Source organism: Dama dama, chromosome 26 (genome assembly GCF_033118175.1).
Source record: "Dama dama isolate Ldn47 chromosome 26, ASM3311817v1, whole genome shotgun sequence".
Classification (NCBI taxonomy): Eukaryota; Metazoa; Chordata; class Mammalia; order Artiodactyla; family Cervidae; genus Dama; species Dama dama.
The window spans coordinates 55,651,792-55,722,535 of NC_083706.1; the positions used below are offsets into that span (position 1 = coordinate 55,651,792).

At 52.8% G+C, this 70,744-nt stretch overlaps 1 protein-coding gene across 6 annotated transcripts; it reads right to left on the bottom strand.

The window, feature by feature from the left end:
* Positions 1–1,138: 1,138 nt before the first annotated feature.
* UNC93A (unc-93 homolog A) lies at positions 1,139–28,163 on the bottom strand. Of its 6 annotated transcripts, none has more exons than XM_061130147.1 (10): positions 28,064–28,163; positions 20,848–20,977; positions 16,217–16,398; positions 14,981–15,210; positions 12,874–12,999; positions 10,747–10,961; positions 7,873–8,008; positions 6,867–6,998; positions 1,982–2,079; positions 1,142–1,906 (listed from the first exon to the last, which is right to left on the bottom strand). In XM_061130147.1, the coding sequence occupies exons 2-10, from the start codon at positions 20,932–20,934 to the stop codon at positions 1,556–1,558; spliced, it is 1,557 nt and encodes a 518-aa protein (XP_060986130.1). In that variant the 5' UTR covers positions 20,935–20,977; positions 28,064–28,163; the 3' UTR covers positions 1,142–1,555. The 6 variants fall into 6 exon arrangements, with proteins under 6 accessions (XP_060986133.1, XP_060986130.1, XP_060986129.1 ...); XM_061130146.1 differs by lacking the exon at positions 28,064–28,163 and adding an exon at positions 27,766–28,044; XM_061130145.1 differs by lacking the exon at positions 28,064–28,163 and adding an exon at positions 27,766–28,044 and having other exon boundaries at positions 20,848–21,032.
* Positions 28,164–70,744: the final 42,581 nt, after the last annotated feature.

Here is a 70,744-nt window from a genome sequence, read left to right on the forward strand (position 1 = left end):
GTGCCACAGGCCACCTTCCAGGAGCAGCCGGCCAGCAGGCGGGAGCGTGCCGTCCAGTGGGAGCCTTCGGCGGCCCCGGCGGCCGCTCTTCAGATGGCTGCCCGGCCCGGGCCCTCACGCCCTGGACCTGCAGCCCTCCCGTCGCCCAAGGGGCTGGGGCTCCCGCACATTTTCCCTCGAGCAGCAACAGCCGCAAACAGAGCAAGGAGCTCAGCCTTCCGCCAGAGCCCGGGGTGCCTTGGCCTCCGACTCCGGACCTCACGGGGACGCAGGGCCCTCCTGTGGCTTCTCAGCCTGGAGTCGGGAGAAGGGGCGGCTGTGGTCTGATGTTCCCGGCCGGGCCCCTCTGCCCACGTTTGTGCATTTCTGCGAGTCCACTGGGTCTCTGCGGGCAGAGTGTCCCCAGCTCCAGCACCCAGGCCCAGGAGGACCAAGCACTGCCAGCCACAGTACTGAGCAGGGGGCGCACACAAATGCCAGCGTCAGGAAGTGTGCGTCCCGCGGCCACAGCCACAGCCTGGACAAGCCCGAGGGGTCTGTGTTGAGGACAAGAAGGTGCTTAAGGTCGAGAGGCCCATGAGCAAAGCTCTAAAGGCCACAGTGCCTTGGAGAAGGACCGAGCGGCCCCCTGGAAGGTGGAAGGCCCTGGGCTCGGCTGCAGGACACACCTTGGAAACTCAGCCTTGGGAGGGCCACAGGGCCTGCCAGACAGGTTTGCTTCAGGGCTGGAGGAGGGCAGGCAGGCACACGGCCACGGGATGCATGGAGAGAAGCCTGGAGAAGAGCAGGGACCGAGGCAGGGGAGGAGGCAAGCTGGGCTGAAAGGAGAAAAGAGGAGATATGGGGAGCCCTGTCTGAGAGGTTCCGGGGTGAGGTGTCTCCAAAAGACAGCTGGGCTCAGAGAATGCCCATGCCTGCATTATTGGGTGTCAGACGAGGAGGAAGGAGCAGGATGGACGTACCTGCCAGAGAGGCAGGCAGAGGCCAGGAGACAGGTGGGCCCGCGTCCAGGTTCATGTGTTATCAGCCCCGTGTGTCAAGTCCCGTTGGAAGTAACTTGCATCTGTTGTCATCAATGGCCTCCGACAAGCCAGTGTGATGACATTTGTTCGTGTGATCCAGGTAGGTGGAGTAAAGTATTTGGACAAGAGTTAGGTCCATAAAATAACTGCATTTATTTAGAAACTCATACCCTATAAGCTTCAAGACACAGAGAGTCTCGTCTGGCTTTGTCCCTCACTGACTCTGGGAGGCAGTCACTGACTTGCCAGGGCGTCAGTTTGCCCATTTGCAAAGTGCTGGCATTGGGCTGCGTCTTTTCAGCGACTTTCGGGTTCTTAACAACAACCCCCAAACAAGCCTAGGCTATTGACCTGTGACTCTAGACAAGTCCCTGGTGGCTGGTGGTATCCTGAGTTTCTCTCTTTCGTATCTGAAATGAACTGATTCCTCCACCTACACTCTGCATGTCCGCTGATGAGATGGTGGACTGAAGAATCTGATAAGATAGAAAAAACGTCACGTAAAAGTGAAACCACGTTGAAGTGGTAAAGAATCAACCGCAGACCCCGAGGCGTCTCCGGGTAACGCTCGCCTGCTCTGGGGCCGCCCCGGGTCCGCCCACCGCGGGGCTTGTCGGTTCACAGCTTCGTCTGTGCCACCCCCTCCTCGGCGGGTTTTGTCCGCGCTGCGGCCAGCGGCCCGACCGCCTTCCTGGACTCCAGGTACTCGACGGCCCCGTAGGCGGCCACGGCGGCGCCCAGGACGCCCAGGAGGACGTACAGTTTGACGCTGACGCACAGGAACGTGCTGTATCCGAAGGCGATGACGAAGCCCAGGGCTTCCCAGAGGCGGTAGTTGGCGAAGGCGGCCTCCTTGTTCTTCTCAAACAGAACCCCGAAGAGAGCTGCAGGCAGAGGCGGAAACGCGGCTGTGATTCCGGCGGAGAACGCTGCCGCTTCCCCGAGGCCCAGGTACCCACCCCAGGACCTTGCTGTCTGGAAGTCAGAAGGGTTTCACGGTGTGGACGGTAACCAGTCCGGTGAGCGGGCCTCTCGCAGAGAAGCACCATCGCGTGGACTAGAAAGAGAATGGATGAGAGTGACCTCCGGAGGGGCCGTGAACCAGCCCCGTACCTCGCAGGTCAGGAAAGCAAGGCTGGGAGATGGGACCTGAGTAGCTGAGGGCGAGGGGCCCCCTCTGCAGGGTCCACGGGTGGGCCAGCTGTGTGCTGTCCCCCCGCTCAACGCGACGAGAAAGGCCCTGCACGCTGGGGTCTTCCTGAAACCAGCCCAGTGATGAGAAGACATCAGACGAGCCTGAATTAAGGGGCAGTCTACACAACCCCTGACCTGTATTCTCCAAAAGGGCCACGGGCATCAAAGCAGAGCAGAGAGGCTGGCACAGACCAAAAAGCAGACGCGGTGGCTGCATGTAACGTGGCCGCCTGCCTGGGGTCTCGGAGCACATAGAGAAAGTGGGGGAAAGCTGGGGAAATGGAATAAAATCTGAAGTTCCGTTATTTCCCAGTGTTAATCCCTCGGTTTTGACAAATGTACCACAGGTTTGTAAGATGTTCGCATTAAGGAAACAGAATGGACAGTATGTGGGAATTCTGCACTCTATTGGCAACTTTTCCGTAGATCTAGGATTATTATAAAACAAAAAGAAGAAAAGCCTGCTTGCCGTCCGACCTGGCCAAGGCACCAGGTGAAAGTGACTGGATAGAGACTCCCGTGCTCAGAGGCCGGGACGATGACAAGTCTTGTTTGGTTGGAAACGACAGGATTCGTGAACCGCGCATGTAAGAGAGGACAGATTTTCTGAATCTATCAGCCTGAAGACAGCCCCTTCGGTGGCTGATGAGGCAAAAGGGTATTTCAAGGCCAGACTTTCCGAATCGTCTCAGATTCAGGCATTGGCGTGCAAGTGTTGCCATGGCAACAGTACTGTCAGGGTGGATAAGCAGAGAGCAGCCAAGAGGAATGGCTCCAGAGGCGGGAGGGCTCCCCGGAGCCCAGTGGGAACCCGGAGCAGGGAGAGGCAGGATTTTGCCCCAGGAAGGAGGGGCTGGGATGGTCCCGCCCCATTGTAGCAATCAGCTTTTCCATTGAGAAGTGGTCACTGCAAAGGAGGGTTACACTGTACGCAACTGTATCCCGTCTCATTAACTAGGAACGTACGTGACTCATGTCTTTTCTTAACAGACACATTCAGGGAGAATAGCATTAGAAATCCAACTTGCTACTGAAACAGCAGAAGTGAGAGAGCTGGTCTTGGTAGGTGGCAAAAGCTACACAAAATATGCAGTTTTTGAAAACACAGAGACAGTATGGATGGACCACACTGCAGGGAGGTGGAGCCAGCCCGCAGGGAGGTCCTGGTCAAGATGGTTAAGAAGGTCACAAATCATAGATGGGAAGAACAGTTTCCCTCCAAGAACTGATTTTTACTAAAAAAAAACCCTTACTTCTAATTTGAATAAAAAGACAGAAATAGTTCATTTTAAATTGGTATTCTTATTCAAGAAGGACTTTACCCAAGTCTTTCACCGGACTTCATGTAGCTGCTCAACCTGACAAAAGCTCAGCCTGACAGTCTCTCGTGTCCGTGGAAAGGAAGGGAGACTTGGAGCAATTACTCCCATGTCTCAGGGAGAGAGAAAACCAAACACGTTTACCACGAGCCTTCCGAACACCTGGGGATTGTTGTACGCTGTGCACGGCTGTGCATCCCAGGCCCTGACCTGACTTCTAAGTGTAAACACTTCAAAAAACTCCCTGAGCTCAGGGAAGTCAGTTAATCAGAGAGCAAGTCGGCAGAAGCACTGGGTTGTAAACAGTGGGGGTCCCTCGCCCCTCCACGGGGACGTGGAGACGCTCTCTTTGGATGATCGCCAGCTGAAGCGCCTAAGAGTCCTGCCGGGGCTGTCGGGACCTCTCACTGGCTTACAGTCCAGACGGCCGAGAAAAGCAAGCGTGGTTGCTGTTTGTCTCCTCTACTGACTCAGGCATTTCCTCTGTTGAACAACAGCCCCACCTGCGGCTCATCTGTCACCGCTTCCACCAGCTGCCCTTGGTTCCAAACACAGCAGTCTGTGGCGCTGAGCCGAGCACAACTCTATCCCCTGGCTCAGAACTCCAGGAGCACCTCCTGCGTCGTGGAGGCAGGAGAAAGATTGTGAAACCCAAACCCCTTGATTCCAATGGCATCGGGTTTGCTCGGGGATGTTCCCCCACTGTTTCACAGGCCGGCCACAACTGAGGTGCTAAGGAGGGCTGTCCTGGCATGCCGAGGCCCCGTGTGTGACATCCCTGGGTGCAGGGACCGCAGCCAGGCCCCCGTCTTTGGAAACGGCGGCTGCTGGCTTGTTTGTGGCTGGGCATGACCCAGTTTCCAGTCCCAGGTGCTTCCCTGACAAGGGCTGGATGGTGGGTGGCGTTTCCAAGGGGAGAAGCTCCCTTCTGAGCTGGATCCGCCCCTGGGGCCCCGGCCCACCCATCGGTGGCCTGTCGGCCGCAGAGATGGCTCGCCTCCTGGGGCCTCAACACTCCTGCCCCCCAGCCAGGGCCGTCGATGGGTCCTGGGAGACCCTGCCCTCCTGAGTCCCTCGCTGCTCCAGCCCAGACCTCTGCAGGCGCCTCACTGCTGCTGGGTGAGGTGCCATGGGGGTGATGCCAACCGCTGGGTTACATCATGAGCAAATCCTCACGGGATTAACCTGCCAGTCGCAGCCAATGCCCTCTGTCACATTAGGGCATCCCTGGCTGTGGCTCCTCCAGGAAGCCAGGACTCTCAGGCCTGAACTTAACTCCTTTCCCCAGAGTGGTAGTCTTCGTGTCCTTCATGCCAACTGCCTTCTCACACTTTCCAAAGAAAGGGGACTCCTCCCCTCCCAGCCTGGGTGCCCCTCAGTCCCCCTGACCCCACACGCCCTCCTTGGGCGCCCTCCCCGCCTCTCAGCTGTCCTCTGCTCCCCATGCCCCTTCTCCTCTCCTCACAGCCCTTCACTCTGCATCGAAAATTAATAATCAGATTTTCTCTTCTTGGACTCCAAAATCACTGCAGATGGTGACTTTAGCCATGAAACTAGAAGATGCTTGCTTCTTGGAAGAAAAGCTATGACAAACCTAGACAGCATATTAAAAAGAAGAGACATCACTTTGCCAACAAAGGTCCATCTAGTCAAAGCTATGATTTTTCCAGTAGTCATGTATGGATGTGAGAGCTGAACCATAAAGAAACCTGAGCACTGAAGAATTGATGCTTTTGAACTGTGGTTTTGAAGAAGACTTTTGAGAGTCCCTTGGACTGCAAGGAGATCCAACCAGTCCATCCTAAAGGAAATCAACCCTGAATATTGATTGGGAGGACTGAAGTTGAAGCTGAAGTTCCAATACTTTGTGCATCTGATATGAAGAGCTGACTCATTGGAAAAGACCCTGATGCTGGGAAAGATTGAAGGCAGGAGGTGAAGAGGGCAAAAGAGGATGATATGGTTGGATGGCATCACTGATTCAATAAACATGAACTTGGGCAAACTCTGGGAGATGGTGAGGGACAGGGAGGCCTGGTGTGCTGCAGTCCATGGGGTCGCAAAGAGTCGGACGTGATTGAGCGGCTTAACAATAACATTACCGCTACATACGCCCAAGACAACCCCTTTCAGGGCTGGGTCCCCCTGATCGGGGTCCTCTGTCCTGTTCAAGCCCAAGCCAAGCCCTTCAGCGGACGCCTCCAACTCTGCTGTCTGTGGGCTTGCCGGCCGCCTCCAGCCCTGGGGGTCCTGATATCCAGCCCGGCCCCGGGACTGCCAGGTCCTGGCCTGTCTTGGCCTCCTTTCCTCCCTGCGTCCAGCAGCTCCACCGCTCAGCCCCTTCTCGCCACGTCCCTCTGCGCAGCAAACCCCTGCACATCCCCACGTCACCTGCGTTGCAGCAGCAGCTCACCCTACTCCCGTCCTCAGCTGTAAACCCCTGCTGCTGCTTCCGCGGGTGCTGAGTGAACCCGGCCCCTTCACCAGGCAGGTCGGCCCCAGATCGGGCCAGCCGCCGCCCTTCCCTTCAGCACTGCAGCCAGCCTGTCCTCACAGTTCCCCCTAAACACAGAGGCTGAAACCCCCAGGGGACGGTGTTGGGAGGTGGTCTCTGGGAGTGAAGAGGTTGTAGGGGGAGCCCTCAGGGTTAGAGTGCCCTTGTGAAGGGGACGCCCGATGCCCGCCCCCCCCTCCCGCCCCTGCATCCACCGAAGACTCAGTGAGACGTTTATGAGCCAGGAGGCGGGCCCTCCAGACCCCGGATCCGCCTGCCTTCATCCTGGACACCCAGCCCCGGAACAAGGAGCAGGATAGTCTCCTGTTTACAAGCCCCACCCCCGGATGCGGGGTGCTGTTATGGAGCCGGCCTCCTCCCGGCCTCCCCCAGGCTCCCCGCTGCCCAGAGGACAATCAGACTGGACATCACTCGCCACTCGGGCGTGGCCCCAGGATGAAGCCGCGACTGACCCCTCCTACCCCCTAGTTCAGTTCTCCCCGCCCACCGAGGGATGTTGCCATGGTAACCTGTAAGCTTTGCCTCCCCCCCCCCCCCCCCCCCCCCCTCGCCTCAGCAGGCAGGACATCGCTCTGCCCAGAGGTGCTCTTCCAGGGGGACCCACGATGGGATGGTCGCGTTAGCAAGGACAGCTGCGCACTTGGTTGCCTTTTATCCCGGGCATCGCGCATCCAAGTCTGCAGGAGGAAGTGGGGCCCGCCCTCCGGCCCCTGCTCCTTGACGCGCGTCTCCCCATCTCCCTTCAGGGGCCCTGCGCCTTCCGCAGCTGGCCAAGCTGGGGCCCCTGAGCGGGCCGGCCGCGTGCCAGGCACTCACCGTTGTTCTGTGTCTGCCAGACCGCGTCGGCCATGCCCCAGAGGCCGGGGAACACGAAGAACACGGGCAGCTGGCTGGGGTGCGGCTTCCACAGCAGGAGGGCGACAATGCAGGCCAGCTGGGTCACGGCCCCTGGGGGCAGGGGGGCGGGGGGTCCTCTCAGACCCTCGGAGCCGCCGGCGGAGCCTCCGACCGCGCCTCCGACCCCCTGCTCCCTAGACTACTGCTGCATGTTTTCTCCCGTGCCTTTGACGTGACCCTTACGGGCTGGCGGCTGCCGGGGGTCACCCCTGCAGGTGCGGGACTCTGCCCGGCTGTGGCCTCCACAGGGGCAAGGACGGGGGGGCCTTGGGGTGACACACCTCTGCATCTTAGAGCAAAGTGTCATTTTGCTGGGCAGAGGAGGCCCCAGATTGTGGGCGGGAGAGACTGGGCTTCTTCATTCAGGGAGACTGGTGAGACCCCTGCTTCTCACTGAGTGGGGGGCATGAGGAGGGGAGGGGAAAAGGGCCACCCAGCCTGGGAGCTGGGCTTTCCAAACAGGACGGGGAGGCAGGGGCTGGGGGCAGGGCCTCCTCGCTCCTCCCGGCTTTGTCCTCACGGCCTGAGGTCTCGGCTTCGTGAGTCTGCAGACCCTGTGATGCCCCCTGATGGAGGGTACAGAGCAGCCTGGGACCCTCCGGGGTTTCCCAGGGCTCTGTGACCTTGGGCAAGTTACTAGGCGTCTCTGTTCCTCAATATAAAACGAAAGACTCTAGCTGTCTCCATGAACACCCTCACTTCTCACTGTCAGCTTGTGTCTGCTGCTCCCTGGTCCCCCAGGGGAAGCAGAAGGGGCTGCGTGTTTAGACAGCCAGCTGCATCCGGCGCGTGAACCGAGATCTCCTCCTCCTGGGAGGCTCCCTGCCTCCCGCCTGACCCCCACCCGCCCGCTCTGTGCCTCCAGCGACCCCCCCGTCCTCACCCCAACCCCCAGCCGGATGGGCCGCACCCAGCACCCGCCTACCCAGCGCGAAGAGCGCGATCCTGCCGGTGTGCCGGGCCAGCCTCCCGAAGAGCACGGAGCACAGGGCGTCGATGGCCCCGAAGCAGATCATCACGTAGCCCACGAACTGGATCCCCAGGGCACAGGTGGCGTAGGACTGCGGGAGAGAGCAGAGGTCACCCACGCCGGCCTGGCCCCGCGTGGGGGCCTCCGCGCTCGGGGGGCTCTTCTGAGTCAGGGAATCCAGGCTGTGCTAAAACGCTGTCTGCCATGTGACCGCTGGCCTGCTGAGCTGGCCTGAAAGCTTGTCCGGGCCTTCCGTTCGTAGGCGGAGGCAGTGTTGGCGGCCCTTCTGAGGGAGAGCTGAGAGGGGACCGTCGACGGACCTTCTCCCCATGTCCCTGCAGCACAGGTGTGCTGCACTATTGTTCAGAGCCTGAAGTCTTCTTGCTGCAGCGGGCCGTGCCCCTCGGGCCTGTAGGAAGCTGGCTGAGGACAGAGCTGGGGGTGAGCGGGGGGCTCGGGCGGCTTTAGGGCCCTGAAGCTGCCCTGAATGATACCGTCATGGTGCATTCATGTCATCACGCCTGCGTCCAAACCCCGGGAACACACACACCAAGAGCGAGCCCCCGGGGAGATGCAGGACGCGGGGTGATGAGAATGTGTCCGTGTGGGTGTGCCAGTAGTGACAGGCGGACAAACGGACTGTAGACAGTGGGGGAGGCCATGGCCCAGTGGGGTCGGGGTGGGGCGGTACGGGAAATCTCTAATTTCTGCTCAGTATCGCTGTGAACCTAAAACTGCTCTAAAAAATAAGGTCTTAATAAAAAAGAAGATGGAAGGAACAGGGAGGGAATCTCCATAGAGATGAGAAGAACAGAAAGACCTCCTGCCCCAGACCTGGGAGGTGGGGTCGGAGGGGCCCCGGGGGACCAGGGCTCAAGGGCTGCGGCTCTCATGCTCACACAATCAGGACAGACACATCAGGAGGCCCCTGGCTCCCGGATGGTGCAGGCCCTGCCTGAGCTCACGGGCGGCGGTCCCTGACAAGTCCGAGGGGAGTGGCCGCGTCCAGACCCAGGGACTGTGTGTCATCCCCGCTGTTCTTGGAAACTCCAGGACTCCAACGGGGCAGTCCTCAGAGCACGGGCCACGGGCAGCCCCGGGCGCCCGAGCATGCAGGGCTGTACACCCGGGGAGTTTGCGGTTTGTCTGGAACTCAAATCCGTGCCCTGCCTTTTTTTCCTGCCAGTCCACAGCCCCTCCTGGGAAGGAGCCATCGGGGGGCTGCAGTGGAAGTTCCCTGGAGGAAGAGTGCTGGTCCTCGGGGGCTGGCCTCTCGACACAGCTCAGAGGGTCCAGCCTTGGCCCTGGCTGTCTCCAGCCCCTCCAACACCCAGCTGCTCTCCCACACTTTCTGGGCAGAAACCTTCTCTCTACCATCCCTGTCTGTGACATCCCTTCCACGGCATCCCACAGGGCTCTGCAGGACAGAACCCCACCTGGGCAGGGGCTCCGGAGACGGGCTCCGGGAGAGACCCTCGATAAAGGTGGCCAGCCAGACACGGGCTCCTCTCCAGCCACGCCTGAAGAAGGACCCCTGAAGAAGGCACAGAGTGGGCAGACAGTGCAGGGGGCCGGTGGACAGCCAGGGAAAGGGCATCAACTGCGCTGAGCCACCTCCGTTTCTAGACTGTAACTCATTATTCAAGAACTAGGTAAGGGCCCAAATAGACTTTTCTCCAGAGAGGACATGCAGAGGAGCAAGAGGCACATGAAAAGATGCTCAACATCGCTAATTACTAGAGAAACGCAAATCAAAACTACCGCGAGGTACCCCCTCACACCAGTCAGAATGGCCGTCATCAAAAAGTCTAGAAATGATAAATGCTGGAGAGAGTGTGGAGAGAAGGGAATCCTTCTACACTGTAAGAGGGAGTATAAACTAGTACAGCTCCCGTGCAGAACAGTGTGGAGACTTCTTAAGAAACTAAAAATAGAGCTACCTTATGACCCTGCAATCCCACTCCTGGGCAAATATTCAGAGAAGAACATGGCCTCAGAGGATACACGCAGCACTGTCTACAGTAGCCAAGACATGGAGGCAACCTAGATGTCCATCCACAGATGGATGGATAAAGATGTGGTACATACGTACAATGGAATACTACTGAACCATAAAAAGGATGAAATGATGTCATTTGTGGCAACATGGATGTGACCAGAGATTATCATACTATGTAAAGTTGGCCAGAGAAAGACAAGTATCATATGATAAATGATGCAAATGAACTCATTTACAAAACAGAAACAAACTCAGAGGCTTAGAGAACTAACATGGTAACGAGCAGGGGAAGAATGGAGGGAAGGGACAGTTAGGGAGTTTGGGGTGAACATGTACACTCTGCTATATTTTAAAGTGGATAACCAATAAGGACCTACTATATAGCACAGGGCACTCTGTTCAATATTCTGTAATAACCTAAATGGGGAAAGAATTTGAGAGAGAATGTATACATACATATGTATAACTGAACATACAGTACACCTAAGGGTAACACAACACTGTAAATCAACTGGACTTTAATGTAGAATAAAAAATCTTTAAAAGCGAGGTGATAAGCAATTTCAGTGCTATTTGTAGATTTCAGTGCTTTCTCTATTCTCTACTCTAAGACAAGGACCCCGGGTGAGATGCAGGCAGAGTCCCTGCGATGACTCCCGAGCAGCTTTGGTCCTTTACCTGGAGACACGTCTCAAGCGAGAGGTGTCCCCGGGAAGGTCCCAGGCCAGGTGAGCTCACGTCCAGACCCACGGGCAGCTCCCCTGAGGCCGGAAGGGCGGAGTGCAGCCCCGGGGCGCCCCGAGCCGCCCGCCAGCCAGCCCCTCTCTTACCCGCGTGTAGTCGCCCGACAGGAAGGCTTGCTCGAACCCACTGAGCATCGGCAGCAGGATCAGGAGACGCAGGCGCTTGTCTCGGAGCAGCTTAAATGTCGACAGCAAAGTGGACCAGAAAGGGGTCGCCCGCTTCTCGCTGTCACCTTCCGGCCCAGCATCTTTTACGGGTTCCAGAAACACTGCTGTGAGCAGGACCGCCAGGAAGCCGCACCCTGAAAGGACAGGGAGGGGACAGGCTGCCGTGCGGGGCTGCAGGGGCCCTGCACACGCACACGGGCTCCCCGCCTCGCCTTCTGGCCTCCAGCCCCGCTGGCTGCCTCTGGGGCTTCTCTGCCTTCAGGGCCCACTCATCTCTCCTTCTCTGCTGGTAAACTCCTACTCATCCTTCAATACCCGGCTTGGGTACCACCTCCCCATCAGAGCTGCCCTAGAACCCAATTTCCCAAGGAGATGTAGCTACTTGTCAACTGACAACTTTGTTCAAAACACTCGTCCTCTCAAATTTTGATTAGTTGAACGCACATCTGGCCTCTAAGGTCACCAACAGCCAGGACCTCATCTGCCTGGTTTCTGGGCCCCACCTCTAGTGCTCACTCTGGTTTGCCAGCGTAAAGGGCCCCCTAGGCACCTCTGATGTGGAAGTGACTTTGAAACAGACCAGAGTGTTGGTGGTAGCTGATCTCTCCATGGAGACAAGCCGACTGTGCCCACGGCCTCCCGACCTTTGATTCCCAGTGGCGTCTGCACTCAGCCCCATAAAATCTGACTCTTATCAGACTCCTGGTCATTAAGGATACAATCCAAGGCCTTCACAGATTCCAGAATTCAAGAATGATAAAGAATATCCTTAAATTTTCTTCAAATGGACGCCAAAAAAACAAAAACCTAATCTAAAGCTATGCCCAAAGTAGTGGAGTCATTTAGAAATTTTTCATTCAAATAAGCATCTTAAGGATAAGAGATCAAGGAAATCATAAAGGAAATCAGCCCTGAATACTCATTGGAAGGACTGATGCTGAAGCTGAAGCTCCAATACTTTGGCCACCTGATGCAAAGAACTGGCTCATTGGAAAAGACCTTGATGCTGGGAAAGACTGAAGGCAGGAGGAGAAGGGGACGACAGAGGATGAGATGGTTGGATGGCATCACCGACTCAATGGACATGAGTTTGAGTAAACTCCAGGAGATGAAGAAGGACAGGGAAGCCTGGCGTGCTGCAGCCTGTGGGGTCGCAAGGAGTCAGACACGACTGAGCGGCTGAACAACAAGGATAAGAGCCATCCCAGGGACTCACTCCCCTTGGGCAGCCATCTCTTCACAAACTTCCAGTCTTCAGCACCATCTGCTGTCCTGTGACCAGCAGTGGGAGCCACGAGGCTTCACAGATACCCAAGTGTGGGCAGTGGGAGACGCCCGCCCAGCCCCAGCCTCTCAGAAGTCATTCAAGTATATGCTTCAGAAAAAGGTGATAAGCGCGAGATTTGGGACTTCCAAATCCAACCAGATGTAGTTGAAACGTGAAGTGTGACATTCACTCAGTCGTGCCTGACTCTGTGTGACCCCATGGACTGTAGCCCACCAGGCTCCTCTGTCCATGGCATTCTCCAGGCAAGAACCCTGGAGTGGGTTGCCATGCCCTCCTCCAGGGGATCTTCCTGGCCCAGGGATTGAGCCTGGGCCTCCCACATTGCAGGCGGATTCACTGCTGCCTGAGCCGCCAGGGAAGCACTACAAGTATCCGATGCACCAAGGCCGTGGGCCAGCTCGGTGCCACCAACAGGGTGGCCACAGCCCCGAGTGGCCACTGAGCACTTGAACCGTGCCCGCTGTGACCTTGGAAGAGTCATCTGACTTTTGTTAATTAGAATTTCAATAAGCACATGTGATGACCGTGGGCCTGGACGGTGCAGAAGCGGGGCTGGTTCCATCATCACATGAGACCTCCGACAGCAGAGGCTGCTGCCCTGAGTCTCATGTGGGAAAAGCCCCGGGCACCCGCAGCTGAACGCATTCTGAGGGGCGTGTGCAGATAAGCTCAGATCATCTGTGCCCTGGGAAGGCGGTCCTTTTGGCCCGGGAAGGCATTCGTCTTGCTTTGCCCGGGTTCCTGGGGCCGGCACGTACCCGTGTAGATGCCCATGAGCGTGTAGATGAGGTCCTGGGAGGGCCGCCTTGTGCTGTTGGTGGACGCCGTGGCCATCAGGCAGTCGCTGGCCCCACAGGTCTGCAGCTGCTCCTCCGGGACGGTCCCTGGGGAAGCAGAGAGGCAGGCTGAGGACGCGGGGTACTCGTGACAGGAGACGGGACACGCGGAAGGAGGCACCGGGGAGAGCAGTGTGGCCATGCGGAGCGTGAGACCCACCACGGGTCAGAGCCAACCACGGGGGCTGTTCCGCCCAGTGTCTCAGCCACGTCTCTCCTCGGAAACGTCAATATGCTTGATTTTAAGACACTCCGGACTCATGTGGAATAAATGCTGGCTTATGGTTATATTGCGTTGCTAACTTCATTGAAAATTTTCCACTTTTCAGAATGATAAATAGGGTACGTTAGACTGGGTGTCAGGCCCACTGGGTTCTCAGACTCATCTGTAAAGAGACCCGTCACCATGGGCGGGTTCATTCATATTGTCTCTGAATGTTGCTTTCTTAGCCATTAAAAGAGAGACATGTGAGCGATCAGTGACTCTCAGTAGACCCACATCTAATCTCTGAAGAAAGGGGACACATGTCACAGACAAGCATCCTCAGTGTTCCAGAGTTCCCATAATAGTGAGCTCAGTGCACGAGATGCCGCAGCACCCCTGTGACTGGGGAGGTGTCCAGCCCACGGACAAGGCGGCGGCGTGGAGGCTGGGGGCACAGGAAGGTGGAGACGCCTTGCAAGGCTCCCAACGTGCCTTCCAGCCCTCAAATTCTGTGTCCAGTGACCAGGGAGAGGTTAAGCTTACTTGTCTGTATGCCTTTAAAAGTGAACCTGTTCACGCCTCCACACCAGTGATGTCAGAGCCTGAACTTTCACCCCAGCTTTGGTTGGTTGATTGCTGATGGTTTGGACAATACCAAGTAATGATTGGTGTCTATCAACCCTGCAATTTCCCTCTGCAGATGTACTCAGCAAGGATGACACCATGTGAGCAAAAAGGGAGGAAAGATTCTTATTTCTGAAAGCTGGGACTTAAGTGGATGAGCAATACAGAGGACCAAGGCAGAGAGAAATATTCCTGATAACAGGAGAGTTAGCACTTCTTCCCCATTAATAAAGCGTCCTGTGAGAACTGAAGACATGCATTTCCTCTGCCCTTGGTTGAAGTCTTCAGACAGCAAAGTGTGCAGGCATAAAACAGACACACACTCTGTAACCCTGTCTGAGTGAGGCTGGGCAGAGAAAAAAGTTAAGACCCTGGTCATCAAATGTTCAGATCTGTTGGGGATAGTGGCCTTTTGTGTAATATTGAAAATACTGGTGAATGGGTTGATTCAGTGGGAAAATAAATTCCTGGAAACCATTCTTAGTCTAGAAGGATAGTAAGGACTCCATGGATATGTATGGATGTGAGAATTGGACCATAAAGAAAGCTGAGCACTGAAGAATTGATGCTTTTGAACTGTGGTGTTGGAGAAGACTCTTGAGAGTCCCTTGGACTGCAGGGAGATCCAACCAGTCCATCCTAGAGGAAATCAGTCCTGAATATTCATTGGAAGGACTGTGCTGAAGCTGAAACTCCAATATGTTGGCCACCTGTTTTGAAGAAATGACTCATTTGAAAAGACCCTGATGCTGGGAAAGACTGAAGGCAGGAGAAGGGGATGACAGAGGATGAGATGGTTGGATGGCATCACCGACTCAAAGGACATGAGTTTGAGTAAGCTCTGGGAGTTGGCAATGGACAGGGAGGCCTGGCATGCTGCAGTCCATGGGGTTGCAAAGAGTTGGACATGACTGAGCCACTGAACTGAACTGAACTGAACTGAACTGAAGGACTCCATGAACTCGCGTTCCACAGGTAGTGGCCCTCAGTTTCCCCAGGACACCTTTCCCTAAGGACTGGCGGCCAAGGCACCCAGGGACCAGATGGGCCTTCAGACCCGCCCAGACTGTCCAGGGAGGAGCTGGGGTCCATGCAGTCTGAGAACCAGGTCTGGGGGCCCCCGTGACCACCTGCTCATGTCCTGAATGAGGACATGAGGGGAGGGACCAGGGACCCTGGGTGGCCCCCACTTCCTGTTACCTTGAGTGGGCGTCTGGCCGAACACGAGAGACGAGATCAGGTTGCCCCACACGCCAGACGACTGGAATATGAGAAAGAAGATGCCGAAGTACTGGTTGACCACGTCTTTGCCGACTTGTCCTGTCTTCCGCGCCTGCATGTTCCCCACAATGGTGAGGTAGGTGCCCTGTGCAGACCACAGCGCAGCGGCCCCGAGTCCCACCAGGATGGAGGTGGGGATCAAAGTGTACCTGAGAGACAAAAGTGGACGTGGGCTGCCTTGGCCCCTTCCTCCCTCCCTAGCTCCCGGCCTGGCCCAGGGAAGGTCACTGTGTTGTTGGGTTGGCCAGCTTGACTGAGTCACCCTCAGACTCAGATGAATGAGAAAATCAGACACTTTTCTGGTTCAGGGCCATTTGCAAGAGTGAAATTTGGTGTCAGTGCTGTTTTTGTGCTTGGATGCAGCTACAGTGAGTTGGGACAACAGATAAGACTGGGAGGGTTCTAGATGTTTCTAATGGCAGAAGATTAAACCTGATTTATTATCTATGTATCCACCCACCTCCCTGTCTATTGCTCTCTGTCAGGAGGATCCTGTCTGGTAACAAGAGAAAGAATAACGTGAAGCTACCGTAGCAGCATGCTTCCCTGATGGCTCAGGGGTAAAGACCCTACCTGCAGAGCAGGAGACGTGGGTTCCACCCCTGGGTCAGGAAGACCCCCTGGAGTAGGCAATGACCACCCACTGCCGTGTTCTTGCCTGGAGAACCCCATGGACAGAGGAGCCTGGTGGGCTACAGCCCACACGGTATCAACGAGTCGGACACGACTCAGCAGCATGTCAGTACATCCTGGATGACAAAGGGTGTCCCTCTAAGAGACGCTTGAGCAGCGTGCCCCTGGGAGCAAGGGTCCCTTGAGGGTCCCTGTCCGTCCTGGAGTAGGCAGAGCTCAGGTGCAGCCCAGGACACCAGCTCCAGCCCTGCCACATGCACCCTTTGTGATGGGCTGAGCGTGTGAGGTTTGGCCCAGGTCACATTCTGCCGATCTCCCTGAAATTCACCCTCCACAGCTTAAGCAGCTTCTCCCCTTGCTGCTGGGTCCGTGAACGTGCCCTCCCTGGCCCAGGAGGGAAGCTGGGGGCTCGTGGAGAGGTCAGGTTGGGAGTTGGGGCATCTTGGCGGGAAAGCAGGGGACGCAGTCTCGGCCTGCCCCTGGCATAGGGCGGGGTGCGGCAGCCGCTGGCAGCGGGCGTACCAGCTGGCGTAGAAGTTGCCGAGAGAGAAGGCCACGTAGCAGCACATGGCGAGCACGAGGGTCCACTTGCAGCCGAGCTTCCCGATGAGGACGGGCGGCAGGAACATGGAGGACAGCAGCATGCCGCCGTAGAGCGTGCTGAGCGCAGCCACGCCCAGGCCCTCCTCACTGTACAGGCTGCTCTGTGGGGACACGAACGGCCATCAGAGGCCGCGGCCAGGCGCTCCGGGCCGCCTCCCGCCCCCGAGGCCCAGCGGCAGGCCTCCTCTCCTCCAGCCGAGGGAGGGACGGGGCAGACGAGATGGCAGTGGACTCGGATCAAGCTGAGTCAGCAACTCTGGAGACCAGGGACGGGCAGCCCAGGGCCCCTGGCAGCTCAGAGATCGCGGGGAGGCCGGGGGTTGGGGGGGGGGGGCTCAGGCTTTTGCAGCACCTGCCCCTGTCCCCGTCGGGAGAGGGGAGAGGGCATCCAGGCAGCCGGGAGCCCTGGGGTCCCCAGGCTCCTCGGGAGATGAGCATTCTGGCTGAGCAAGGAGCCCCGGTCCGAAGCTGTGCAAACACAGATGCACGCTTCTCCTAGTGCTGTCATTTTTAACTTGAGTGCTTAGCATAGCTTAGTGTGAAGGGGCCAAAAGGTCGGATAGGTACCAGACCCGCTTGGCAAAGGCCATGCCAGGGGTGATGTTTGGTTTTTGCTGTGAAAGAAGAACCAGCCTGATTGCTTCTTCTATTTGTTTCACATGTAAAAGGAAAGGGGGGGAGGAGGAGGAGGGGAGGAGGGAGTGGGGAGGAGGGAGAGGATGGGGAATGGGAGGAGAGTGGGAGGAAGGGGAGGGGAGGGGAAGGGGAGGGGAATTGGGAGGAGGGATGGGGAATGGGAGGAGGGGAGAGAGGAGGGGGAGGATGGGGAGAGGGAGGAGGGGGAGGGAGGGAGGGGAGGAGAGGGAAAGAAAACGAGTGCTCCCCCCAGCAGTCAGACCCTCCGTCTAGAGGGTCCTCCCGACCCTGTTTCCTTCACCTCCACATCCTGATCAGCCCGACCCTGTGGTCATTCGTGGAGGGATGCTGGCTGGCCTCCAGGCCACTGACCAGACACCAGGGGAAAAACATGACCCCAACAGGGTCTCTCCCCTGCAGAAGCCAGAGCCCCAGACTCAGGAAACCACCATGGCCTGATTGTCGGCAGCAGGCAGACACTGAACTGAGAGCTCCCGTCTTCCTTCTCCTTCCGGCTGGGATGGTGGCCCTGCCCCCTCGGGAAAGCCGGGCACCCTGTCGAGTCGCACACCTGGCTAACTAGTCTAGACGACGCCAAACCCTGAGGTAAACACCGGCACCGTTCACCTTCCTTCCTACCAGGTGCCCCCCACCCCGCGAGACAGACCGCAGGGGACCCCACCCACCCGCCGGGCACTCTGACGCCCCCTGCAGACGGCAGGCCCACAGGCCGAGCTCTCACTCCAGGACTGGCTCTTTTCCTCCGCACCGACGCCCCGCCCTCTGACCGTCCTCCTCTGTCCAGATGGTGCCCTTTCTTCAAGCACAGGTCAAGGGTCTCCAAGGGTCTTGAGTTCGGGGAGGTGTGCTTTTTCTGAATCTCCCCGAGTGCCTTGCCCCAAATAGGTACTTAATCGTGTTGGCTGATTAACTGGCACTGAAAACAAGGACTGGACCCATGAAAATTCTAAAATCTGGTTGGAAGTCAGAAGTTGAATACTCTGCTCTGAAGTGGGGGGTACCTGGAAATGTCTGCTCGTAACTAGTCTCCTGGGGCATGGAGCAAGAGAACGGGCTTGGCCAGGGCGCCTTACTCGTTAATACTCGAGCCTGACGCCTCCCGACTCGTGAGCTTTCCCCTTCATGTGCTAATGAGAGGCTGGCATCGGGGCTCTGCGCCAGAATGTCCTTCCCCCCACAGCCCCACAGACAACCAGCAGGTACGTCTGTTACTGACCATAGCGCTTCACTGCCCACCGCTGGGAAAGAAGGTGGATCTCAACCTCCAACACGGGAAACGACTTTCAAAAGCAAATACCTCTTTCTTACACGAGTGACCGTGTTCAAAGGCCTGTCTTTGCAAATGTGAGGAGAACCAACTTGCAAAATACCTGCCCAAGAAAAAGCCTGTGGGAGTGACCTGTACTCAACAGCGGGCTGGTCACTCAACTCGATCTGCAGGTCGATCGGTCACAAGCATGGACCAGCAGCGGCTGATGTGAGGCCCCAAGGATGCTCAAGGAAAAGACAACACCTGCACGGATATCAGGTGTCAGTGATGCCGCCAACAGGCTACCGCAGGGGACAGTGAGCCCTGCCGGGGAGACTCGGGGGCCGACCTCCTAGGAGGACGCGAAGGCCGGGACTTCTCGCGTCAGAAGACTCTTTGGAAGGCGTGAGACCTGCAGGACGTGGAGGGGACCAGGGAAATGTCAGGAGGTGTAAGTGGGGGGGGGGTGTTTAGGGCGTGGGTTACAGAGGCCCCATCCTGAGAAGGGAGACCCCAGAACAGTCAGATGCTTCAGCCAGAGCCACTAAGCTCTCTTCCAGGGAGATGTGGCTGCACAACTAGACCTGGGGAGACCTGGACCCCGTCCTGGGGACCTGGAGCGGATCTATAAGCCCGTGGAGCGCCCCAGGGGGGCTTAAGCAGGAGATGAGCACATATCAATGCCTTCACTCACCAAATGGCCATCAAGCGTGCTAAGCGCTGTCTGAGGCAGGGACACAGCGGTGCCGTTGGGGGGGTGGGTCCCGGCCTCGTGGAATTCACACACCGTGCGGTGTGAACCACAGGACCCTGGGTGCACACACACAGATGTGAGACCCCGGGCATGGGGAAGGAGCAGAAGAAATGCGACAGGCACACTGCGACCAGAACGATAAACAAGAGGCTGATGGCTCATGTGGGAGGCAGCGTAGACGTGTGTCTGGGTCCCCGGCAAGTGCACGACCACATCCAGACCAGGGCTGGGACGCTGGGCATGCTCGTGGCCACCTTTGCTACCTCTCTGGGGCCCGAGAATGACGCTAAGCAGATGAAAGCAGAAGGAAGTGATGGAGGCAGGCAGATCCCTCCAACGTGGGATTCAGCCACCCCAAAGGCCACATCCGTGCTGTCCTTACATGCTGTTTCTGAAGCCAGTTCCGGCTGCCAGCATTCAGACACAACATGCTCTGGATCAGTGGGCGAGGAGATATGGCCCAATTAGCAGGGACAGAGTAGGGTGAGGGGTAGGTGGGTTCCTCCCATGACAGGTTGGAGGTCTGATTCCCCAGCATCGCTGGTTTTCTGAGGAGGAGGAGGCCACGCCAGTGACAGTGGGTCCCCAGGGGCACCCTGGGGAAGATGTGGCGGCCGGCGTGGCCTCCCCTCAGCTGCACACTCTCCCCACACAGAGGCCGCTCTGACAGGCTCCTGGGGAGGCCCTCCGATTGCGTGTATCCTCGAGGTCCACGGTCCCAAGAGCTGGGAGTCCGGGCAGATCCTGAGGCGGGCCCCCCTCCCTGCCCAGCTTCTCGGTCCAGGGGCCAATCTGCTGTCAAAACACAACTGCTCCCTGAGAATTCTGACCCCACCAGCCCACGCCAGGGCCCAAGGAGAGTGGCCTGGCTGACTTCCTCCTGTGTGGACGGTGGCACCGATGGGTCCACGCTCTCGCTCAGCTCTCCTTCTGGACACCACTGACCACATTCAACAGGAGCTCAGTGCAGCCCCAAAACGCAGATGCTCCACACATGCTAGGATTTTACGTCCCAGAGCGCTGAGCAGTGTCTACAAAGTCATGGGTGATCCTGGCAAGAAAGGGACTGTGCTTCCCCTTCAACTTGACTCTGGGCATCCCCCTGGGCTGAAATTTCATTCTCTGCAAGAGCTTAATCAGAAAAGAGACCAGATAGGGGCTCATTGAGGGAAACATGAACTTGGGGTTCAGGGCTGAATTTGAGCTTCCTCATCAACCACAAGTCCAGAGTTTGCACTGTAACAATGAGAACAGAAGGTTTGAATCTCTACTCCTGTCTTGATCCTCCGATTCTGAGCCCCTTCTGTGTGCTATTCTGGTTCAATACCGTGCGCTCAGTAGGAGTCTGACCGACAGACCTTGCGGGACCACACTACATGTCGTCAGAAACCTTACAAATGCTTCACGGAGGGGCAGCGCCCAAGGCACAGAGCTGGTGAAGGCGGCACCAGGGGCCTGAAGACTGGCTCCTTCCTGCCCAGCCCTGGGGGTTCCTCGAGGCTTCATCCATAGTGAAAGGTCAGACATGAAGTGGAACTACCCGGGGCAGATCACGCAGGAGTCCACGCGGACCTCTGACGCATTCGCACTACCGCCCCGACCACAGATTCACAGTGATTCGTCGTGTGTCTCCTCTCACCCACAAAAGGCAAGGTGGACCTTATCAAACCACTGACCCAAGTCCAGCTCTCCCCGTCCAAGGGTCAGAAACCAGCAGTTGTGCAACCCCGCTGAACTGGGAGCGGGGGCTGCGTGTAGAGCCACGTCTGTGTAGAGGACTGGGGAGGGTGACCTGGGCAGACCCCACGTTCCTCGCCGTCTGCGGCTCGGGTAATCTTGGTGTCCCGGCGGCGTCCCGGAGGTGAGGTCACACGGCCGTCGCACACCTACCTGCAGACTCTGCAGCCCTCCGTAGGCAGTGAAGAGCAGCAGAAACCCCAAGGAGAGCACGAGGACGTTCTTCAGGTTCCTTTCCATGGCGCCGGCCGAAAGCTTCAGGCCCGAGAGGCTCCGCGGTTCCCTGAAAGACACCAGCCGGGCTCGGGGAGAGCAGCACCCAGAAGTCACATTCTGTCCTGGAGTCCGAGTGAGACGTGCGTTAGTCACCGGGGCTGCTGAGGGTTAATGAGCTTGATAACCACCGACACCATGAGGCACCCTGACACTGTTACTCATTCACCTTTTCTGCAACCCGCAGTCATCACTTTCTCACCAGGCAACACTTAGGACTCATCAGCTTTCGTGGACCCGAACTTTTTTCTGTCAATTTCCATTAGATATGGTCCATGTGGGAAAGTGATGATTTTCATATTATATGGTATAATTGCCTACATTACATAATTAGATATATGTGTATATCTTAAAGAACAAAGCATACATGTCAACTTCAAGATCCGTAATTCAACTTCTGAAAAAGAGCTGACATGATTGTAAGACCCAAGGGCCAAAGTATTAGTATGTCAAAGACTAGATGATTTTATGACACTGCAATAATGTAACAGAATTTATATAACACTTTATAGTTTGCAAAGCCTTTTACATGCTGTCTTACTTACAGTGCGGTGATAATTATCATTAGATCTTAGACCCATTACCAGACAGGAAACAGAATCAGAAGACTTTGAGGGGTTTGAATTTCAGATTTAGAGCAGTGCTGTCCAAGAGAACTTTCTGCACCATCCAATATAGTAGCCATTTAAATTTCTATTTTAATCAATTAAGATAAAAATTTCCCTCTCCATATGGAATATACATATATGAAATATATATATATACATACATATATATATATATATGGCATATATATATGTATATATACCACAACTTCATTCATCTGTTGATAAAAACTTATGTTGTTTCCACATCTTGGCTATTGTAAATAATGCTGCTATGAACCTGAGGGTGCAGATTCTTTCTAAGTTAGTGTTTTCATTTCCTTCCTCCACCCTCTGCCTCTGGAATGCACTTCCTCAGTGGCACTAGCCATGTTTTACATGCTCAGAAGCCACATGGTTATTGCAACTGAGGAAGTGAATCCATAGTTGCATTTCATTTTAATTGATTAAAATAGAAATTTAAATGGCTACATGTGACCAGTGTGATCATACGGGACAGGATCAGTCTAGAGTTTAAACAGCGTATCTCATATCTCACAGCCAATAAGCAAGCAAAATCACTTGTCTTTCCAATTGTGAGTCACTCTATCCAATTATTAGTAAATCTTGGAGTTTGAAGACTGTTTCGAAAGCTCTGTGAAGCCAGTTATTTTTATCTAGTTCAGATTAATAAGGCGAACCTTACAGTGTAGGTAATTGTTACCCAGGGTGGTGACCCAGTTCAGGGAAGCAAGCCATACCATATAATAGCGTAATAAAGTTCTTCTCCTTGCAGCTTAACTTATTCCTATGGAAATAACATTTTGCAGAAAATGACCGTTCTAGGGATTGACTGAACATAAATTATCACACTTACAAAGACATGAGAGCAGCATGGTCTAAGAAAAGGGATGGTAACCACAGAAATGAACCACAGAAATGATCTGAGGATGTAACCCTAATCCTGTAACTTCCTAGCCGGACCATCTCAGATGGATCACTGACTCTTCAAACCTCAGCTTCCTTGTGAAAAAGGAGCTGCAGAAGTTCAAGAAGCTAATCACTGGGAAAGCCCTTGGCGCAGCCTTGACACAGATCACCAGTGAATGTTAACCGGCTAAGATGACATGCCAACTTTCAGTGAGGATACAGAGGGGACAATATGCCAAGAAATGCCGCACGTATACGCTAGAGACACTGTGTGTGAGATAGACAACTAATGAGACCCTGCCGCACAGCTCAGGGGCCTCTGCGCAACGCTCTACAGTGACCTAAATCAGAAGGGAGCTCCCCAAAGAGGGGCTACATGTAATGGCTGATTTTCCAGTAGTCATGTACGGATGTGAGATTTGGACCATAAAAAAGTCTGAGCGCCAAAGAATTGATGCTTTTGAACTGTGGTGCTGGCAAGGACTCTTGAGAGTCTAAGGGACTGCAAGGGGATCAAACCAGTCTATCCTAAAGGAAATCAGTTCTGAATATTCAGCGGAAGGACTGATGCTGAAGCTGAAGCTCCAATACTTGGGCCACCTGATGGGAAGAGCTGGCTCATTGGGAAAGACCCTGAGGCTGGGAAAGATTGAAGGCAGGAGGAGAAGGGGACGACAGAGGATGAGATGGTTGGATGGCATCACCTTGTCAGTGAATGTGAGTTTACCAAACTTTGGAACATAGCGAAGGACAGGGAAGCCTGGCGCGCAGCAGTCCATGAGGTTGCAAAGAGTCGGACACGACTTGGCAACTAAACGACAACATAGCCGAATCACTTCACTGTACAGTAGAAACTAGCATAACCCTGTAAGCGACTATACTCCAATAACAATCTTAAAATGTCACATCTAGCATGACATGGGCTTTTCACACCAATCTTACAATCAGTTATCTGACATCCTTTTTATTCTTCAGCAACACTCTAGCTTACTTCAATTCTGATCTGTCTTTACCCGTGGAAGACTTACATTTTGCTATCAGAAGCCCCTCCGAGGGTTTCCTTCTGCTACTCCCTGTTCAAAGTCACCAGAACGACCTTCCTGACTTTCTAACTGGCTCCACATGCACCTCCCAGTAGCTGCGGATCCAGCCATTTCACCGTCAGCCCGGGTCTCCCGAGGAGCTGTGAGTCTGTGCGGAGGCGCGTCGGGGCCCTGCCTCTGGTCTGTTCCACCCCGCCCCTCTGACTGTCTGTGTTCTAATCAGGAATCAATTGCTGACATCATGCTTTGCCAGGCTTGCTTTTTCAGTCTCCCTCTTGGTGTTTCCCCTTTGTCTTAAGAGGGATTTTTAAAATGAAACAGACGGTTTGCAATCAACCTTGCTCTCTAGCAAGACAACAATGTTTCTTTTTTCCCCTCCAGTTTTTTCAGGAAATAATCGACATACATCACTGTATAAGCTTATGGTGTACAGTCTGAGTTACATCTGTTGTGAAATTGTGGTCACAATAGGTTCATCTGACACCCATCTTCTCATATGGATACAATAAGAAGAAAAGAGGAAAAAAAAAAGGTTTCCTCATGATGAGAACTCCTAGGATTCACCCTCTTAATAACACTGCTTTGTATCAAATAGCATTGAAACTAGAGTCACCACGTAGTGTGTGACGTCACTAGTACTTACTTATCTTGCAAATGGAAGTTTTCACTTTTAGACCACCTTTCTCCAATCTTTCCCCCCTCCACCCTCTGCCTCTGGTAACCACAAGTCTGATCTCTTTTTCATGAGTTTGTTTTTAAATTTTTAAAAAAGGTTCCCAATATAAGTGAGTTCATACAGTATTTCCTCTCTCTGTCTGACTTCACTTAGAATAATTGAGGGCAAGGTCCATCCACGTCATCACAAATCATAGGATCTCCTTGTCTTTCTTGTTGTGTATGATATTATATTAATTGTATATATATTACATAAATGTATATATATATATATATATATATATGTATACTGTGTGTGCGTAGTCACCCAGCATGTCCGACTGTGACCCCTTGGACTGTAGCCCACCAGGCTCCTGTCCATGGAATTATCCAGGCAAGAATACTGGAGTGGGTTGCCATTCCCTTCTCCATATATGTATATATATATGAAATATACATATATGAAAAAAATATATATGTATATATACCACAACTTCATTCATTTATCTGTTGATAAAAACTTATGTTGTTTCCACATCTTGGCCATTGCAAATAATGCTGCTATGAACCTGAGGGTGCAGATGTCTTTCTAAGTCAGTGTTTTCACTTTCTTTGCATAAACACCCAGCAGTGGAAACGCAGGACCAGACGGCAGCTCTGTTCATGATTTTCTGAGAAACCTCCGTTTTCCATGGTGGCTGCACCACTTTCCAGCCAACAGCGCATGGAGGTTCCCGTTTCCTCCTGTTCTTGCCAGTATTTGCCATGTCTTCTCTTTATGGTGATGGTGGTTCTAACGGGTGTGAGCTGATATCGCTTTGTGGTGAGAAAGTCAATTCCTAGGCAGGTTGATAAGAAGTCCAGGGGTCCCCAAGGAGAGAGGGGTCTGGAATTCTCAAGGAGGAAGAAAGGACAAACATTTTTTTCCTTCTACATTCCTTAGGATTATACAACAATAACGTATCTTGCTTGAGGAAAAACCTTCTGGCTAATCCTGTTATCTTAAAATGTAAATTATGGGAGTGGGTCTAGTAAGATCTTTACAACCTCCAGACATTCTTTTGATTCATTGTAATAACTAATTAAAAGGCATATAACTCCATTGCTAACACGAGGGGGCACTCTTTCTGCCCCCCTCTGATGTCTATGTCAGAAGCTTTCTCTATCTCTTTTATATTCTAATAAAACTCTACTACACAAAAGCTCTGAGCGACCAAGCCTCGTCTCTGGCCCTGGATTGCATTCTTCTCCTCTGGAGGGCAAGAATCCCGGCGTCTTTCGTGGTTCAGCAACAACCCTTCAGTGGCTTTAATCTGAATTTCCTTAACAACTAGTGATGATGAACACTTTTTGTGTACCTGCTGGCCATTCATGTATCTTCTCTGGAGGAATGCTCAGGTCCTTTGACCATTTTTTAATTGTTATTTTATTTTTCACTGTTGAGTTTATATGAGTTCTTTATATAGTTTGAATATTAGCCTTTTATCAGATATATGGTTTGCAAGTACGCTTTTCCAATCATGTAGGTTGTCGTTTCACTTTGTTGATGATTTCTTTCACTGTGCAGAAGCTTCTTTGATTAATGTACTCCCACTTGCTTAATTTTTATTTTGGTGCTTGTGCCTTGCTTGGCATATCCAAAAAAATCATTGCCAATATCCACATCTGGGAGAATTTTCCCATGTTTTCTTCTAGGAGTTCTATAGTTTCAGAACTTCTGTTAGTTTTTAATCTATCTTGAGTTAATTTTGGGGAATGGTGTAAAACATAGATCCTGTTTCATTCTTTTACCTGTGAATATCTAACGATTCCGACATCACCTATTGAGTATTCTTGGTTCCCTTGTCAAATATTGACCGTATATGATTCGGTTTATTTCTGGGCTGTCTGTTCTATTGGTCTAATTGTCTATTATGTTGGCTCCATACTATTTTGATGACAATAGCTTTATAGTATAGCTTGAAATCAGGACATGTGATTTCCTTTGTTTTGTTCTTCTTTCTCAGGATTTCTCAGGCTATTCAGGGCCTTCTGTGGTTCTACATAAATTTTAGAAGTGTTTTTTCTACTTCTGTAAAAAAAAAGTCATTGGAATCTTGATAGGGATTGCATTGAATCTATAAGTAGATTTTGATAATACTGCTATGTTAACAAAATTAATTTTTCTAATTCTTGAACACAGAATAACTTTCCATTTATTGGTGTCTTTAATTTTTTCCGTTTATGTCTTACAGTCTTAGAGATCCTTTGCCTTCTTAGTAAAATTTTTTTCCAATTATTTTGTTTTTGATGCTATTCTGAGATCAATTTCTTTATTTCTCTTTCAGAAAATTTGTTGTCAGTGTATAGAAACACTACTGATTTTTGTGTTATTTGTTTGTATCCTACAATTTTACTGAAATCAGATTTTTTTGGCTGAGTCTTTAGAATTTTCTTTATATAAAATCAAATATAAATAAGGACAGCTTTACTTTCCCCTTTACAATTCTGAAGCCCTTTGATTCTTTTTCTTGCCTGATTGATCTGCTAGGACTTCCAACACTATGTTGAATAGGAATGGGAAGAGTAGGCTTGCCTTGTTCCCGATCTTAGAGGAGAAGTTCTCAACCTTTCACCATTGAGTATGATGCTCGCTGTGAGCCTGGGGACCCAAGTCAGGTCTGAGCGAGCACCAACCTCTCTGGTCTGCTTACAGGGGAAGCCACAGACTGTGCTCTGGGTCCAAGACCCCTGCCCGTGGGGCTGCTGACCGGGCTTTGTGGCTCCCGGGTGCTCTGGGTGGGTCTCTGGTCGCTCAGGCTGAAGCCTGTGTTCAGCGATGAGCAGGCCTCTGAGTCCCTGCCCGGCTCAGCTGGAAAAGCAGCTCTAAGGCCAGGAAAGCTCGGGGCTTTCTTAACTGAAGCCGACGTGCACCCCAAGCTCTCTGATCAGACAGAGTCACTGGCAAACCATCGGCCCCACCCACCTCTCAGCTCAAGCCCTGCTGGGCCACACAACTTCCAGGAGGCCTTGCCAGTCCTCCGGTCAGACAGGGCTGGGGGTGTGCCCCGGCTTGCTTGCCCGGGCGGGAGGGGAGAGGCTGCTCCCTGCCACCCGCAGCTTCCCCGTCGGCTCTCCAGCCTGGAGATGCGAGGAGCTGCCATCAGCCTTGGCTGTGAGCTTGTCCCCTGGCTGTGGGCAGCAGAGAGCGGGCACACTGGCCCCCAGCTCTGCTCTGGGGGCGACCCGCTCTGCCTGCCCGCCTCCAGCCTGAGCGCAGCTGGGCGCACAGCTTGCAAGAGTCCTTGCCAGCCTCCTGGTCAGACGGGGCTGGCCGGTTGCCTGCCAGCGGGCGGGGCCGTGACTCAGCTCCTGCCTGGACCTGGGCAAACAGCTCTTAGGTCGGCAAAACTCCAGTCTGAGGATCTAAATCAGGCGAATCCACACCCAGCAAAGCAGCGCACAGTGCTCGGGGCGGGTGGGCGGAGGCTGCCCCCACCCCAGCTCTTGTCCCACTCGGGGGTCTGGAGGCTCGAGGGGGCCCCTCCACGCAGTGCGGTGCCAGCGGGGGGAGGGGCAGCGCGCTGAGCCTGTGGCCACTTTCTTACCCGGCATGCGGTCTTCCGGTCCCTGGGGTCAGGGCGCTGTGGCCTCCGCCCAGACTTCCAGGGTTTGCTCACTGCTGTCCCGCTCTCCAAGGCGGTCAGTTGCCCTTCTTGTGAGGGGAGTGAAGTCAGGAAGGGCCCGTGTCACCATCTTGGTGACCTCACTCTCCCAAAATACTTCTCATAAGAAACGTCCTCCACGTTCCAAACTGTTACTGTGAGGAGGGCAGTAATGCGACACTTTCCTCACAATCAGAGGGACCCGGGCTCAGAGGTGTGTCCCCCCCTAACTCACGCCTACCTGCAGGCATGTGGTGGGGATGGGCAGGGCAGGGGAATTTCCAGGAACCGAAAGGAAAGTTGTCTCGACCTTTCAGCAGCAACAGCAATGTGTTGGCGGAACCGTGAACCTGAACCTCAAGCCAGGGCAAACCTCAAGTGGCTAAAGAGATGCGGTATAAGTGACTCAGAAGATATCAGCTATCGTTTCACTCCTCAATGTTAACATCAATACCAGACCACTTGATTAGCTTCCCCAGTGGCTCAGGCGTGAAGCATCTGCCGGCAATGCGGAGATGCAGGTTCGAACCCCGGGTCAGGAAGATCTCCTGGAGGAAGGCATGGCAACCCACTCCAGAATTCTGGCCTGGAGAATCCCATGGGCAGAGGAGCCTGGTGGGCTACAGTCCATGGGGTTGCAGAGAGCAATGGAGTATTGCCACTTTGCAGAAAGAGGATGATTTTGCAGAGTTGCTTAAATGTTCGTGATCGCTTGCTGGATATAAAAATGACGGAATGTTCTAGGGAACTGGGTAACGGCTGACACTGGTGTGATTCTACCAGTCACTAGGTGTCACGGTCTGCCTGCCAGTGTGGGCATGCTCTGTCACGTCCGGCTCTGTGTGACCCCAAGGACTGCAGCCCCCTAGGGTCCTCTGCCCATGGGATTCTCCAGGCAAGAATACTGGAGTGGGTTGCCATTGTCTACTCCAGGGGATCGAACCCCGGTCTCCTGTGTCTCTTGCTTGGCAGGCAGGTTCTTTACCACTGAGCCACCCAGGATACCTGCTGCTCAAGTTCACCAAAAGCAACAACGGGTTGAGAGCTGAAGAGCCACATTTTAAATTGTGTGCATTTATTTCTGGCTCTGCTGGGTCCTCGCTGCTGCATTCTCTAGTTGTGGAGAGCGGGGGCTACTCTCTAGCTGTGTCTGGGTGTCTCGCTGCAGAGGCTTCTCTTCTTGGGAATACGGGCTCTGGGGCACTCATGCCTCCTAGCTGCAGCACCCAGCCTCAGGAGCTGCGGCTCTTGGGCTTAGTTGCTCCGAGGCATGAGGGGTACTCCTGGATCAGGGATGGAACCCATGTCCCCTGCATTGGCAGGCAGATTCTTATCCATTGCCTCACCCAGGAAGTCCAAGAATCACATTTTAAATCAGCAGACTTCCTGCTAAGAAGCTAAAAATTGCTCTGAATTCAAGGGAAGTCCAATCAATGATTTGCTCTTTTAAAGGAATTGCTTATGTAAGAAAACTTATATCAACTTTCTTGACATTTAAATCTGACATCTTTGTTAATAAAAACAGCACCAAATAAATTTGCATTTGTCCTATTCATTAATTATACTTTAATCTACATAAAGAATTAAAAATGTATATGAGGGCCTGAAACGAATTATTGCCTAAGTTAAATTCTTATACTTTGGAAATAAATGTACTTCGTGCTTTGTTTTTAAGAAAAAAGAAAAGCAATTTATGTTAGCATAACTCTAACTTGAGAAAGTGTTTTTGAAACAGGAGGGAAGTGGGTGGGGCACAACCTTTGAAATAATGACAGGGGCCGAGGACACAACATGAACTGATTAGACTCAAATGGGTCCAAGGTGGCAAAGTCAACCTAGACCCTGATCATCCATATCACGCTCATTGTACTCCAAGGCCACACTCCCCTGTTACTCCAGGAATCTCTTGACTTTCTTCTTTTACATTCCAGTCCCTGATGATGAAAAGGACTTTTTTTTTTTTGGTGTTAGTTCTAGAAGGTCTTGTAGGTCACCATAGAACCGTTCAACTTCAGCTTCTTTGGCATTACTGGTCGGGGCATAGACTTGGATTACTGTGATACTGAATGGTTTGCCTTGGAAACAAGCGGAGATCATTCTGTCATTTTGAGTGACACCCTAGAACTGCATTTTGGACTCTTTTGTTGACTATGATGATTACTTCATTTCTTCTATGGGATTTTTGCCCACAGTAGTAGATATAATGGTCATCTGAATTAAATTCATCCATTCCCGTCCATTTCAGTTCCCTGATTCCTAAGATGTCGATGTTCAGTCTTGCCATCTCCTGCTTGACCACATCTGGTTTACCTCGATTCATGGACCTAATGTTCCAGGTTCCCATGCAATATTGTTCTTTACACCATTGGACTTTACTTTAACCACCAGACACATCCACGACGGAGTGTTTTTTCCCCATTGGCCCAGCCAATTCATTCTTTCTGGAGTTATTAGTAATTGCCCTCAGCTCTTCCCCAGCAGCATACTGGACGCCTGCTGATCTGCGGGGGCTCATCTTCCGGTGTCATATCTTTTTCACTTTTCTTACTGTTCATGGGGTTCTCTCAGCACCTCAGCAAGCAAAATGACCCTCAGAAGTGCCATGACAGTTGCAAGGCAGACCATCAAAACCAAAAAATGAGCAGTGGCCCAATGCCTAGAAGTTTCCACCCCTTCCCCAAAATAATTGGAATGATCCTCCCACCCATCAGCCTAGGAAATTACTCAGCCATAAAAGCCAACCACACCTCATTTCGAGGCTGCTCTCCGCTCTGTGCCAGCCCACACTGGTCTGAATAAATCGGAATAAATCCACTTCTTACCTCCCACTTCATCTCCCACAGAATTCTTTCTGCGATGAGACACCAGGAACCTGAGCTTCATCAAGTCCTGAAACCAGGTGTGTGCTCTCGGTTGGAAGACCGTGGGTTTTGGCCGGGTTCAAGCCCCAGTCTGAGGGGAATGGTTTCATCTTCTCAGAGCACGTCTTCCAAAGCAGCCAAACCCTTCCAGCAGCTGGCTCATCTGCTGACCCCGAGTTGAGATGGTCCGGGCCACGGGGACGATGACACTGAAGCTGGCGGGGGCTCTCCTGGGTCCAGCCCCACCCTGCCAAGCCATCACTTAGAGAGCAGAGACCCTCCTCAGGGTCTCTGCTGACACAGGGCCAGAAAAAGACGAGAAACAGTCCACACACGGTCACCCTCACAGCACTCGCGATGTTATCAGCGCCCAGCTCTCGCGAGATTCCGGGTCTTCTCTGCCCTCTGGGTTCTCAGCCCGCATTTCCACCGGGTCCATCTGGGCCGCCCGACTGCACAGCCAGAACCTTCCAGGGGAACTGCGGAGGCCCTGGCCTGCAGCGCTGGAGAGGCCACACACCCTCACGCTGAAGGGAGGCAGGAGGAAGAGGGGCAGGGCACGGCCTCAGAAGACCCACGGACGCCGAGGACACCACGCGAACGGGTTGGAACCGATTAGGCCCAAGATGGCGGAAGATTCAACTTCCCGTGGTCCTTGAGCCTCACTATGCGTTCTCACACATGAGCTAAATGACACAGCCACGGGCAGCATGCCAGTTCCCAGGCTGATCATGAAAGGTCAGAAAGTGGGCGGTGGGGGCCCCTTCCCCTATGAAATTCCCCAGCTCGTAGACTCGAACCACCCCTTACCTCAGCGATCCTGCCTTGTCAGAGGGACCACACTCTGTCTATGGACTGAGCACCTCCCTCGGTGGCCTGGTTGCCCATGATTGTGGCCAGCTCCTGAATACTTCCCGGCTGGCAGCCGAGGACCCTCACAGCAGCCCATCCCGGGGCTCAGCCAAGAGACCTGGGGTGTGAGCATCCTCTCACGCCCCATTGTCCTGCAACATCTTTACAGAGGAATGGGAAGAAGGCGGTCTTTCCCTTCCCTCCCACGTTCCCTTTGATTATAAAAGTGTAGCCCACTTACTTCCCCAGAGCCCCCTTGCCTGCCTGCTTGTACCCCTCACAGTGCCCTACATTAACACACCTACTTCTCACGTATCACTTTGCCTCTTGCTGAATTCCTTCTGGGCTGAGACATAAAGAACCTGAGCTTCAAGTCCTGAAACAAGGTGTGTGACTTTAGTTATGAGATTGGGGGTTCAAGTCCCAGCTGAAGAGTTCGAGTCTACCCTGAAGCCAGACACTGTGGCTTGGAGTTCATCCAGAGTGGAGGAGGCTGGCAGGGCACGGCCACCACTTCTGACGTGCCTCACACTCACCCCGACAGCCGTGCAACAGGATGGGTCAGAGGGGGCTCTGTGATGGGGGCTGCTGGAGTGGGACACACTCATGTTCACACAGACATGCATGCACATGCACACACGTGCACGCACGCGCACGCACGCATGCACACCTTTCCTTTCCCAAAGGCATAACCTCTTTCCCTGCCCAGGATGCCCTCTGCTGCCTTAGGCAGAGAACTACTTTCACAATCTTCCGTGCACCTGCTGGGCACCCACCCCACACCAGGTACCCCCCAGGAGCAGAGGCCTCACACTGACGGGGCGGTGAGAGCCCCCGTCCTAGAGGAGGAACAGGAAATAGACAACTAGGCAAAGAGAGAAATCCGACAAAGGCAGGGGAGATGTGCGTGTCATCCCCCAAACAGAGCAGGGAACCTGGCCGGCAGCCTGGGGACGTGTCCTACCGGGATCCCACCCCCACGTCTCCATGAAGCTGGCCGAGTAACCTCAGGCCCGTGATATAGCCGCTCAGCTCCCCAGATGCAAACCCAGACAGGTTTCTCTGGGTGGAAACCCACAGCCCCGGGTCTGCCGTTCACAGACCGGCTCGGTGAGCCCCACGGAGGAGAGCAGGCTGCCCTGGCAAGGCAGGCGGAGGGCCGAGGAGCCGAGGAGCCAGACGCCACAGCTGGACAGCAAGGGCCCAGTGCCCATGGGCTCCTGAAACCCAGATGTGGGCAAGGGTGACGATGCTGACGGTACGTTTTCTATACAGGTCAGGCCATGGCGGGGTAACAGTACGCAGGTAAATATCCAAAGATAACTTTGTGCTTCTGCTCCCACAACACGCAAACATCCATACAATTTGAATTTTGTCCCCAAACTAAATAACGCCACCCTCCATCGATTTTACCTAGTTCTGTGGCCTCCTTAGTTCCAGGCACCGTCGTAGCACATGGCTTCTTACCCTTGGAGCGTGTCAGAACCCTGAGATGCTTCCCTGGTTGGCTTTCGGTTGCAAAGGAAATGGCTCTTTGCAATGGTACCGTGGGCAATTGTGTCGTAATACTTGTTTTCACTCCAGCAAGTGGCAGGACCTGTTTGTAAATTGCAGAGCCTCTGGCAGCTGCTGACCTGGGAACTTCTGAACTCTTTGGAAAAAAATAAATGGCTGGCAAGATGTAGAGAGACTACAGAGAGACTGGGGGTGATTAAATGAGAACATTGTGTAAAGATTGCTACTGGAAATGATTGTGTGGGTTCTAAATAAAAATGGTAGGAAATCATTGTAATGAAAAAAGTCATCCACATTTGTGTGTATGTATGTAGAAACAGAAGAACTGACTCATTGGAAAAGACTGACGCTGGGAAAGATTGAAGGCAGGAGGAGAAGGGGACGACAGAGGATGAGATGGTTGGATGGCATCACTGACTCAGTGGACATGAATGTGAGCAAATTCCAGGAGGTGGTGAAGGACAGGAAAGCCTGGCACTCTGCAGTCCATGGGGTTGCAAAGAGTCAGACAAGGCTTAGCGACTGAACAACAACATGTAGGAATATATATACACTCATACACACACACACACACACACACACACATATGCAATGAGTAAGGAGACACACGAAACCCTTCTCTGGACAGTAGAACCTGTTGGGGGAAGGAGTATGTGTGCTCTATCGATGCCCTTTTACATTGTTTCCGTATTTTTAGAAAGAGGATTTCATTTTTAAAAGAATAAAGATTTTTAAAGAAATTGCTCATTGCAGCACTATTTACAATAGCTAGAATATGGAAGCAACCTAGATGTCCATCAACAGATGAATGGATAAAGAAGTTGTGGTACATATATACAATGGAATATTAGTCAGTCATAAAAATCCAAAAACAAAAAGCCATAAAAATCATTTGAGTCAGTTCTGATGAGGTGGCTGAACCTAGAACATATTATACAGAGTGAAGTGAGTTAGAAAGAGAACGATAAACATCACATTCTAACGCACATATACAGAATGTAGAAAAATGGCACTGAAGAATTTATTTACAGGGCAACAATGGAGAAACAGATTAGAGAACAGACTTATGGACATGGGGAGAGGGGAGTAGAGGGTGAGATGTAGGGAAAGAGTATCATGGAAACTTATGTTACTTATTTACTTATTTTACATATGTAAAATAGACAGCTAACAGGAATTTGCCGCATGGCTCAGGACACTCTAACAGGGGCTCTGTATCAGCCTGGAGGGGTGGGATGGGGCGGGAGATGGGAGGGAGGTTCAGAAGGGAAGGGACATACATATACCTGTGGCTGATTCATGTTGAGGTTTCACAGAAAACAGCGAAATTCTGTAAAGCAATTATCCTTCAGTAAAAAAATAAAGAAAAAAATAAAGATTCGTAAAGGAAAATATACTTTTCATGAAGACATATTGTTATGAAGAACTCCAGAAAGTAAATGGAAGCTCCGGCATTTTTTAGGTCTCTCCCTTTCGTTGTTGAACCGTTTCCCCTTGGTTTCTCTCCAGCCCCTCTTCCCAGCTGGTGGTGTACAAGGCACATGCACAGATGATCAGCCCTCAGCCTGGCCGCTCACCCCCTCCTGCGCTCCCCGATGAGCCCCGCCTTCCCTGCACCCCACCGACGTACGGGCTGGCCTTCCGGGGTGAAGTGGTCCCACTGCCCCACCCTGATCATCCGTCCTCCCGCTGCCTGCCCACCGGACCGACAGCTCCCTGAGGCCTGGCCTATCTAAAGAAGCAAGTGATGTGGCGGGGCCCCTGGAGAGGCTGGCAGACAGTGGTGCAGACAGCCTCCCCGCATCCAGCAAATTCCCCGGGGCTGCACTCTGCATGGGCTGCGGGGGCCTGGACACAGAGGAGAAGCAGGGCTGCCTCCCAGCCGGGAATCCTGCGGCTGAGGGCCCGGCCAGCAGGACCGATATCCTTCTCTCTGCCCCAGAGAGAGCAGGACCGGATGTCCCTCTCTCTGCCCCAGAGAGCTGGACCGGACATCCCTCTCTCTGTCCCAGAGAGAGCTGGACCAACATCCCTCCCTCTGCCCCAGACAGAGCTGCCTGTCTCTAGGGCGTCACCGCATACCTGCTCATCTCGAGCAGTCTGGTCACTTCCCGTCCTCTGTGCCAGGGACCCAGGGATGGCAGTGGGCTGGGGAAGGGCACTCCTGCTCGGGCCAGGCAGGGGCAGGCTGATGATGAGCTCTGAGAACCGGACAAGATTGTGAGTCACAATGGGGGAGAGTTCTGCGTGAACAGCGAGCCGCCTGCAGACCTGGCCTCTGCGGTCCGGGTGAGCCGAGTGTCCAGCACCCCCGAAGAGGGACCCCCAGCTGGGGGGCACGCAGCGCCTCCGTGGCTGGGATCTCTCCGGAGATCTCCTGGGATTTTGGTCTTCCGCGGCCGAGAGGCAGCGACACACCCACTGTGTCAGTGGCCGTCAGAGCCAGGACGTGGCTCTGCACCCAGGACCCGGGCTCTTCCTGGGAAAGGGATCTGGACGTGGGCACCACAGGCCAAGTCAGGGTTTTCCAAGGAATCCTGAACATCCTGCTTCTTAAACTCTGGGGTGTGGCTGAGTAACGGTGTGACACTTCACTGTGTCTGACCCGTGGCTTGGGAAGCGCCCCTCACCTGGACAGCTCGAGTGAGGACGGGGTGGGGGCGACAGGCACCTCTCGTCTCCACCTCCCCTCTCCCCACTCCCCAGCATGGATGCATCAGACCTGTTCTCAACAGCTTTCCTTCATGGTGCTTACACTGCAGTTCCTTTATTTCCTAGGAGCTGAGAACCCTGTGTCTTAAGAGCTGGTTATGAACTCTGTCGAGTATCTCACCATGCCTGGGAGGCTGGGGGGGGCGGGGCGTGGTCCAGGGGCCACCGCAGAAATCTACACAGACGGGGGCTCCCTGTGTGAGACTGTCAAGACTAGCACCATGACAGGTGTCCTGAACTAAGAGTAGGCCTAAGTTTCAGTTTCTCCCAAGGGTAGGGGAATTATCTGCCCTCAACAGGCCACCAGAGACCAGCTAATCAGTACGCGCCCAGTAAACCTCCGAGAAGGTCCCCTGGAAAGTCCCGCGCGTGAAAGTTTGTACCAATAAAATTGCTTTGCAAACATGTAACCAATCCGCTTGCGCCCACTACCCACTGCTTATGTTTGAAATCGAGCACCTTATAAATGTGCATGGAAACTGGGGCTCGGGGCTCTCTGACTTTGCACCACTGCGTTGGTTGCAGCAGGGGCCCTGGCTCGAGTCAGCAATAAATTTCCCTTCCTTTGCGTGTTGCATTGTCCCGAAGGTCTTCTCTTTTCCTACTGGGGGATTTGGACAGCGGGCATAACACCTGGGCTGCAGAAGGGGTACGTGGGTTCGCAGAGGTCAGGCACGCCCCCCAAGTCTCACCCCCACCTTGGGGTTAGGAGAGCCTGAGGTATGCTGCTGGGGGCCTCTCCAGGCTGGGGACCACAGCCATCCATCTGTCCATCTGTAGGTCTGTCCCTCAGTCTGACCAGCATTTCTCTCCACGCTTTGCACTTGACCTTCAGTATATATATTTTTGGATTTAGTAAAACATACAGACTCTACCAAACAAGACGATGCCTGACTTGTGGATATCATGCTCCCAGGACACTCTGGGAGATTCTGACTCTACAGAATCATTTCCTGAAATGCCCTGGGGTCCAGAAGAGATTCGCAATGGTTGAAAGGTTTGCAAATGACTGTATCTTTGGCCTCCTAAGTGATGTTGACATCACTTTAGCCTGCGAGGGATTTCCCAGACAAGAATACGGGAGTGGGTTGTCATCTCCTCCTCCAGGGGATGTTCCTGACTCTGGAATCGAACCCTGCTTTGCAGGCAGATTCTTTACCGCTGCGACACCTGGGAAGCCAGCACAGTGCCTCAAAATAGAAAACCATGGAGTCTGCAAAATATTTGGTGAATTCACTCAAATAATCACAAAGGGAGTTTGTCTGAACTGCTCATATCACCTACTTAAAAATCACATGTGAACAAGTATCTTCAACAGCTTGCCACTATTTCCTGACTTTTATACCTACAAGATATCACCAGATGTTTTGGAAACCAAACAAACCAAACCAGACTATAAATTGATGGAATGGAAGAAGGCTGAGGCAGAGTCAGGGAGGGTTTAAGCCACCAAAATGATTTTTTAAATTTAATTTAAGTCAGGACTCAACTTGGAGCAACCCAACGAGCAGGGTCTGAGTTGAGTTTTCTAATTCTCCATCTTCACATACTGTGTGCACTGCATTTAATTTAGAATTCCAGAGCAAAGAATGGCAAATTTCAAGAGAGCTAATTCCCCTTTACTCTTTTGTGAGTCACTCACTGGTATCTGACTTTGTGACCCCATGGACTGTAACTGCCAGGCTCCTCTGACCACGGGATTCTCCAAGCAAGAACACTGAAGTGGGTCGCCATTCCTTCTCTTGGGGATCTTCCCAACCCAGGGATCGAACCCAGGTCCCCCGCATTGCAGGCAGATTCTTTACTGTCTGAGCACCAGGGAAGCCCAAGAATACTGGAGTGGGTAGCCTAACCCTTCTCTTCCCAACCCAGGAATCGGACCCGGGTCTCTTGCATTACAGGTGTATGTATTCTTTACCATCTGAGCCACAAGGAAGCTCCCCTTTGCTCTGTCGGGCTCTCAAACTACTCTTTTAGTTCACAGCCCAGGACTTGTGGTGAACGTTCCAGAGAGCCTCGTTGGGCAGAGTGTCTGTGAAGGACCCACATGGAAACAGGCTGGACCAGCTTCTGGGGCGGGAGAAACTCCAAAGGGCCGGGGGAGAAGGCCGAGAAGCATCTTCTTCCCTCGCCCCGCCCCGCCCCCGCCCAGACCCTGACTCCACCCCGGCCCGGCTCGGCCCCGCCCCCGCCCCGCCCAGGCCCCCGCCCCGCCCCGCCCCCGCCCAGACCCTGACTCCACCCCGGCCCGGCTCGGCCCCGCCCCCGCCCCGCCCAGGCCCCCGCCCCGCCCCGCCCCAGCCCCGCCCCAGCCCAGACCCTGACTCCACCCCGGCCCGGCTCGGCCCCGCCCCCGCCCCGCCCAGGCCCCCGCCCCGCCCCGCCCCAGCCCCGCCCCAGCCCAGACCCTGACTCCGCCCCACCCAGGCTCGGCCCCGCCCCGCCCCTTTTCTCACTCGGATCCAGCCAGACGCTTGGTTCTGCCAGGGGAAGGGCACAGTCAGAAACACTGCCAGGCTTGGGCAACAGACACCAGACCGCCTCCTGGAAGTTCACGAGTCCTGGCGCAGGTCTGGGGTCACAAGTGGTTTTCAGAGAATGGATAGGCACCAGCTCATACTTTCTTTTTCAACTTGTTCATATTCTTATAACTTAGGCACATCTCAAGATATAGATGAATTTTAAAAATTCTTATCTGAGAAATTCACCTATTCACTTGAAATTTAGTTCAAAAATACTATAACTACTGAAATAAACTTATTTTGTCAATATTACTTTTTCTTCGTCCTAATTTTGTTGCTCTTTGCACCTTCTTTTTATTTGGTTGAATTTATGCTTGTTTTCATACTCCATTTTCTATTTTAGATGTTACGTATTCTTTTTCTACTCCTTTAATGGTGATCCTCGACTTTTAACTTAAGTTAATGAATGTCTTAAACTTTCCATTTGAATAATAAGAATTTAAGAACATCCTTCCTAATTTATATGTTGCTGTTTTGTATTAACTGTTTTCAATTTAATCTCCCAAATTAAACCTCTTGTTTTTAATGGATATTAGTTTGCATTTCCCTGTATGTTCAACAGTGTCTTTGCTCATCATTCCTTCTTATGTGTCAGCCCTTTCTACAGGATAACTTTCCTTTTCTGGAAGTTTGTTCTATAGAATTTGCTTTAATGAGTTCTTCGGTGGTAAAACCTCCCAGTTTTTTTTCGTTTGTTTTAATCTTAAACTGTACTTATGGCACTGGGCATGTAATTCTAGATGAACAGCTGTTTTCCGCCAGAACTTAGATTCTAAGTGAAAGTGTGCCAGGCAGAGAGAGGGGGGCAGGAGCGGGGCCCCGATCCTCCTCTCACAGCGTCTCCAGGCCTTGCAGCCCGAGCAGGCGCCGTGTGTTCCGCTCTCCCAGCACGTTTGTGTAACGGTGAGTCTGCTGTGCCCGTCACCGAACAGCAACGGCGTTTGTCACTGGGCGCGGCGCTCTCTCCCCTCACTGCGCGTTTAGTACATGCCTGCCTCTGTGATTAAAGCTCTGCATCCTTGAGCTCAGTTCACTCACAGTCTGCTCCTCACTCTTGTTTCTGTGGCATTTGGTGTTTTGCCAAACACTTCATAGTGTCCACTTTGCAAGAATGAGATCGAAGGACACAGGTGGTGTTACGCCCTCGAACTTCAGGGGGCCGAACCCTGCCCCTGACACCAAAGCCCTGCCCTTCTCCCACATCATATCCTCGGACAGTCCCTGAGCTGCTTTTATTGTCCTTCGGATGCCCTTGGCATTCCAACTTTCAAGTCACAGAGCAGCTTCTAATAACAGTACAAGTGCAATCTGGTGCAAAATCAGAATTTAGTTTTCTCTTTGTTAAAAAGAACAAGATTTTCTTCAACTATTGTTCTGCTCTTGATAAGAGATTGTGAAAAGTTCGTCTTTACCTGTTCGGTTACCTGTCTGGAAAGCAAAGATTCTGCATCCTATTAAAATCTCCTATGCTTTGTGTCTTTCTTAGGTCTTTGATTACTTGGGAGAACTGAATCTTCTCAATATTAAAAGAGCTAAATTTTATTCATAATTATATACACTTTTGGGCGTGCTAAGTCATTTTAGCCCTGTCCGACTCTTTGTGACCCTATGGACTGCAGCCCACCAGGCTCCTCTGTCCATGGAATTCTCGAGGCAAGAATATTGGAGTGGGTTGCCATTTCCTTCTCCAGGGGATCTTCCTGAACCAGGGATCAAACCCTTGTCTCCTGCATTGCAGGCGGATTCTTTTCCTTCTGAGTAACCAGGGAAACCCCTGAAACTTCTGCATTTGCCTTTAAAATCTCCCATTGTCACTTTGTTCCAACAGATAATTAAACATTATTTACCAATGATCTATGATCCTATTTGATCAAATGTTCAAAACTGTTGACATTTTGGACAACTTCCCCAAATCAAATTCTAAATGGAGTCTTTTGACCTCAAACTGACTTGGAAATTTCCCAGAGAGAAATACCTCAATTTGATGAATTCTTTTTTTCTTGTCAAAGTTTTATTGAAATATAGTTGATGCATAATGCCGTGTTAATTTCTGCTGTACGGCAAAGTGATTCAGATACATACATACATATATACATTATTCTTTTAAAAATATTCTCTCCCATTATGGTTTATCACAGAATATTGAATATATTCCCTGTGCTAAGCAGTTGTTGTTTAGTTGCTAGACTGTGTACAACTCTGTGCAACGGCCAGCTACAAATTGGCACTTATCAAAAGCATCGTCAAAGACTGAGCACCAAAGGCATTTGCCATCTGCCTCTAGGAGACTGAGCCCCGTGCTTCGATAGCTGTTGACCTTCACCACCCCCTGAGGGAGTTCAGGGTGGAGTGAGGCCCTCTGTGCTCCAGGGGATCTGGTGGGACAGGTCTTTAGATAGCTGGATGTTTTTAGGAACAGATTTTATAGTCTCAATTCTTAAATCTCCTCATATCTAGAGGCACTAAATCCCTTCATGGTGACATCAGATCCTCATGACTGAGGATCAAAAAAAAAAATTGTAAAATGAATGCTTCATGGTAGTGAACTCCCCCTTCACCAAAACCTTTTATGTTGGCCTTCCCCCACTGCAGCTTTGGAGCAGACTCTCAGCCCCCACCCCATAGACTGAAGCCCACTCGGTTCCTCTGTCCACAAATCATCCTGACAAGAATACTGGAGTGGGTTGCTATTTCCTTCTCTTTCCTTTTTCTTTTAATATTTATTTTTATTTATTTGTTTGGCTGTGCTGGGTCTTAGTTGCAGCACGCAGGGTCTTTGGTTGAGGCACGCAAGATTTTTTTTTTTTTTTTCAGTTGCGGCATACAGGATCTAGTTTCTAAGGGAAGCTGAGCACAATCAGCCAACAAGGCTTCGAGCTAAAGCCAAGCGTGGCAGTCTTTCCCCGGCCCCTGTCTTTTCTCAGTCCCATCTCTCCCAGTTCTGGTCAGGGAGCACTCTCACCACTTCTGCCCTGTGCTCCCCTAAGCTCTCAAGACTCAGAACAAGCAGGAAGACCAACCAGACCGAAGTTCTTCCTTATGAAAAACAGATAAAAGACAAACAACCGCCATTTCTGGGAGGAAAGAATCTGGAAACCAAGAGTAATTTACCAAATTTCCCCCAAGTCATTGAGCCAAGAAATTAGCACCATTCTTTCTCCTGCTAATATAATTTTAGAAAAGAGATAAAGGACTCTTACCATTCAGTTTCCACCAGACCCTGCGGGCAGAGCTCCAAGAGGCTAACTGACTACAAAAATGCTTACTTCTTTTATCAGGAATTTCAGGCTCTCTGAGCCTCAGCAGCCTTGGGGCAAGGAGTGTTCCATCAGTAAGTTGAATCCAGCCACCTACATCAACTGGGAGGAAGAAATTGTCCTCTACCATTTTAGGTTCATTTGGCTAATCTAAGAACTAACAGGGATGGACAGGGAGGCCTGGCGTGCTACGATTCATGGGTTTGCAAAAAGTCGGACACAACTGAGTGACTGAACTGAACTGAGCTGAAGAATCAACATGAGACAGATCAATCAGAGAAAATCAAACAAAATTTAAATAACGTGTATACATCAGCCAGTTCAGTTCAGTCGCTCAGTTGTGTCCAACTCTTTGTAACCCCATGGACTGCAGCACGCCAGGCCTCCCTGTCCATCACCAACTCCCAGAGCCTGCCCAAACTCATGTCCATCGAGTCGGTGATGCCATCCAACCATCTCATCCTCTGTCGTCCCCTTCTCCTCCCACCTTCAATCTTTCCCAGCATCAGGGTCTTTGCCAATGACTCAGTTCTTCACATCAGGTGGCCAAAGTATGGGAGTTTCAGCTTCAGCATCAGTCCTTCCAATGAACACCCAGGACTGATCTCCTTTGGGATGGACTGGTTGGATCTCCTTGCAGTCCGAGGGACTCTCAAGAGTCTTCTCCAACACACAGTTCAAAAGCATCAATTCTTCAGCACTCAGTTTTCTCTATGGTTCAACTCGCACATTCATACATGACCACTGGAAAAACCATAGCTTCGACTAACTGACCTTGGTTGGCAAAGTAATGTCTCTGCTTTTTAATATGTTTTCTAGGTTGATCATAGCTTTTCTTCCAAGGAGCAAGTGGCTTTTAATTTCAAGGCTGTAGTCACCATCTGAAGTGATTTTGGAGCCCAAGAAAATAAAGTCCACCACTGTTTCCATTGTTTCCCCATCTATTTGCCATGAAGTGACGGGATCATGGATGCCATTATCTTAATTTTTTGAATATTTTGTTTTAAGTCAGCTTTTTCACTCTCCTCTTTCACTTTCATGTCTAATTAGTTGCTCAGTCATGGCTGACTCTTTGTGAACCCACAGACCGTAACCCACCAGGCTCCTCTGCCAATGGAATTATCCAGGCAAGAATACTGGAGTGGGTTGCCATTTCCTACTCCAGGGGATCTTCCCAACCCAGGGATCAAACCTGCGTCTCCTACAGCTCCTAAATTGACAGGCAGATTGTTTACCATTGAGCCACCTGGGAGAGACCCAAGAAAACTGAGTAATTCACCAAAATTGCCAGAGCCCTCTCCTCAAACACCATTTTCAGCTAAATGCCAAAGAAGATGTTGGGGGTTTGGGACTTCAGAAGGGACCAAGGCAATTCGCATGGAGATAGTGTCAACTAGAAGTTGGCAGTCGCCAAGAGCATTTGCCAGTGACTGAACAACAGCAATGAGGGCATTTGCCATCCGGCCCCGCAGAGATTGAACCTGGTGTTGCCATAGCTGCCGGCCTACAGCGCCCCCTGAAGGGAATTCAGGGTGGAGAAGCAGGCACTCCATGCTCCAAGGAAACTGGTGGAACAGGCCTTCAGAAAGAGATTTTCAGGAACTGGTTTCATGATCCCAATCCTTGCATCTCATCATATCTACAAGAGCACTGAATCCCCCAGCTCCCGGTGACTAGCAGAACACCTCTTGTAAAGTAAGCGCTTGACTGCACTGAACTCCCCCTTCACCAAAATGTTATGCATTGACCTCGCTGCACTGCCTCTTTAGACCAGACTCTCAGAGCTCTCTGAGGTGCGATCTCCCGGGCTGCAGTCCTCATTTGCTGCAAATAAAACTTGATTCGAAACTCTCACATTGTGCATTTTTTAGTTGACAATAGGAAAACAAATACTGGGTAAATTAGTGTTCGTTTGGCCAGCAGAAACAATGGGACATAGAGGGGAATTTTAGCAAAGTCATCCTGAGGATAACTGTGAATATAACTGAGTATCATTCCCTGTGAACGGCCGCAGGGAGGAGAAAGGATACAGCCCCTCTGGAGACTGCCCACAGCCAGGAAATATTTGACTTTATTTCCTCCCGTTTTAGTATAAAAGAAGCCTGAACTCTAACTCAGGCAAGATGCTTCTTTGGGGCCTGAGTCCACTGTCCTCTTGGTTTGCTGGCTTTCTGAATAAAGTTGCTATTCTTTGCCTAAATAATAATAGCAACAACACAAACTCCTATCCACAGGTTTCCCCTGTTTACACACCTGTCAACTTAAAAAAAAAAAGCACAATGTGGGAGTTTCACGTTAATTTTATTTGGGACAAAATGAGGACAGCAGCCAATAGCTCTGAGAAACTGCTCCAAAGAGGTAGGGGGCAAGGTCAGCATAGGTGATTCTGTTGAAGGGGAAGTTCATGCAAACAAACACTTCTCTTTACAAAAGGTTTTCTGCTAGTCACGAGGGGCTGATGTCACCATGAAGTGATTTAGTGCTTTTCTAGATAGAGGAGATGCCAGGATTGGACTCATAAAACCAGTTCCTCAAAATCTGTAATTATCTAAAGGCCTGTTCCACCAGTTTTCTGAAGCACAAGATAGCTCAGCCCTGTTTTCCCCCTTGAACTCCCTTCAGGGCAGGTCAAAGCTCACGGCTGCAGCAGCTCTGGACTCGGTGCCCACAGAGGCAGACGGCAAATGTGCCTGTTGTTGTTCAGTCGCTAAGTCGCGTCCTTCTCTTTGTGACCCCACGGACAGCAGCACCCCAGGCTCCTCTGTCCTCCACCTATCTCTCAGAGTTTGTTCAAATTCATGTCCATCGAATCAGTGATGCTACCTAATCATCTCATCCTCTGCCACCCCCTTCTCCATTGCCTTCAATCTTTCCCAGCATCACGCTTTTTTCCAATGAATGGCTTTTCACATCAGGTGGTCAAAGTATTGGAGCTTCAGCTTCAGCAACAGTCCTTCCAGGGATTTTTCAGGATTAATTTCCTTTAGGATTGACCTGTTTGATATCTGTCAGTCCAAGGGACTCTCAAGAGCCTTCTCCAGCACCACAATTCAAAAGCATCAGTTTTTAACACTTAGCCTTCTTTATGGTCCAACTCTCATATTCATGCATGACCACTGTAAAAACCATAGCTTTGACTAAACAGACCTTTCTCAGCAAAGTGATGTCTCTGCTTTTTAACACACTGTCTAGGTTTGTCATAGCTTTTCTTCCAAGGAGCAAGCATCTTTTAATTTTACGGCTGCAGTCATCATCCCCAGTGATATTGGAGCCCGAGAAAATCTGTCCCTGTTTCCATTTGCTGCTACAGTGGCTGATGGCTTGAAGGCCTCAGCATTCTTTATTTTTGACATGGCAACACCGTTTTTCTTCTCTTTCTTTCTTTTTCTTTGACCACACTGCTCTGCTTATGGGAACTTTGTTCCCTGACCGGGGATTGAACCTGGGCACTAGGCAGTGAAAGTCGAGAGTCCTAACCATTCTCCATCCCCAGCATATTCTGTGCAGGTGTCTGCATGTTCTAAGAGGTTGTTCGCAGAGAAAGGGAAACCATGATGTGTCAGGGAGAAAGAAACTTTTCACCATCCTTTCAGAGAAAGCTAAAGGAGAGTCCCTCAGGAGCTCACTTTCTTCAGAAGTCCCCACCAGAGCCAGAGCAAGTAGGAACTGCTAAGGAGTTTAATTTTTAAAAATCAAACAAACCAGCACATACAAAAAAAAAATTACATTGTTTGCCAGTGTTGGCTGTATTGATAAACCCAACTTTTTTTCAGAGTTCAATATCCACCTGAGAAGGGAATAAATGTTGGGTCACAAAACCCCAAGCACCTCACCTCAAGGCTAATTGGTAGAGAACAGCTGGCGAAAGTCCTCAAGTTTTTATGTTCCCTACAACTGATACTATTCTTACATTCTAATCCCAACACCAGAGCCCACCCTGGTTGCTCTCACTGATTCTAGAGAATTCAGCTCAGATCCGGATCCAAGGAATGACTCACTCTGAGGACCCCCAGAGCGCATCTTTCAGGAAGAGCAGAGTGCCACTCAGAGGGATTGACCGCGGGCGGGACGTCCCAGCTGGGCCCGGCTCTGCTGGGGAAGGAGCGGTGGAGGAAACCGCTGGCCTGGCAGGCTTGCCCCTCCAGGGACCGACACGGGGCCAAGCCTGAGGCTCTGACTGCACACGCACAGATGCATCCGCAAGTCACGTCTCCAGACGGTGAACAGCCAGGCCCTGGAAGCCCCAGGCTGCAGGCCCCTAGGTCTGGCTTCTAGAGGGGCTGGAAGATGCCGCCCCAAATACACCGCTCTGCACAGGGAGGCTTCTGAGCTGAACCAGTGAGAAAAAGGAAATACAAGATAAACTCTGTCCCACCCCCCATCAGTAAGGGCCGGACGATTCTTAATTATTTGGCGATTCTAGACTGTTCTCAGCCCACAGACGGCACCTAGGACTCTGTGTAGCAAACCCTCCTGAAACACTGTTGCCTCCATCAGCCTGTGCCAGCCCGTCTTCGCTATCCCTGGGGGCTCGAGTCCCAGTCCTCTGCCCTGCCCCTTCTCTCTGAGCTCCTTGTTCTCCTGCTGGGACGCCGTGGAAGCTGTGGTGCCCAGCACCCCAGTCCCACATCACTGCGTTCTCGTGTAAATGCGCCACGCACACCTTAGGAGCTCCTGTTTGTTTTTCTCCCGTCCATCTGTCTCAGGTTAGCCTCACTTGCGGCCCCCGGCAGTGCCCCTAATACAGGTGAGAACTGAGATGCCCTGGAGACGAGTGGCCACCAGGTGTCAGGAAAGTCCACGTCTGGGGCTTGTCCTTGGAGACTGACGTGCGTTCTCTGGGCGACCGTGAGAATCACCTGGAAAATGGAGGGGTGTGAAGAGGCCAAACTCCATTAGACAGACAGCCACACAGACAGCCAGAAAGCCAGCTGGCTGAAATAAGCCAGAGAAAGACAAACACTGCGTGACCTCAAAACCAGCCAGACTGCCAGAACCAAGGCACAGTGATGGTCGCCAGGCTGGGGCTGGGGGGTGAAGTGGAGTGGGGGGCGGGAGATGTCCATCAGAGGATGCAGACCTCCAGTTAGCAGGTGAAGATGCTCTGGATCGATGCCCAGCCTGGCGACTGCAGTTAGTAACGCTCTGCATCTGCTTGAAACATGCTCAGAGAGGAGATGTAAGTGTTCTCATCATGAGGAATGAAAGGTGTCCGTGGGGGTGCTGGATGCGTCAATGAACCTGGTGTGGGAAACATGTCACATGCATGCAAAACACCGCACCACACACATTCAGAAACAATTTCCATTTGTCACTTTTACCTCAAACAAGCTGGGCAGAATAAATCAGCTTCTCAAAAGGAGGGCCACCCCCCAGGACCAGGACGTAGTGAGAGGCTGGTGTCTGGCCCCAGACCCAGGCTGAGGGCCGAACTGAGGAGCAGGACCCCTGGGGGGGGTCCCCGCTTCCTTCCCGGGCCGCACCGGTGCATTTCTGCCTGGGCATGCAGTCGGCGGATGTATAATTACGAGCTATCAGAGAGCCATTCCACTTGGTTCCAACCAGGAGGGCCTCCATCGTCCCAGCTGAAGGATCTGAGCCCTCCTGGGATTAGGTGGCCGTTTGACGGACAGACCCGCTTGTCCCGGTCTCTGATTTTGTCCCATTTACTACAGCCAAGGAAACGGGGTGGGGTGGGGGGTTGTTACTCGGCAGGAATGACGACCCCGATGGCAGAAGACGGCCGAGTGAGGGAGCCCCCCTCACTGACTGTCACGGGCAGTTTGGGGACCCCTCTGTCACAGGGGGATGAAGGGGTGGAGCTTCAGAGACAGGCAGCGGGGAGACTCAGGGGAGAAGGAGCCAGTCTGAGAAGCAGGAACGCAGGTATTGATCGAGCAGCTGCCGAGACCAGGCCCTGGTCAAGTCGCCCCCAGATTTCCTGTCCTGCAACCTTGGCTTGAACACAACGAGGCGGGCAGTATCCTTCCTCACTGGGTGGATAAGAAATCCAGGGCTAGGCATGAGTGGGGGCCACTGGCCCGTGTTTCTCAGGGCAGTACTGACTCGCCAGACACCCCAGTTCTGTACCTTAATTTCAGAAAGTTAATTTTTGCTTAGAAAACACTCATCGCCAAGTTCCTGGTGGGTGAGTGACCTTCTCTGTGGTCATGCAGGCCCCTGGTCCCGGCACCATTTTGCCCCTGGAGATCATGAAGTCTCCCCATTCAGCCAGAGAAAGAGGAGAGAGGAGGCTTCCAGGGCCAGGTTGCTAGGGGCCCCGAGCTCATCCTGCCCTCCCGGGGCAGAATCGGCCACACGGCCACGCCCACTGGAGGCAGTTGGGGTCGGGGGTGGTGGGCGGCAGAGTCCTGGGCTCAGCAAACCTGGCTAGGTCGTCAGGGCCCCGACCAACCTCTGTCAGCCTGACTGCAAGCTGTGCTTTCTTTCAGACTTAAGGTTTCTGAAAACCAGGGGTCTCCCCCACAGAGTGGGGAAAATTCCAGAATGAAAAAGAAGACCGTTGGAAGGGGCGTGATGAGAAACGGCTGTGTCTGCTCCATCCTTCATCCTTAGCTGGGGACCAGGGTCCTCACCAGACAAAAGCTGCCTCCTTCCTGCTGCCCCCGGGGGGCCATCTCCCCCAACTCCGCCGCCCCCAGGAGCAGGTATCCGACTTCACGTCAACCAGGCCGTTTGGTGAGGTGTCGTCTGAAATCCACCAGGGCAGAACAGGAGGTGGCAGCAAATGAAAACAGAGGTCTAACTGAGCAGGAAGACCTGGAACAGAAAAAAGAATATCAAGTTCCCTTCTGCAAGCGAACAGTCAACAACTGTAGCACAGCTTCAAGGCTGCAGCTTTCAGAAACCAAACCCCTTGGTGGCCTAGAATGCCTTCCTTTGATGTCAGAGTCCCCAGAAACGGCCACAGTTCCCTTCACACCCACGTCAAGGGCTCAGGAGCATCCAGCTCTCCAAGAGGACCCTGGAAAGCAGCAGTTATAGGTTTCAATATTTCCGTTTCTCTCCCTTTCTTCAATTTACCCCAAAAAGAAAAGCGAAGAGTGGGAGCAGTGGCTTGACTGACAGAAGCAGAGAAAGTGGCTGCTCCGGGTTATTATTAATATCCCAGTGAACTTGGAGAGAACAGGGCATTTCCCGGAGCCCTGGGGCTGGTTTTTGTTCCCTGACATCGTGGGCTGCAGGGGAAGCCACGCTCCCCTCCCTCCTGGCTGGGCCCCGGGAAGCTGTGGAGGAGGCGGGGAGTGAGCAGCTTCAAGACCCCCAGGTCAGACTTCAGTGTCTCCAAGAGGCCCGAATCCAGCACGAGGCTCTTGAGCACAGAGTCAGCGTTGAGACATTGGCAGTGGGAAGTAAAGGAAGGGCTCGCAGGCCACAGGCCACGCTCTGGCCTCTGAGTTCACCCTCTCAGCAGTGAGGACCCGGAGAAAAGAGATTCTGAAGGCAGAGCCTGTACGGCTGGAGGCCGGCCAGGGACAGCCAGGAAGCCTCTGGCCTGGGGTGAGGGACACACAGTTCCCTCCCCAGCCAAGGGCCTGAGCCTGGGGCACTTCCCTCAGGCCCAGTGATCATGGCTTTAATCCCGTGCTTGGCGCAAAAATCATCATTACTTCAGACTCGGTAAGCCAGGACTCAGCTTATTAACACAGCATTTTGGCTGTGAAAGGCAGAATCCAAAGGCCATCTGTGAGCTATGATTTCAGGGGCCCCAGAAAATTCCCCCTTGTCCCTGACTCTCTCTCTGTCACATTTTATGAAATCTCCCACTAGACCCAGATTATCTTAAGACCTTTAAACTGACTTCCCAGATGGCATAGTTGGTAGAGAATCTGCCTCCAGTTCAGGAGACTCAAGAGACTTGGCTTCGATCCCTGGGTCAGGAAGATCTGCTGGAGAAGGAAGTGATAACTCACTCCTGTATTCTTGCCTGGGAAATCCCACGGACAGAGAAGCCTGGCAGGCTATAGTCCATGGGGTTGCCAAAGAGTTGGACTCAACTGAGCATCCATGCATTAATCAAGACCTTTAAGTATTTCAGTCTTTAAAAAAGCTTAATAAAAACCCTTCACACCCTTGCGAGTAGTTCAGTGAACCATTATTCATAAAAGCAGCTTCAGTTTCATCAGCCCTCACACCTCCTCCGCTACAACAAATACTTGGTGATGCTCTGTTATGATCTTCAAATGGAACTTTAAAAAGCCTCTTTAAAAAGCAATGGTGGTACTTGGTGGTTTAGTCGCTAAGTTATGTCCAACTCCATGGACTGTAGCCCGCCAGGCTCCCCTGTCCATGGAATCCTCCAGGCAAGAACACTGAAGTGGGTTGCCATTTCCTTCTGCAGGGGATCTTCCCGACCCAGGGATTGAACCTGTGTCTTCTGCATTGAAGGCAAATTCTTTACCACTGAGCCACCAGGGAAGCCCTAAAAAAGCCATATAAGGCCCTCATTTTTATCTGAAGAAGTAAGCAGAGTAGTCAGGATGGTAAATTTTGCATCAATCCGACTGGCCCAGGGCACCCAGGGGCTTCCCCGATGGCTCAGAACCCACTGCCAATGCAGAAGACACAAATTTGATCCCTGGGTAGAGAAGATCCCCTGGAGAAGGAAATGGCAACCCACTCCAGTATCCTTGCCTGGAGGATCCCGTGGGCAGAGGAGCCTGGCGGGCTACAGTCCCCGGAATTGCTAAGAGGCTGATGTGACTGAGTGACTTAGCATGCACGCACCTGGATTAAACAGGACTCTGAGTGTGTGTGAGAGTGTTTCCGGATGAGATTAACATCTGAACAGGTGGACTCAGTAACGCCCTGGGCCCTGCCCGTTGTGAGTGGGCAGTGTCCAGTCAGCTGGGGCCCCAATAGGACAGAAGGATCCCCCATTTCTCCCGCTCACTGATGCACTGAGCCGGCTCATTCAGCCTCTCCTGCCCCCTGCTGGGGTTCACACCTTCCGCTCTGTGGTTCTCAGGCTTTCAGACCAAACTGCCTTGCACCACCTTCTGGTCTCAGCTTGCAGACGGCACGTGGTGGGGCTTCTCAGCCTCCGTGACCACGTGAACCACTTCCTTTCATTACATATGTAAATGTGTATATGTATATGTGTGTATGCATGTATATGCATATATGCATATGTACATGTGTATATGTGTATATGTATATGCATATGTATACACACTCACACATATAAATATATCTCAGTGTGCATCTCAGAGTTGGTGGGTGGGGAATCTGGAAGTCATCTGAAGGCTGGACGTCCAAGGTGGCATCTCCCATGGCATCCACAGCTCACGCACGGCCTCCTACAGGGATGCTGTGTGCCTTCATGACACCGCGCTGGCTTGTCCCCAGTGAGGCCTCCCAGGGAGTGTGAGGAGAATCCACCTGCCTTGGTGATCCGCAGGGGAGTGATATGAGTCACGTCCGCCATACTCCACCTGTGCAAAGCAAATCACGTCCAGTTCGCACCAAGAGGAGCGAACGTGCTTTAAAATAGCACCTCCATTGAAAACCCTGCTATAGAATTTTCTTTTTCATTCTTAGTGTAATTACCTCTCAGGAAAAAGATGAGTGAGACCTGGCTATACTATGTGAATTCAAGCATTAGGCTTCTTGCTATTTCATGAACAAACCAGGTTAGGGGATTAGGAACTAGACCTTGAGACCACATGTCCTTGGTTTAAACTACAAAGTAAGATTTCCTAGCCCTTGAAATATTCAGTAAATGGATATCCCCAGAGTCCTTATTGATCAATTTTGGGTATTTGGAGGTCTTTGTTTCATTGCATTCTAGGTCCTTAAATAAAGATTTGTTTGGTTATTTCAGAATAGAGGCCGGTTCATTTTGCAAGTATCTACATTTCCTTACTGTATCTGACTATCAAAGCTTCTGCAGCTCACACCTATAAATTGTGATTTATTTTAGGAAATGGGCCTGAGAATATAGCTTGGTTTCTAATTCCTAATCTTAAAACAGTTCTCATAACTATCAAAATGACATGGTTGATTCTAGAAAAAGGAAAAACTGTACTGGAGCCTCTGCCATTTCTTGGGGTGGGGTAGGATGTCCTTCTTGGGGTCAAAATCAATCTGGGTTTTTAATCATGCCCTATAATTTAATCAAGCATTTGATAAGGCATGTATTTGTGCACATGTTCTGAGTGGCTTTGGCAATGAATGTGCTCTCATAAATGCCCTATCTACTTTATTTACATTTCCCACAGTCCTTTTCATACAGATAAATGCATGTCTTCCAGCAAAAAATAAAATTGTAACGGCTCACTTGCTAACCCACCAAAGACAGCGCTATTATTTAGTCTCCCAGTCATGTCCGACTTACTGTGACCCCACGGACTGTAGCCCACCAGACTCCTCTGTCCATGGGATTCTCCAGGAAAAAATACTGGAGTGGGGTTGCCGTTTCCTTCTCCAGGGGATCTTCCCGACCAGGGATCAAACCTGCATCTCCTGAAAGTCTCCTGCATCTCCTGCATTGCAGGACGACTCTTTGCTGCTGAGCCATCAGGGAAGCCCAAAGACAACATGTGAGTCTTAAAATGATCGGACCGAGGCAAGGCCACATTCAAAAGGCAAACGTGAAAGTCGATCGAGTTGAAATTTGAATAATTAAAGCTTTCTGGTTTATGTAGACAGCATAAAATTATAAGAAGCTAATTATGTCAAGTAATTAGCACATCTTCAGAAATCAAGTGCAAGGGCAGTCTGTCTGCATGGAGACCAGAAGAAACTGTACAATCAGAGAACTGAGAAAACGCCGTGCGTTCTGTGTGGGGCCATGAACTCCACACGGGAAGGGGCAGCACATCGGCTCACTGTCTTTAAAGGAGCCTGGTCCCGGTGTGCTGGAGGGGCTGGCTTCAGTCTTTAAAGCTGCGTTCTTGGCTTCCTGACTGAAGCTGAAAATTGGCCTGGAGAATGGATGGGCCAGGTCTTACTCATGAATGGATTTATAGTTAATGGCATTTTAAAGGTTGTTTATAATTAGCAGTACAACAGAAAACATCCTTGGCACCTATGAGGAATGCAGCCTGAGAGGTCCCAGTCGGAAAGGAGGGGGAAGGGGGAGACAGACCTGCAGGGGAGCTGGGTAATCACTCAGGCGGGGAGTGGGTGTACCAAGTCCAGGGACCCTGTTCTCCGACCAGAGACCTGAGACCCGGCCTGTCCGTCAAGAGCAAGAAGAGAGGTGGAGCTCAGGGCTGACACAGAGCATCCGCATCAGCAGAACCACGTCCTCCCTGCGGGCCTGGGCAGCCAGGGTACCAACAAGGCGGCTGAGAGAGAAGCATCTTAACAACTTCCTCAAGACTGCTATGTTTTGAGGTTAATGTCTCTTGAGAGATGCCCTGGTCTTTTCTAAAAGTTTACAGCATAAAGGAGAGTACTTTGGGTTTTTAGCACCTCTGTCAACAAAGGTCGGTCTAGTCAAGGCTATGGTATTTCCAGTGATCATGTATGGATGTGAGAGCTGGACTATATAGAAAGCTGAGTGCTGAAGAACTGATGCTTTTCAACTATGGTGTTGGAGAAGACTCTTGAGAGTCCCTTGGACTGCACGAAGATCCAACCAGTCCATCCTAAAGGAGATCAGTCCTGGGTGTTCATTGGAAGGACTGATGCTGAAGCTGAAACTCCAATACTTTGACCACCTGAGGCGAAGAACTGACTCTTTGGAAAAGACCCTGATGCTGGGAAAGATTGAAGGTAGGAGAAGAAGGGGACGACAGAGGATGAGATGGTTGGATGGCATCACTGACTCAACGGACATGAGTTTGAGTAAACTCAGGGAGTTGGTGATGGACAGGGAGGACTGGTGTGCTGTGGTTCACGGGGTCACTAAGAGTCAGACCGACTGAGTGACTGAACTGATAAGACCAGGGAGAAACAGTCAAGAGCAGTCTTGGGGCAAGCTTCTGCTTCGCCTCCACTGAATACACACAACAGTGTCTTTGAGCTGTTTTGCAGATACTGAAACCCCTTCAGGTGGGAGAAGTTATTGAGACACAAAGTATGCTGCCCACGGGCATGTGGACCCCAGAGCAGCTGACCTGAAGGTTGGTGATGCTGACTCCGACTCACCTCACCACCACTAACCCATGAGAAGAGTGTCCACCCACTGATCACGCCCTCTTTGAACAATTGCCATAAAGCTTCTCTCTGTCCTCCCCACATGTGGGCACTTGGTTTTGAGCGCATTAGCCCGCGGTGGCTCCCTTCCCCCGGCAAAGCAATAAAGCATCTTTTTCCATGTCTCCCAAAGCTCTGTGTCTGAGGTTTTTATTTAGCACCAGTACACTCAGAGAGGCTGAGCTTTTGGCATCACAGGTGAGCGAGCCTAATCGGTGTGTGAGAAAGACGCAGAGGTCATGCAGCTGAAACAGGGAATAACCAAAGGGCATGGACCTGGGGGCCAAGCGGCCCGGCTGTGTCACGAGGGGCGATGTGAGCTTGAACAAGCCCCCCACCCCTGGGAGACCCAGTCGCCTCCTCTGTGGAATGGAGACCTCACCTCTTTCCCAGGTGTGGCAGGTTGGATAACTGGTCCCCACTCTTCCATCACCTATGAAAGAGTGTCTATCTGCCCTTTACTGTGTGACTTTGCAAGATCTCCCGGAAGGATCTGACCATGTGACTTGGCCCACTGGCATCAGGCGTGGCCACGGGGCTTGCCTGGTAGGGATGCGGGCAGCGACATCAGTGTGGAGGCTCTGGGGGCAGGACCTAGGGGTCCTTGCTAGTTCTCATGCTCTACCACGAAGGGAACAGCTGGTCAGCTGCTGTCCTTCAGCTGTGGCCCCAGAATAGCATTCGGGTCAGACAGAAATTCAGCCCACAGCTTGGAGCCAAGGCACCCACACAGCCAGCCCAGCCCCGTGTAGACCAACTGAACCACCAGTGACCTAGACACTCATGAGGGTGAAACACAGCCTTTGTTCTTGGAAACCACTGAGCTTTGGGGTGGCTTGTTACTCAGCATTACTGTGATAACTGGACAAATACACTCACAAGTTCCTGTGAGCTTCTCCTAAGGCAATGAGTGTGAGAATGCTTTGTAATCTGCTTTAAGAAAAACATTCATCTGGAACGAATCCTCTATAAAGGCAGAAACTTTCATTACTTTACCTAGAAGAGCTCCTGGTACATGACAGTAACTCAATACATCCTGTAGTGATTGAATTGAAGAATGGATGGGTGGATTGTTCCATAGAAAATATATGTGCGTGGGTTTGATCCCTGGGTCGGGAAGATCCTCTGGAGAAGGGCATGGCAGCCCACTCCAGTATCCTTGCCTAGAAAATTCCCTGGATGGAGGAGCCTGATGGGCTACAGTTCAAGGGGTCTCAAAGAGTCAGCCACAACTGAAACGACTTAGCACACACACACATATATGTGTATGAACCCTGGAATTTCTACTATGGGCACTGTTTTTCTTGGATTTAAGTAATTCACTTAAGAATATAAATATCCCTGAGAAAGGTGAACTTTTTTTTGGTAACACTATGATTTGAGGACATTCTAAGTCAGATACTTGGAATGATTATAGAATCTGTAGATAACCAGAGGTAAGAGCAGGGGTCTAAGAAATGAATTTTCCACTTTGACCCACATTCAATTTATATCCTTCAACAGAACTTTAGGAGTTTTACTGAAACTAGAGTTCTGCGCCCCCCCCCCCCCAAATTTCTTTCATAAACTAAAGGCGCACAGACACACACCCAAACATGAGCACTAATATAGTCTTGTGCACATTTGCAGGGATTGCATGTGTGTGGCTGTGTGTCTACCCACCCATCTATCTTCTATTTATGCAGAGAGACAGATCTGTTGCAGCCACAAGGAAACTCACATGTCTTCTGGGAGACTAGAAACAGAGCTTTGAGAGAATTACTCCGTTTGTGCTGAATCTGTACACAAAACGTGTGTGCTTCATGGAGCTGGGGCCCAAGAATATGGGCTGGAAGCTTTGCTTCTACCGTTGGTGATGGGACTTTGGACAAAGCATAAAGTAAGAGTTTGGGTCAGATAAGCTCCAGGTTCTTCAAAATGTATTCTCTGTAGTTTATGAAGGAGTGAGAAGCTGTGTTTACCTGAACCATTTGGTGACCGCGGTGAGTTAGGGCACAACTCCTTGAAAGCGTTGTCTGCGACTCCAGGGGTGAAAGTGGGGGCAGTCCAGTCCTGAGGCCCCTGCTCTTCGCCTCTGGTCTGAAAGCTTAATTCCCGGCCTGCTGGTGTGCTGGCTGTGGCGTCCTCGTCACTCCCTCGCCCAACAGCCCTGGTGCCCTGGGCAGGGTTAACGTGTGTTCAGCGTCTTTGCTGGGACACCTGCGGCTCTCGCAGGAAGGCGTGCACGCAGCACACCGTCTGAGGGAGACGTGGCATCCTGGCGGAAGGACTTGGGCAGCCCACGGGCCAACCCAGCACACAGCTGCTGGGGCTCTGCTTGGCTTCTCCTGCTGTTTTTATGACCTTTGAAAGCTTTCCTAAACCTAGACTGGACGTTCCTGGGGCCACATGGTGCCCTCTGGTTGCTTCCTGCTGCATGACCAGCAGCATCTGTGCTGGTCCAGCCTCGATCCAGAGGGGCTGGGACTGAGGCCCAGCTCCCCCAGGGCAGTTACCGGGGTCTGGGGGCTGAGTGTTCCCTCGCTGGGCCAACAACGACCAGTTTGGAGACCACCCAGCATCCAGTGCGGCTTTCCTTCCTGCCTCAGTCCCAGCCCCTGCAGACCCGTGTTGTGTTCACCATGGAGACCCGGGCTGTGCACTCTGACGGTCCTCCACAGAGCATTCCCGGTCACCGCTGCCGGGCGAAGAGGACGGCGTGGCCCCAGCACAGGCCCTGGGCGCCCAAGGCCGGCGGGCTGAGGGGCGAGCTCTCTGGGCCTGAGTTTGTCCCCGCAGCACGCAGAGCCTGCCGTGGCCTGGACACACGCCCTCCTCGGGGTGGCTGCCCCTGCTCCATCCACCTGCTGCCCTTTCTGAATTCCGGGGGCACCTGTTGTCGGCATCACTGGCCAGGAACAGGGTTCCACACCCGGACCCTGTGTTTCGGGGGCACAAGGGCTCGGAGTTCGGGTTCAAATGCTGTGCTGACTCAGGGCCATGGGATCGATGGCTGTCGTCGGGTCTTGTTCTGGGTGTCTTCACACACTCACAGCCCCCAGGGCGTTGCCTCTCTCTGCAGATGGGAAAGTAGTGGCTGAGAGCTCAGGGGACCGCCAGGAGGCAGAGGGGACGTCAGCACTGACCCGGGAGGGGCCAAGCCCTCCCCTCAGGCCCGGCGCTGCGTCCCGGCTGCTCCGTGAAGCGCTCCCCTCTCCAAGTACCTCCCGAAGGGCCTCCCCGGAGCTCCTCTCGGCTAGTCTTCCGGGTTTGGTGGAAGGACTGCAGTGAGCGTACGCACGGGGTGAGAGATGGCCTTTTCTTCCAGGAAAGACGGTCAGCGCTCCACCCCATCCCAGTTTCTACCCAACAGTCGCGGCTGCGAGGGAGGGAACGTGCCACCTTGCCGCGAACATGAGAGGCGGCCCGTCTGCACGTTTCAGTCCGAAGAGTGTTCCTGGGGATGTCGTTGGCCTTAGGCGACCACTCCGGCCTGAGCGTGTGCCCCGTGACACTCAGCACAGTGCCGTCGCCCCTCTCCCCGAGAGACGCCCAGCAGGGAGACCGGCCCCAGCTGCTCGACCCGCAGGTGCGGGGGTGCCGTGGGGAGAGGGTTAGGGGAGAGGCGGCCACAGCCCAGGGCCAGGGCCAGGTCCTCCCGCTCAGCGAGGCTGCTCAGCATAGACAGCTTCAGCGGCGGCCAAGCCCGCCTTCCCTGATTTCCGGGCAGCTTGCTGGGATGGCTGAAGCGGTGCGCGGGGCCGGGGGCGGGGGGCCCTAATCCCTCCTCGAGCCTGGAACCCCCCTCCCCGAGCGGCCGGGGCTCAGGGAGCCGGGAGCTGGGGAATGGAAACTGCAGCAGGCCGGGAAGACGGAGAGGGCAGAGTGTGCGTGGGGTGGGGGCCACCTCTGACTCCCCCGTCCCTGCTTCCCAGAATCCACACACAGCAGGCCCTGAGTGATGCCCCCGACACATGGCGCCCTTTTGCATCTTGTTTTTCCCATTTAAAATGTCACGCTAGTCATCATCCAGCGGGATCCACGCCCTCCCCCCTTGACTGCCTGTTGTCAAGCGAAGTGAGTTATTCTGATTCAAGCGTGTATCACAGAAACAGCAAGTCACCTCATTGCCTCTGAGGGGCCTTGGGGAACATGGCCCCCTGGGGACAGGGCCTTAAAATGAGGGGCCACCAGACCACGGCTTCACACCCAGGGTGGAATTTGACGAATGTTTACGGGATCAACTGGGACAGAGGTGGTGTTGGAGAAGACTCTTGAGAGTCCCTTGGACTGCAAGGAGATCTAACCAGTCAATCCTAAAGGAAATCAGTCCTGGGTGTTCATTGGAAGGACTGATGTTGAAGCTGAAACTCCAATACTTTGGCCACCTGATGCGAAGAGCTGACTCATTGGAAAAGACCCTGATGCTGGGAGGGATTGGGGGCAGGAGGAGAAGGGGACCACAGAGGATGAGAGGGCTGGATGGCATCACTGACTCGATGGGCATGAGTTTGAGTAAACTCCGGGAGTTGGTGATGGACAGGGAGGCCTGGCGTGCTGCGATTCATGGGGTCTCAGAGAGTCAGACACGACTGAGCAACGGAACTGAACTGAACTGAGGGTTTCCCTGGTGGCTCAGATGGTAAAGAATCCACCTGCAATGCGGGAGACCTGGGTTCGATCCCTGGGTTGGGAAGATCCCCTGGAGAAGGGAAAGGCTACCCACTCCAGTATTCTGGCCTGGAGAATTCCATGGACTGAGGAGCCTGGCGGGCTACAGTCCGTGGGGTCACAAAGAGTCAGACACTACTGAAGCAACTTAGCACTCGAGGCTCTGCCCAGAACGTCCTTTCTGGTCCAATGGAGCTGAGGCCAGGCCCCTGCCTCCCCACCCTGGCGGCTGTCCCGGCTCCGGGGTCTCTCCTGAGGCTGCGGCGAGGTGCCAAGGGCACCGGCCAGACACAGGCCTGGGGCTCGGGTCCAGCTCAGCGAGCCGTTTGGCGGGAAGCTCCCGGCAATGCCTCAGCTCCTGGCACTGTGAGCGGGCCATGGCAGTGATGTCTGCTCGGTGTTTGGGGGATGAAGCGAGTTAAATCATGCGAGGCTGTCAGAGCCACCCTGGGCAGTGGGACAGGCTCTACAGCCCGGGCACGCGCCTCTGCGGCCCCGCATGGTCCTCTGAGATGTGGACTCCGTTGCTCTCTGGCCCCACTGGCCCCTCTGGTCCTAGAAGAGGCTTCATGAACGCCACGCCTGCCCCGGCCTGGCTGCTGGCCCATTGCGCCTGAGCCCTGCGAGCAGCCTGGGATCACGGGGCAGCGTGGCTGGCCAGGCCGCAGTCCCATGGACGCGGACATCGTCCTCCACTCGGCGTGCGGGTCCCCACGCGGGCAAGGCTGTGTACCTCCCAGGGGCACCGTGGTGCTGCCTCTCCATGTACAGAGGGAGCCCAGGACCCAGAGGGCCACACTGCAGAGGGACTTGACACCCTGGAGCCCGTGATGGCCCCCGGCACCGTGACCAGGGCCCCAGCAGGGGCGGGGTCCCGAGGGCTCCTGGGTGCCAGACCCCACCCCCCAGGCTGATGTGCCTTGTGATTCTAAGCCCTTCCCTTCCCTCCAGGTCCCTGCCGTCCCCCGGGCTCAGGGTCTCAGGAGTGAACGTGGGCGCTGCCTGCACACGGTCTGGCCCGGCCGGTGGGGGCCACTGAGGGCACCCAGATGTGTTGAGAAGTAAACATCACCCTGTTTTTCTTCCCACTGGCCCATCAGAGCATTTACACTCAGATTTTCTCCTCGCGAGCTTCCCAGTAATTCAAACAGTAAAGAATCTGCCTGCAATGCAGGAGACCCAGGTTTGACCCCTGGGTGGGGAAGACTCCCTGGAGGAGGGCCTGGCAACCCACTCCAGTATCCTTGCCTGGAGAATCCCATGGACGGAGGAGCCTGGCGGGCTGCAGTCCACGGGGTCACAAAGAGTCGGACACAACTGAGCGACACATTCTCCTCTCTGGAAGAAACCCCCAAATCTGCACTGTGAGGGCTCTCACAGACAATGATGGCCTCTTAGCCCGGCTCCCGTGTCTGCAGGGGGCCGTCCCGTGGGACACAGCTGTGTGGGGGGAAACTGGGGTTAGGTGGGCAGCACTCGGCTCGTGGCAGAGGGCCGTGTGAGCCCACACCTGACCGGCACGAAAAGCCGACGGCCGCTGCTCCCGCGTGGACCGCTGAGGCCCGCGGTGTTTAGTGCTGACGCCCACCCCTCCCCGCTCTGCACTGAGCGGCCAGCACACTCTGCGCCCGCCCCGTCTCTCCTGCGGCCTCAGTGAGCCTGCAGCTGCCCCGGCCACTCTCTCAGACTCGGGGGGAGGAGGGTGGAGCTGCCCAGGCGGGTTGTGAGGGGCCCGCAAGCAGCGGCTCCTGCACGGCGCGGCGGGCGGCTTGCTTTGGACCCTGACCTTGTTCACGTTCAGGTGACCTGCCGGTTGAGGGGGGCTTGCGGCGATGGTGGTGAGGGGGCTGTGTCCCTGTGGCAACCACACCAGTCACTCCCCTTCAGCCTTTGACCCATGAGACAGAGCCCCATATGCAGACGGGGCCTGGAGGCCAGCAGTGACCCCGGCCCAGCTGCCCGGCCCGGCTGGACTCGCTCAGCAGTGCATTTGGAGCTTCTGACTGCAGAGGTCCCGGCTCCACTGATCATGTGATCACTGTCCTGCCCGCGGCTCGGACATCCACACTGACCACCAGCACGTCCGGACAAACCTCTGCAGCTGTGTCTTCCAGACCCGGAGGGACCCTCTCTGCGGCCGCGGACTGGCCTCTGTTCCAGGCGGGCGTCTTCAGGAAGGGGAGCCCAGGGCCCAGGCGGTCCTCAGGCGGTCTCCTGGTCAGTATGATCTGTAATAACTAGGACAGCGTTCCTCCTTTAGAAATCCACCCTGACAACCCCATCCCCTCTGTTCAAATGTGAGCGCCAGCTCTCCAGGGGACAGTTTGAGCTGTCGGCAGGTACCTCCCCACCATGTGGGTTTATCAGATCACTGAGCGTCTCACAGGAGGACCCGGAGGGGATGGATGTGGGTCTGGCGGCGAGGGGTCTGGGACCCCCAGGGCTGTATTTAAAGAGGAAGCCCAAGAACACTGGAGTGGGTAGCCTATCCCTTCTCCAGCAGATCTTCCTGACCCAGGAATCAAACCGGGGTCTCCTGCCTTGCAGGCGGATTCTTTACCAACTAGGGAAGCCCCAAAGGGGAAGTCAGGGAGAAAATAAAATTTGCCTACTTTGTATTTTTCCCATGGTGTGCATAAGTCTGGATGGACTATTTCATGCCCTCGGTTCGCAGGACACTGTAGGCTGTAGCTCTGCTCCTCTGCAAAAGGAGCAACTGGATTTCACTACAGTCGTGGACGTGTGGTGCGTGTGTGTGATGTGTGCTGTGCGTGTGAGTGGCATGTGTGTGCATGCACGTGCCTGTGTGTGCTGTGTGTGGTGCATGTGAAGAACACACATGTCTGGAGAAGCGGGGAGAGGAGCGTGGTGGGGGCTCGGGGCCCGGGGCCACGCTGCGTGCTCACCTGGAGGGTGAGTGGAGCCAGCGGCAGACCAGCTGGGGAGACGCTCCGTGTGGGTGGGGGGAGGCTTCTGGGCAGTGAGCGGGGCTGTGCGCCTAGCCGCCCGCGGCGCAGACAGCCGGGGTGCGGAGAGGAGCTGCCAGCCTGTCGGCACCATCTGGGATCCGTGCCAGCCCCCTTGCGCTCATTGTGACAACTTTCCGACGTGTGATCGGAAACGACCTGCCACCTGAGGTGCAAACCTGTTTTCAGAAACGGGTGGCACTTGGATTTTCTGCTCACGGAGATGACTGATCACAAACCCAAACGGTTTCTGGCCCGGTTCCTTGCAGCCTTAAAATTCGCTAGACTGGAAAGGCCGCAGGGACAGCCTTCCTGCAGAGCGTGCGGTGGGCAGCTGGCTGGCCGCGTGCTGGGGCCCTTTGTCAGCAAAGACAGACCTGCTTCTCAGGGAAAAAATCATTCCAAACCTTCCCTTCTTTGGACATCGACAGAACCTGTAGCCTTAAAGATGTGATTTGTCACAGATGTTACTTTTTTCCTGGATCTCCATGCCTACTGCCCCCTCTCCATACGGCCGCCTATGAAAATAATAATAATAGTAACAGCAAGAGTGGTCACGGTTGTTAAAGTTTCAGGTATGGGCAAGCCTATTGTTTAACCTCACCATTATTAAAAATGAAATTATATAAGCTTTCAATTGTGTAAATTACATTTTAAAAAGGCAACACATACTCAGAGATCATCCCTTCCTATAGGTTTTTCTACACTTCACGATTTCTCTGACTTTGAGCTGCTCACTGCCTTGAGTCCGGCTCGGATGGGAGGATGTGGCGATTCAGTGAACCCTCCCGTGATGGACAGCAGGGGGCAACCCCCCACCAGGCACACACTGCAGGCGTTCAGGTGTTCTGAGAAGCTCCATCTGCTGAGACCCATGACCAGCCCTGCAGGCCTTTCTGGGCTTTCCTGGTGACTCAGGGGTAAAGAGTCCACCCGCGACACAGGAGACGCAGGTTCAACCCTTGGGTCGGGAAGATCCCCTGGAGGAGGAAACGGCAGCCGGCTCCAGTATTCTCGCCTGGAGAACCCCAGTCCACAGAGGTCACACAGGGGTCACACAGAGTCGGACACGACTGGGTGACTAAACAACAGCGACAAAAACACCCGCCGCCTCTTACCGATGCTGTTTTCCTGCAAGAGTGATGAGGCGCCTCACATCATAACCGCCTGTGACCGGACTAAACACGCACCTGCTCTGAACGACATCTGTCAGCCGACCCGGCAGTAGGCAACGGTTCCAGGTGACACCTCTCGGACATCCCACCCCACACCCAGCACCTCCGCCAACTTTCAGAGAACCTTCCGTGGGCTGAGTCTACCTCTCCCAGATCCATAGTCGAAACCCTAACCACCCCTCCCCTCACCGTGATGGTGTCAGAATGTGGGTCTATGGGAGGTGACGAGGTCAGCAGGGTGGAGCCCCCTTGATGGGGTTCGTGCCCTAAGGAGAGAGCACTCCCCCTAAGGTGGGAGCCAGAGAGCCTCCCACCCCCACCCACGCGAGGACACAGTGAGAAGACCTGTCTGTGAACCAGCAAGTGGGCCCAGCAGACAGTGAAAGTCCCGGGGCCCTCTGGACCTGAACCTGTGGATCTTCGTTATCGCTGCCCAAACGGACTGAAACAGCTCCTTCCCTGGAGAGTGAAAGGTCATGCTCATGCTCAGCGGTGTTCTACTCCTATGTCTGACTCTTTGCTATTGCATGGACTGCAGCCCGCTAGCTCTGCTGTTGATGCGATTTCCCAGGCAAATGAGTGTGCCTCATTTGTGTTTCCTCCTTCAGGGCATCTTCCCAGAGAATGAAAAACTCTTTCCAAAACTCCTACATAGTTTTGAAAGATGCGTCTGCCCTTTATTTTTGCCTATACTATTAATATCAATACCTTGAAACAAATTACCAATGCATGCAACTGATTTAGCATATTAGCAATTGTTTTATTTTACAAGGGAATTATTATTTCATCATTCTATGATTAATTACATCATTTAAATAGTAGATCTTGTTTAGCTGATCTCAGAATAAAACAAGCAAGCATACTTGTTCTGAGCTTCTTAAAATTAATTGTAAATGTGGAGGCTTATGCATTAATTATTTAAACTTACATTTAAAATAATTGGCCAGATTACTTAAAGTCATATAGACTGACCGCATTCTTTAGCTTTTGTTTTATCTTCACAAAGAACGAACAAATTTCTTGAAATGTTTTAACATATATAAACTGTCATCATATTCTTTAGGCTTTATTTCCTGACATATGATTTTAAAGTAGGACACATTTCCTTACAGTGATTCATGTTTATACAGAATCCATAACTTGGCTTCAGCTCTGAATTGTTATTAACTTTAAGCCTTCATTAAAATGCCCCATTTGCAAAGAGCAAGGAAGTTTACTGCTAAAGCACGCATTTATTGTATTAACAGTCAACTACCAGCAAGTCAGCACCGTGGTCAAAGGAAAGGCATGTAAGTAATGAAAGCCACAAATGCTTTTTCCAAAAGCGTGAGCTGTGACGTGTTCTGAGGCGTTTGTTCTCCTCTCGCCTGACGGTCACCAGCACGCGGGCTCTAGGGTGTTTCCGGGGCTGGAGATTTTGCTCTGTCCTCCTGGGTGTCTTCATTTCCGGCTGTTTTCAGGGAGGCTCCTCCGGCTGCTGGAAAGAGTGAATTAAGACAGGCAGATCTTCCCTCCCACGGGCTGCTGGCGCCTGTGGGCTCACTTTTCCTCAGGAAGAGCCAGAAGTCTCTCATTTTAAAGGCCATCATATTCCTTCTGCTTTCAGGCCATTTGACGGCTTCTTTGCCCGTGAGTTTTGGGATGAAACACAGCCTGGACTAAATAGGGAGCTCTTGGGATGGGGAGCGGGTGGGGATGGGCGGGGTGCTGGGGGACCCCGGGCACGGCGGGGGCGGGGACCCCGCTCTCCTGCTGGGTGAGAGCAGCCTGGATGCAGATGGGAAAGGCTGGTGCTTCCGCACAGGACGCGGGCGCCCCCAATGCGCTCTCCAGCCGGGGGGCTCTGGGCCCGGGTCTGGGCAGCAGGAGCTGCAACACGGTGGATGGCGAGGGTGTGGGGTTCCCCAGGCGGCCTGTAAGGGGCGAGGCCTCTCGCTCCCTCCATCACGGCAGCCTCATGGCGGCCCCCGTCTCCAGGCCTCAGGCCATCACCAAGCCCCAGGACCGGAGCGTGGCGTCGGGGGGCCGGGGGGCGGCGGAGGCAGTCGGGTCTCCTGCTTTCCAGGGCAGAGCTGATGGGGAGGGGACCCCCGCTGTTGGTGTCCTCACCGGGACCCCTGCAGACACCCCTCCTGGCAAGCCAGCCTGTTCCCACCCCCACCAGGAGCTGGCCGCCCCCCGGCCCCTCGGAGGGGCTCTTCCCAGGGCCTGAGTCCCTCCAGCCAAGGCAGACGTGGCTCTCAGCAAGGAATGGGTTCCAGTGGAGAATGTCGTTTCCTCCCTCCTTAATTTTCACTGAGGGGTGAACATTTTCTCAAAGCAGATTCATCAGGCTCCGAGCAGGACTTGAAGGAGGACATCAGTGGCCTCTTCCTTTCACGTCTGTATTTTCCCACTCTTGTCCCCGCTTCTTACTGTTGTGCTAACTTTACAGTAAACAAAACAAAGTGAAAGTGAAGGTTGCTCTGTCATGTCCGAGTCTTTGCGACCCCATGGACTATACAGTCCATGGAATTCTCCAGGCCAGAATACTGGCCTGGGTAGCCTTTCCCTCCTCCAGGGGATCTTCCCAACCCAGAGATCAAACCCAGGTCTCCCACACTGAAGGCGGATTCTTTACCAGCTGAGCCACCAGGAAAGCCCAAGAAGACTGGAGTGGGTAGCTTATCCCTTCGCCAGCTGATCTTCCCAACCCAGGAATCAAACCGGGGTCTCCTGCATTGCAGGCGGATTCTTTACCAACTGAGCTATAAGAGAAGCGCAAACAAACCAAAACAAAATCAAAAACAGAAAAAACAGATGAAAGGAGAATTTCCTCTTGCCAATTAAAGGATCCACATGACCACTGACTCCGCTCCTAAGACCTTGAGCCGTGTCTGTCTCGGTGTTCCCAATCCTCTGGCTCCCAGTGGCCTCCAGTCTCCTGGCAGCAGGACAGATTGGCCGTGGCTCCCAGGTCACCACGGCCCAGGTGGCTGCACTCCCACGAGACTTTTTCAGTCAAAGGAGAGCATCGGAAAACGTCTTCAAACCCGCCGTGACCTACATTTTAATCAAGCTTACCAAGCATGAGCGGACTTTTTATGTCCTCCTCTGAGAACCTAAGATTTTACTTAAATAAGTTCTTCAAACAATTTCCTGCAGGAAAACACATTTTCTCACTGAACTCTGTATCTGTTCCCATTTCCATAATTCCTGCTAAGTAAAAGCTATAGGGATTCAGTGTAATACCCACGAAACACTCAGGATCATCCTGACATGCTGTGAACAGTGCTGTTTCATTATTTTCCTCCATACCCTGCCCTCGCTCTCAGCCCCTTCCCTGTCTTGGGCCCCAACGACTCTGCTTTATACTTTCAGACACGTGTGGGCCCCTGAAAGTGTAATACACTCTATCTTCAGGTCTTTTAATTTACGTAAATTATATTGTGCTTTAAGTGTCAATCAGCGTCTTCCTTTTTTCCACTCATGCTGTGTTTTGAAATCTCTCGAGGGAAGGATTGGAAGTCTGGGGTTAGCAGATACAAGCTATTATATAGAGGATGGGTAAACGGCAGGGTCCTATGACAGCGCAGGGACCTATATTCAATGTCCTGGGATAAACTGTAACGGAAAAGACTGTAAAGAAGAATGTGTGTGTGTATAACTGAATCACTGTTGTACAGCAGAAATTAACACAACGTCGTAAATCAGCTTCAATAAAATGCATCTTAAAAGATGGCTCCATGCTGCTGTCTGTTACGGTAACCCACTCCTGGATCCCTGTGACACGCCCGCCATTCACAGACGCCGTGACTTCCCCTGTGCCGCCGGGCTCCCTGCTAATGAGGGCGTCCGTGCAGAGATGGGCAAGGCTCCATGCTAATGAGGGCGTCCGCGCAGAGGCGGGCAAGGCTCCCCTGGAGTCTGTGCCGGGAGGGGTCGCCGGTCTCGGGAACAGCGTCTTAACCCACTGCTGGGACCCATCAACCACCTGCATTTCTGCCAATTCCGGTGCTCACAGGTTGTCTGTGCGCTTTTTTCTGAACGTGGGAGGGACGGAACACCTCACCTGCTGAGGCTGCTCCCTCTGTTAAAACTTGGCAGAACTTGCCTCTTTTTCTCTCGAGCTGATGGTCTTATTAGCAAGTGTTCCCAGTCTCCTGGACATGTTAGTTCTCAGCTGTTTTAGTTCTTCTGCCATCCACGTGCTAACTCTGTCCCTGCCTCCTGCGTAACCATTAGGCCACCAAGCCTTCAGCGTTACTGCCTGTGGTTTGGAACTTGGGGATCTTATGTAAAAATCTCTTTTCTCTCCAAGATCCCTGGGTTGGAGAAGGAAATGGCAACCCACTCCAGTGTTCTTGCATGGAAGAACCCATGGGCGGAGGAGCGGGGTGGGCTACAGTCCATGGGGTGGCAAAGAGTCGGACACGACTGAGCGATTTCACTTTCACTTTTCTTTCCAGCAAGAACACTTGCCTGTTCTTCCCTCTGCAGGACTCCCTTCACGTTGGTGTCTGGGGTCGTCTGACGTTTCCTTCTGTGTATGGGCTGAGGAAGGCCGAGGCTGGTTCCTTCACCTCTGCGCCTCTTTTCCTGACCCCACCTGCTGAATGACCGCGCCTTCCCCGCTGACCTGTGCTGCTGCCGTGTCAGTCAGCACGAGGCCCCCTTGTGTGCTCACGCCTGACTTCAGCGTCTCCTCAGGATGCTGCTGTCCTTCCCGGCCCCTAGCGGTGGGCAGGCCACTGTCCCCGGGGCCAGGACCCCTCCCCATGCAGTTTCCTTCCTGTCTAGGACTGGGGAATGCGCACTCTTGTAGACCAAAAGGAAACGTTTGGTCTGCATCCTTAGTGCACATTTAACAGGGGACCCAGTTGCGTCCTGTTCCATCGTGGTTGCTCCGCTGGCTTTGTGTGCTCTGGACTGTGGAGACTGGGTTCTGAATGAGTAGAAAACTCGCCGGTTCCTGGGCCCCGCGTCCCCCAACCCTGGAGCCCCCAGGCCTTTTCTCAAGCTACTGGTGACAAAGGCGCCGTCCCATCCAATGTGCAGGCAATGGCAGACCACAGACCCTCTGCCTGAGGTGCTTTTGCAGCCAAGCGGAGGATGGGATGACGCCAGGGCTTGGACTTGCCCAAGGAGGGATTCATGGTCCCAAAGGATGTGTGTCTGAATATTTCTGGGCTCAGAGACAGGGAAGCTGAAGTCCGCATTGCTCCCAGTGACCCTGTCCCCTCGAGAGCACCCGGCTCGTGCCGGACCCACGTGTCCCTCCCAGGCTGTCGAGAAGGAGCCCAGGGGAGCGGGGCCCTTCCCTCCCTGCACGGCTCCCCTCCTGTCCTGGAGCCGGAGGCTGGGTGGAGGCCCGGCCCACACGGGGAGGTCGGCCAGGGGTCTGGGAACGGAGTCACTGCCCGCCACCCACGGTGGTCAGCGAGCCAGGAGGGGGCCTCTGGGGGGGCGGGGCGGGAGGATGCGAGCGATGGAGGTGGGCCTGGAGAAGCAGGCTCCCTGCTCTGACCTGGCGCGCCGTCGGCCAGCCCCCGGGAGTCCCCGGGGAGCCCCGCCATCGAGAGCAGTGGCTTGGCCCCAGGAGCTCCTGCATGGAGGCACAGCTGAGCAGTCAGGACAGAGTCCAAGTTTCCCAGGAGTCACAGGAGTCGGGGTCCCCAGTTGGGCCTGCGAAGTCCTCCTGTGAAACGGGCAGAAGGAGGGCTTGCTGGGGTGCTGAAACCCTGAGGCTGAACACGGGGGCGTCCTTCTCACGGGAGGAGACACAGCACCAGAAAGTCCTTGGTGGAAATGGGAGAAAGTTTTAAAAAGTACTAGCGACCCTTTTTGAAAACAATCTCTCTCTGAGGTGTAATTTCCTCTTTTCCATTTAAAATAAACCAGAGATAAAAATAAATATATCATTGTAAAAAAGACTAAGAATTATAAGATAAAATACAATAGAAGGTCAAGTAAAGCACAATAAAAGGCCAAATAGATAAGCGTAATACAATTATTTTTGTTTTTTAAGAACAATAAAACAATAAAATCTAGGGCATAGCCTTTGCCTAAACCTAAATGACTTGAGGCAGTCGGTAACTGTTTTAAGGCAGTCACGTCCAGTAGAGTATTAATACGGTGTCCAGTAGCCTACAATGTCAAGTATAATAGAGCAACCTGCAGAAATATAAGGTCCAGTAGAAATGTAATGCAAGCCATGTACATAATAGTATACTTCCTAGGAGTCACATTAAAAAAAATAAAAAATAAATAGCTGCAATTAATTTTAATGGCATATTTTATGCTCAGTCTCAGCATAAAAGGCGGAAGCTTGGAGCACACAGCGCGTTCACTGAAGTTCTGCAGCAACGACCTGAGGGCTTGGACGGGGTCGGGTGGAGCCTCCGGCATCGGGGGGCCGTCAGGGACGGGGGTCCCTTCTTCCTGATTCAGCCTCAGCCTGAGGGCCTGACACCACCGGCAGTGTGGGAGGCGGCTCGGGCCCCCCAAATGTCCCGGATCCAGTGGACAGTCTGATTCTGTGATCTGTTATTTGCATTTCTTTGATCATCAGTGACGTTGAATGATTCTCCCTGGTTTATAGGTTATTTTGACTCCTGCTTTTATGCTTAAAACCAGATTGTTGAGTTTGAAGACTCTCATATACAACTTCCTAGCATTAAGACGAGAGAGGCAGGAGAGAGAGATTAAGAAGAAAGAGGGGTTTTATGCAATCCAGAGAGAGGGGCCCCGTGACTGAACCAGGCACGTGTTCCCGTTACCGCCCCCGGTGCCTGCCCCTGCCCGCCCCGCACCCTCGGGGGGGACTCTGGACCTGCCCGACTAGAGGAGGAGCGAGTGCTCCATCCTGTTCCTGTCAGTTTTGCCCAGAAGACTCACTTTGCTCCGAACATCTTCCGTAGCCAGGAGGAGAGGCACACGGCCCAGCAGCTGGTCACAGCAGAGGGTGTGAGCAGAGGCCCCTCTGACCTCAGCCCTGCAGCTGGAGTCCGCGCTGACCGGTGAGCGGGGAACGCGTGGGCCTGGCTGCAGCCGTGGAGGTCGGGGCAGCTTGTTACAAAGCGTCAGCGTGAAAATAACTGCCTCACAAAGGTGCACCAGGCCTGGGGAGCCACAACCAAATGTCTAACAGGAAAATTCCTGAACCCCACCGCTAGCAGTGGGCAGAATGCACATATAAAGGCAAACTGGTCGGTTCTCTTGACTCCATGTAGGAGGAAATGCTACAATTCCTGTGTGGGGGAGGGTGATTTATGAAAAAGAATCAGACTGAGGAAGAATCTGGCCTCTCCAGACCAAGGCCCTTATGGTGACACTAAATTTAAACAGCGTTTAGTGTAGGAAATTTGTCTCTTGATAGTCCCTTGGACAAGAAGGAGCTCAAACTAGTCAATCGTAAAAGGAAATCAACCCTGAATATTCATTGGAGGGACTGATGCTGAAGCTGAAACTCCCAATAATTTGGCCACTTGATGCGAAGAACTGACTCATTCGAGAAGACCCTGATGCTGGGCAGGACTGAAGACGGGAGGAGAAGGGGACGACAGAGGATGAGATGGTTGGATGGCATCACTGACTCGATGGACATGAGTTTGAGCAAGCTCTGGAAGTTGTTGATGAACAGGGAGGCCTGGCGTGCTGCAGTCCATGGGCTCGGCAAAGAGTCAGACACAGCTTAGCAACTGAACAAACAAGTTTAAAAAGCAGTTAGGATAGGGAATTTGAGAGAAAGAGTATTGGCATGCCCTCCTCCAGTGGGTCTTCCTGACCCAGGGATCGAACACATGTCTCTTACGTCTCCTGCATTGACAGGCAGATTCTTTACCACTATAGCTCCACCTGGGAAGCCCGAGGGAAAGAGTATGGGAACCTGACAGTCAGCCAAATTGTTGTTTAACTTTGAGAGTAAAAGAAAGATATTTTACCTCCCATGCACTCTGTTCGAAAACAAAGAAATTGCTCAGTGTAATACACCACCCACACCAAAACTGAAAGAAAATTCCCCATAGATTTAGAGTCTAAGTCCAAAATCCATTGCTTTTCCACTGCACAGATTTTTCAAAAATATGTTCCAAGAAACATTCATCTCAGAAGACATTCATAAAAATAGGCTTTATGGGTCTAATGAGTTTGGGAAACATGCATGCTTTCATTGCAGGAACAGCTAATGTGCGCGTGCACTCCTGGGCGTGCCCCGCAGGAAGTCGCTCAGTCCTCAGGACTGCTCACTGCTGCGGGTGCCGTCCTGGC

What these genes read in the sequence shown, in the direction of transcription:
- UNC93A (XM_061130145.1), bottom strand. An exon ending in GGCAACTTCTACGCCAGCTG is followed by an intron (nt 15,211 to 16,216) that starts GTACGCCCGCTG and finishes TTTGTCTCTCAG; the next exon opens with GTACACTTTGATCCCCACCT. An exon ending in CTGGCAGACACAGAACAACG is followed by an intron (nt 2,080 to 6,866) that starts GTGAGTGCCTGG and finishes TTCTCTTTCTAG; the next exon opens with TCCACGCGATGGTGCTTCTC.